Genomic DNA, 72,089 nt, shown 5'->3' on the forward strand with positions numbered 1-72,089 from the left:
TATTACGTTTATCATTATCATTTTTGTTATTAAGCATCATCACCTTTGCTTATTATTTGTAAACAGAAAAGAGCAGTAGCTGTTGCTGCAGTCGACCTGAAACAGAAAACATAAAGCTGGAACAGCAGCAAAGATGATTTAGTTTGGGTTTTAAAAACAACAAGAAACGAGTAGTGTTGGCGATGGTTGTTTGAGGTGTTTAAGGGTGATGGAAGGTGGTGTTGTTAGAAGGTTGATGATGTCGTGGTTGATGGTATTTGATGGAAACAGAAACAAAGGAACGCAGCAACAATAGTTTGTGCATGGTGTGTGGAGATGATGAATGATGGTGGTTAAACTGAATGATAGTTTGAAGGCGATGATTTGATTCTCTCAACCGTAGACAATAAAGAAACAGTACTTTTCATTTGATGATAATGAATTAGTGTGGTGGTTTGTTTAAATGGGTTTGGGTCGAGTTGGAACGTAATTATGCAGCGGTTTAATTATTGAATCAACACAGAAAACGACATCGAGTAGGTGGTTGTTGTAAGGTGGCCAGTAGAGGTTTTAGATTCACAAAGAAGAAAAAGAAAGAGAAGAGAATGAGGTGGTGGTGGCTGTGATCAAAGGTGATGGTTGTTTCGATGGTGGTTTTGTAGGATGAAGGTGTGGTTCTCGAATGAATTTCACGATGATTAGTGGGTTGTGGTTGCCGGAGGAAGAAGGTGATTGTGTTCAGGGTGTTGGGGAGGTGAGCCAAGGATGATCGATGGTGTTCTCGATTATTAAACCTAATCGATGGTGTTCTCGATTAGGTGAAGGAATTCAAAATAAGAATAGTAATCGAATAATAATAATAATAATAATAATATAATATAATATAACATAAATAAAAACGTGTGATTAAATAGAAGCAGGCTTCACTTTTGTTCTCATCTACCGACACTCTTCACGGGGTGTTATATTGTAGTGACCCGAACTTTTTCATGTTTATATATATTAAATGAAATTGTTATTTACATGATTAAGTGTGTCCAACATGTTAAGCAATCAAACTTGTTAAGACTTGATTAATTGAAATAGGTTTCATATAGACAATTGACCACCCAAGTTGACCGGTGATTCACGAATGTTAAAACTTGTAAAAACTATATGATGTCATATATATGGATATATATATATAGTTAACATGGTATTATGATAAGTAAACATATCATTAAGTATATTAACAATGAACTACATATGTAAAAACAAGACTACTAACTTAAGGATTTCGAAACGAGGCATATATGTAACGATTATCGTTGTAACGACATTTAATTGTATATATATCATGTTAAGATATATTAATACATCATAATATCATGATAATGTAATAATTTAACATCTTTTAGATATAATAAACAATGGGTTAACAACATTTAACAAGATCGTTAACCTAAAGGTTTCAAAACAACACTTACATGTAACGACTAACGATGACTTAACGACTCAGTTAAAATGTATATACATGTAGTGTTTTAATATGTATTCATACACTTTTGAAAGACTTTAAGACACTTATCAAAGTTCTTCTACTTAACAAAAATGCTTACAATTACATCCTTATTCATTTTCATCAACAATTCTACTCGTATGCACTCGTATTCGTACTCGTACAATACCCAGCTTCTAAATGTATTTAATATTGTTATATACACTCCAATTATTAGCTCTTAGCAGCCCTTGTGAGTCACCTAACACATGTGGGAACCATCATTTGGCAACTAGCATGAAATATCTCATAAAATTACAAAATTATTAGTAATCATTCATGACTTATTCAAGTAAACAAAATTACACATCCTTTATAACTAATCCATATACCAACGACCAAAAACACCTACAAACACTTTTATTCTTCAATTTTCTTCATCTAATTGATCTCTCTCAAGTTCTATCTTCAAGTTCTAAGTGTTCTTCATAAATTCTATAAGTTCTAGTTTCATAATATCAAGAATACTTCCAAGTTTGCTAGCTTACTTCCAATCTTGTAAATTGATCATCCAACCTCAAGAAATCTTTCTTATTTATAGTAAGATATCTTTCTAATACAAGGTAATACTCATATTCAAACTTTGATTCAATTTCTATAACTATAACAATCTTATTTCGAGTGAAAATCTTACTTGAACTTGTTTTCGTGTCATGATTCTGCTTCAAGAACTTTCAAGCCATCCAAGGATCCTTTGAAGCTAGATCTATTTTTTTCATTTCCTGTAGGTTTACCTACTAAAATTAAGGTAGTAATGATGTTCATAAAATCATTCGATTCATACATATAAAACTATCTTATTCAAAGATTTAAACTTGTAATCACTAGAACATAGTTTAGTTAATTCTAAACTTGTTCGCAAATAAAGTTAATCCTTCTAACTTGACTTTTAAAATCAACTAAACACATGTTCTATATCTATATGATATGCTAACTTAATGATTTAAAACCTGTAAACACGAAAAAACACCGTAAAACCCAATATACGCTGTCGTAGTAACACCGCGGGCTGTTTTGGGTTAGTTAATTAAAAACTATGATAAACTTTGATTTAAAAGTTGTTCTTCGGGGAAAATGATTTTTCTTATGAACATGAAACTATATCCAAAAATCATGGTTAAACTCAAAGTGAAAGTATGTTTTCCAAAATGGTCATCTAGACGTCGTTCTTTCGACTGAAATGACTACCTTTACAAAAATGACCTGTAACCTGTATTTCCGACTATAAACTTATACTTTTTATGTTTATATTCATAAACTTAAGTTCAATATGAAATCATAGCAACTTGAATCACTCAAAACGGATTTAAAACGAAGAAGTTATGGGTAAAACAAGATTGGATAATTTTTCTTGTTGTGGCTACGTGAAAATTGGTAACAAATCTATATTAATCATATCCTAGCCAACTCATATTGTATTATACATGTATTCTAATATATTATGTAATCTTAGGATACCATAGACATGAATACAATATTTTGACATATCATATCGACCCATATATATATATATATATATATATATATATATATATATATATATATATATATATATATATATATATATATATATATATATATATATATATATATTTCGAAACAACCATAGACACTCAATATGCAGTAATGTTGGAGTTAGCTATACAGGGTTGAGGTTGATTCCAAAATATTATATATACTTTGAGTTGTGATCTAGCCTGAGGCTTGTATACACGAGGTCGTGAATTGATTCAAGATAATATATATTGCTTTATTTTCTGTACTTCTAACTGCAGACAACTAGTTGTAGGTTACTAACGAGGACAGCTGACTTAATAAACTTAAAACAGCAAAACGTATTAAAAATGTTGTAAATATATTTTGAACATACTTTGATATATATGTACATATTTGTTATAGGTTCGTGAATCGACCAGTGGCCAAGTCTTACTTCCTGACGAAGTAAAAATATGTGAAAGTGAGTTATAGTCCCACTTTTAAAATCTAATATTTTGGGATGAGAATACATGCAGTTTTATAAATGTTTTACAAAATAGACACAAGTAAATGAAACTACATTTTATGGCTGGATTATTAAACCGAATATACCCCTTTTTAGTCTGGTAATCTAAGAATTAGGGAACATACACCCTAATTGACGCGAATCCTAAAGATAGATCTATTGGGCCCAACGAGCCCCATCCAAAGTACCGGATGCTTTAGTACTTCGAATTCATCATGTCCGAAGGAAGTCCCGAAATGATAGGGGATATTCTATATGCATCTTGTTAAGGTCTGTTACCAGGTGTTCACCATATGAATGATTTTTATCTCTATGTATGGGATGTATATTGAAATATGAAATCTTGTGGTCTATTATTACGATTTGATAAATATAGGTTAAACCTATAACTCACCAACATTTTTGTTGACGTTTAAAGCATGTTTATTCTCAGGTGATTATTAAGAGCTTCCGCTGTTGCATGCTATTATATGGACAAGATTTGGTGTCAGCATGCTTGTATAATATTGTTTAAAACTGCATTCGAGATTTATTTTGTTGTAACATATTAATATTTGTAAACCAATATGTATTGGTAGTGTGTAAGTGTGATATTTGTTAGATTATCATTTCTGGATAATCTAAGTGGTGTCTTGTTAACCTCGTCGATAAAATAAAGGTTATGTTATGTTTTAAAAAACGAATGCAGTCTTTGAAAAACGACTCATATAGAGGTCAAAACCTCGCAACGAAATCAATTAATATGGAACGTTTATAATCAATATGAACGGGGCATTTCATATATCGTGCCCCGTTGATTAATTCAGTGGCGGATAAAAGTCTTCAAAAAAATCTCAAAATTTTAAATTAAATATATTTATTTATTTTGGTCATTAAATGTTTGAAACCTAATCAAAAAGGTGCGTCTAATTGCTATTTTTAATTCCAAGTAATTTGTACGGTGTATTAAGACTCGACTCATCAAAGTAAAAATATTTTTTGTAAATCCTAAATTTTATATAAATTAATTATGGATCAACGTTTATCTTTATCTCATCATGAAGTCGTATTTAGACTTGTTTAATATCAACCATTAAAAATTGACTTGTCATTCGAGCTCGATCCTAATTCAAAAATTAAATATTTTTAAAATTAATCAAATAGATTATAATTATATTTTTAATAAAGCTAAAATTTATATAACTCATTTTCGGATCACCGTTTATTCTTAAAATCATATAAGTTTGAATTCAACTTGTTCAAACAACCAACGAGTGCTACAATCGCATACAACTCTTACTCTCTCAATGAAAGCACCACTTGATCATGCATATTTTAACCGTGGGGTTTAATATGCCTGCTCAATACATAAGGAGGGGTTTAAGGATCTTAGAACGTGGCTCTCCGGTCCGGCTACCGTGAATAACCCTGGCCGACATGATGATGTCGGCGGGGTGGCCAAGTGATTAAGTCCACCTCTGATAACGGTCGTCGATCAAGAGGCCCCAAATAAGGTCGTAGGTAGTAGCTTACGAAAGACTAACCTGTTAACCTTGAAGAGATGCTGAATGATGCTGTTTTGCGTAATGTATCTCGTGTGCGATAGTTACGTAATATGCCGTGTCTGGTAAATGATGATTAGGGTTGTATTTATAGGCAAACCCTAATTCTAGAACCGTCCCAGATCACGTTAATCTCATCCATAACTGACTCCCCCGAATCACGGATATAATTATGAAAAAGATATTTACTTGACAGCTAAGCAACCGCCGTACCGGGAACAAAGGAATCAGATACAATCCGCATACCGCATAGCGCACACAAGCACACGCATACGCACACTATTAAGCGCCCGCATGCGGGTTGCGGTATCATTATATATACATATGTTTTAAATAATAGTTATCTTAATATCATATTTTTATTTTATTTTACATAATTAATTTTAATAACAATGACATATAATATAATACTTCAAATTATATTTCAAATTATTATTTATATCTATATACACACGTATCTATTTACAATTAATTGTTCGTGAATCATCGGGAATGGTTGAAGATTAATTGAACATATGAACATAGTTTTCAAAGTTTTTGAGATTTCAACATTACAGACTTTGCTTATCGTGTCGGAAACATATAAGATTAAGTTTAAATTTGGTCGAAAATTTCCGGGTCGTCACATGCATTACATGAAGGTTGCAAGCTTGATTTCCTAGTTCACCAAAGACGATAAGGTGAGTGGAGTAATTATACGTATGTGTATATGACGTATTTATTTGTGAATGTTATGGTATGAACCATCGAGGAGGTAGTGCCATAACATGTATGTGACAAGTGTCAAAGTGTGAACTATCGAGCTGGTAGCACTATAAAATAAGGCGTGAACCATCGAGCCGGTAGCGCCGAAGTGTGAACCAAAGAGCCGGCAGCACTATAAAATCATGATGTGAACCATCGAGCCGGTAGCATCAAGTGTGAACCATCGAGCCGGTAGCACTATAAAATAAAGTGTGAACCACGAGCCGGTAGAACTATAAAAGAGTATGACTCAAATGCGTATGGTGTGAACCATCGAGCCAGTAGCACCATAGCGTTTATGGTTAACCATATGGGGGTTTGTTGATTGTTTAGCATATTATATATAGATTGTGTTGAGTATATGCTAATGCGGTTTTTGTGATATTGTACAACTTGTTAGTATTACGAGTATGATGACATGCTATTTGAGTTACAGGTTTGTATACGATATTGTGTAAGTGGTTGCAAGTAAGTAAGTTATATATGTATATGTATAACTATTGCACTCACTAAGCTTTAGCTTACCCTCTCGTTGTTTACATTTTTAGGTGCGAACGCGGAGAAAGGAAAAGGGGTTATTGGGCATTAGATTTCCCATGATGCTTGCTAGTTTAGCTCCAAACCATGCTCGGGTGTAGTTTGGATTAAAACTATCATTTCAAATGGGTCGAACTTCTATTACATTTGATTAATGGCCTTAGTGCCTTTTGTAAACATTAAACTTGTTGTACGTTTTAATGGGTTGTATGGAATGGTTTATATCATTCCAATGGCACGTTAATGTTCGTTACTAAAAAAAAAAAAAATTATCCGGTTGAATACGGGTTGGGTTGTTTCACAATAGCTAAAACCTCAAAATACGCTCGAAAAACACGATAATTGTTATATATTACTTCTTCGAGCGTTTTCCAGCCAAAATAAAAACATTTATCACAAAGTGTCTCTACTAAATGTTCATATTTTCATCTCATCTATAATGTTCGTGAACAGAGTTTTTTCAAAAAATGAAAAAAAAAGTTTTTGCTTCCCCCCGAATGGTTACTTCTCTCTTGATCCTACCAATATATATATATATATATATATATATATATATATATATATATATATATATATATATATATATATATATATATATATATATATATATATATATATATATATATATCAGTAGCCATATACAAATGTCAGCGAAGATGTAAAAAAAAAGGATAAAAAGAGTAACCTGAGGAGGAAGGCCATACAATCATCAAAGTTTCTCGATATGATCTACTTCTTTCTCACATCTGGCTTTAATTGCAGAAACTGCTCCACCACACCTTAGATGTATCCTTGGTTACAAGCATATCAAAAAAATATGTTAATATAGAAGTTAAGTGACTTAGGCTTTTTATCAAACAGGTGGTGTGCAGTTACACACATATCACATAAAAACATACAAACATATATACTAGCATCATAATTTATGTCCAGGTACTTAATAATAAGAAATCTTAACGATGTAATTAAATTTCATGTACTAATAATTGTTGAAGTTACTAACCAAAATGATGAGATTTATATTCGTGAATGGAGAAACTGAGATGTGAGGATGATAATGAAGAGCAAATCCAAAAGCATCTAGAGTACATGTAACCTAACCGTGTAATTAATTCGAGATTGAAGAAATCTTTATTGAAAAAATCACAATTGAAGTAATCTTAAATAAAAATGGAATTTCATCTGATATTGAATGAATTTGAGATTTCATTCATGTTTTTCAATCTGAGAATGTATTTTGTATGTATGATGAAAAATTGCAGCAATTTCTATATCAATCGAGTTTAGATATATGAAGAAACGTTGAATCGGTATGAAGAATCGATGAAAAAAGTACGCATATTTTTTTTTTAAAAGCAAAAAAAAAATAAAAAATTATAAAATAAAATAAAAAGAACGCATATGAATCGACTGAACATGATAAGTATGAAAAGTCAAAATTACCCTTAGCAATAAGAAGCAAAGAAGGTAACTGAACACGGGAAGAAGGTGGAATCTGGGCTGTTGGATTAGAAAATGGAGGGTGAGATCAACAACTTCTCCGTCCCCCCTAAAGTTTACTTCTCCTTGATTAGACATATCTCTATATATATATATATATATATATATATATATATATATATATATATATATATATATATATATATATATATTAATGATACATTCAACAAGACCTTGAAATCAAAGTGTGGTTTGGTTCGGTTACTACTAAGTTACGAAACAACAAAAAAGGATTTTGTTTTGCTTACCAAATTCAAAGCTCGAGTCCAGATTAGTACATTCACTTGACGTTGCTTGAAGTGTAGTACGTATCAACCTAAGAGACGGTCGTACTTTCGATCGTAGGTTTCTCTCTATCAAACTGTGGTCTTTAATGAAAGGTTCTTCTCCATCAGCTTCTTGATCTTCAAAGGTTCTTCTCCATCAGATTCGTATTAATTATTATTAATCTTATAATGCATATAGAACCGTTTTGGTGATTGTCTAAAAGCTTTCGCTATTATTATTGTTCACCATTTTTTTTGGATTAGCGAGGAAATTCTCTTATGAACGAATACAATGACTCCACTATAGAGGGTAAACATCGGGTAATCAAGTCCCATGAACGCAAGACTTGGTACATGGTGAATTGCACACATGGCTATTATTGTTTATCATTTATTATAGGGAAATTTATTTGAAAATGCATTTAACTTTTATCAGATTCCTATTGTATGCATTCAACTTTCAAAGTTCCTATTATATGCATTCAACTTTTAAATATGTACTATTGTATGCATCCAACCTGTTATAGCAGGCAACCTTTCAGGTAACCTCAAATTCACTTTTAGAAATTTACAACATTAGTCCCTCATGTTTGTAAATTCTAATTTCATTAGTCCTAATGCTTGTAATATAGTTCGCAGTCAACAAACAAAACAAATCCAATGATCTAAATCTTATGACTTGAAATAAATTCACATCTTCTCGGAGAAGCCATGATCGAAGACTGTGATGGTGGCGGAAAAACCGAGGAAGATGACCAGAGAAGATGAATCAATGATGTTGAACATTTATCGATGATGTTGAAGATCAATCGATAATGTTGAAGACTAAACGTTGATGATAAAGTTGAATCTATGATGTTGAATCGATGATTTGTAGATCCAATGTTTTGAAGATTCCTGCATATGTATATGTAAGGTTTCTATTTCAATTAATTATATAGATGAATATTTTTTATTTTTAAATCACTTACGAATCTAAGGTTTCTACCCCAACACAGCAATGATTTCAAACATTTAGCAATAACTTTCAATAAAATTACAAGCGGGTGATACATTATAAGTGTAAATGGATGATTCCGGGGTGGAATCGAAGCTAATGGGGAATAGATATCAAGAAAGCAGTGTAATGAATATGGAGAAAGCAGTTGAAAATGAAGAAGATGATGATTATATGAAACTACTATTGCCTAAAAAGGGTGAATTATCGAAGAAGAAAGCGACAAAGAGGAATTGAAAAATGCAGTGGAATGATAAAATGGAAATAAACTTACTGTAGGAATATTAACCAAGGTAAATGTATTATACTGAAATACTTCATTAACTATTTATTATGTTTTAACATATGTCACTCTTTACTTTCCTTAGATTCCAGATTCAGATTTTTATAAGCCAAAATTGTTAATGGTGATGTGCTTAGTGCTTGTGTAATTAGATGCATTATATGTTCTTTTAAATGTAATTTACTTATTCGTTAGCATATTAGCAGATGTCTGAATGACCACATTTAATTTAGATTAAATTTGAATTTCTAGGTTCGGTTTCTCATAATTTTGATTCAAATCATGAATTTTTCAATTTAGGGTTCTTAGTTTTCAATGATAATGATGAATGGATGAAGATGAAAATGTTTTGTGTTTTGTCTAACATTAGGGATCAATGAAATTAGAATTTACAAACATGAGGGGTCAATGTTGTAAATTATCAATAGTAAAATTGAGGTGACCTTGAAGGTTCCTAGCTATAACAAGTTGGACGCATACAATAGTACATATTTAAAAGTTGAATGTATACAATAGGAGTTTTGAAAGTTGAATGTATACAATAGGAATTTGGTGAAAGTTCAATACATTTTCAAATAATTTTTCCTTTATTACATGCTTTTGACATGTTAATAACCGAGTAGAAAATTGTTTTTCTAGAAAACGTTAAATCACCAACTCATTAACCAAACGATCAATGATACATCAGTTCAACCTTTTGATCACCCCTAAATGAAGTGGATTATACAGATTAAGGAACATGGGACATGTTAAAGAACCCATTTACTCTTAATGGGTCATGTACTCATGTATCAAACTGACCCATTTAACCGGTGGATCACAATTCTATAGAACAGCCCTTTCATGGGTTACTTGAACAGCCCAGTCTCCCGATTCTACAGAAATCTATTAATCATAATGGGTTAAGGGACAAAACAGACCCATTTGATCGGTCCAAAGTTTGAAAAATTGCTCTTAAAACCAATTTTTCCAACCTCATTCGTTTAAAAAATATATTAATTAAGCTAATCTAGAAAAGAAATTTTTTTTTTTTTTTTTGTTTTTTTTGTTTTTTGTTTTTTGTTTTTTTCCCTGAAAAGCGAGAAATCTTATCAGAAACTACTTCATACAAAATTACAATAGGATTGGTACCAAATTTTGTAGCCATATTCAACCTACACTATGATACATTTGATTAAAGTCTAAACAACCGAAAGCTATGCATACATGTATGGATCCAACCCAGGGGTAATGAAGATGATAATTTGGTAACTGGGCCATCAATAGAAATATTTGGACGAAAAAAAGTCTAGCCATCTACTAGCTTATTCCAACTCTGCTTGATAAATTGACATCGAAATATATTGAATTTGTAAGCCACGGATGCCACTCGAGAGATGCTTATTTCGATGTATTGGAAATCCATTCAAAACTTTCTATAAAAGAAAATTACACAGCTACAAATGCTCGAAATCCTTGGACATTACGTAGGTTGTTAAAATACATAACACTTGTGTCTCTCTCACTAGTAAGTAGTAACCGAAAGGAACTCTCAGTAGTCATAACTAATTTGCCCCTGAATTTATAGCAAGAGCATGTATGTGTTGTTTTTGTTTTTAAAGTGTAAGAAAAGCATATTGATGATTCTTTTTTTTGCAGTAAAAGTGGCTTCTTTATGTTAAGAAACCCTGATCATATTAGTAAGAAATATCTAGTTTTTTTTTTATTTAATTAATTAATTTATTTTTTCGTTCTCCTTTTAGTAGCCAATTTTAGGACTTGAACCTACGACGACAGTTACTTAACAAGTCACTGGACTCATATCCCCAAGTCACAGCATAAATGGGTCCATAAGAAATTAATCATACTTTAATGAGCCTTGTAATTGTAACGCCCGGACGTCATGTGCTATCGATTCACATACATCTAATTGTTGCATTAAAAGTATGGCCTTATTTTGTCAAATGTTTAATTGCGAAAATGGCGCTAAATAACTTGGTAGATTATCTGTAGCTTTCATGTTATAATGGTACGGCTGCAATGTGTCATCTTGAATTACACACGAAAATTAGGTAACATAAGAAGATAAGACTGACTTCTAATAGGTGAAAATGGTGATAGTAGCTCATGTACTTGCTAGCAAATCTTGGTAAATTGGTACTATGTATGCCAACAAAAATTTGTTGCATCTTTATTCATTTACCCCACACAAAAGCTTGAAATGCCAAATTTCATATCTTTGAAAATGACCCAACTGAAGCAACCACCAACACTGATAAATCATGACTTATATTATGCTTGTCCTGTCCTTCTTGGACAAGTTAAGTACCGGTAAGTGATGATGATGTGTATCTTGTTCAAGGATAGTTGTACACTTTAATGACATTTAAGTATCTGGCTATCATTCATGACTAGTGTCCTAGATTCTTTCTTGTAGTTCTGACAGGATTGGAGAACTCAGAATTACTCGGCGAGTACTCCGTTTTTGTTGGAATAAGATCTGATGAGTCAAAATATTTTGCAGGAAGTTAGAGTCTGGAAGTTAGAGTTTGGAGATGCAAGTTGCAGAATCTGTTTGTGTGAACGGTTTAATTACTTGGTAAAGAAGCTATGGGAATTCTGGAGATCTGGATAAATATTTAGAAGATCACGTTTTGATTTGATATTATCTCTAGAAGATAAACACTGATTTGTTTAGAATATTAATAAGTTTTAGTTTATCTTTTCCTATCTTTTAGTCAAGTAGTTTTGGAAACCAAATCTTGGAGATTTGGTTTAACCTTGTATAAATAGGGGTACGATGTTCATTGTATTTTGTATCTCTTAAGCACGATTACTTTGTCTTTCATATTATATATCATTCGTGTTCTCTCAATTTTGTTCATATAATTTGTATCTATTGTTTATTGAGAGTTTAGTGTTCATAATCAAGTTATTGTGAACTAATAACTGGTATCAGAGCGGGTTTGGTGTAAATCCAACTTGGTAATCTTAAAACGATCCATACTTTGATTTAAGATGTCTACCAGTTCCATCCCAACTCCAGTTATGGCTGGAAAAGGTGTGCCAATTTTCGATGGCACAGACTTTGCAACTTGGAAGCTAAAAGTTCTATGGTTTCTTGGTTCGATTCATGAAGATGCTGAACAAGTTCTTACAGTAGGACCTATTATACCTGGTACAATGGTTGAAGCTGTTCCTGCTACAAGTACTGCTGCTGCTCAACCTGCTTATCTTCGTGAAAAACCAAGAGATAAGTGGACAGAAGCAGAAGCCATAAAGTTCAAGCTTGATAGCAAGATAAGGAGTATTATAGGTAATGGTGTTACTGTTCCAATTCTCAGGAAGATCAGTCATGCTAAAACTGCAAAAGCTATGTGGGATCTCTTGCTCAATGATTATGAAGGAGTCACAGTTGTTAAGACTCAGAAGAAGAAGAATCTGATAAGGTGTTATGAAAATTTTGCTGCTCAGCCTAAAGAATCCTTGAGTGATCTTCATTCAAGATTTCAGGTTCTGATTAATGATCTTGAAAGTGTTGGTGTAGAGAAAACACAACAAGTGTTGTGTCAAAAATTCATTGAATTGCTACCTTCAAACTTTGAATCTGTGATTACATCCATGGTAATCAGTGAGAAGATAGACAGTTATGAATTGAGTGAATTGTTTGGCATACTGTCAAACTTTGAAGAATCACAGTTGAAGAACAAGATCAATGCTAAGAAGGTGGTTAAAGATCCAGAAGCTGCATTGATAGCTACTACTAAGAAGAACAAGCAATTGTTCTCTAGTTACTCTAGTAGGGTTGATTCTGAATGTGATGAGACCTCTGATGATAGTGATTCTGATGTAGATGAGGAGATTCAGGATCTGGAAAGTCAAGTGGCTCTTTTGACTCAAAGGATTGAGCAGAAGAAGTTTGGTTTTAAGAAGGGTAAAGGCAAGAGTTCTTTTGATCCAAAGAAAGCTAAATGTTTCAAGTGTGGCAAGGTAGGTCATATAGCTGCTGATTGCTGGTCCAAGAGTGAAGGAGGTTCAAGTTTCAACAAACCTGTTGACAAAGCAAGAAAGTATAAACTCAAGTACAAGAAGATGAAAGGTGAAGCAGAAAAGTTGAAGAATAAAGAACAGGAGAAAGCATTGTACACAGAAGCATGGGAAGATGAAGATTCATCATCTGATGATGAAGAGGATAAGTGTCTGATGGCTATAATTGAAAAGGATAGTGAGTCTAGCAAGTTTGAGGAAGATTTGAAAGCTATTGAGAAGATGGATAAAGACTCTACTTGTAACAAAGGTTCTGCCTATAAGGTACAAAACTTTGTAAACTATCTTAATAATGAAAAAGTGAGAATGTTTCAGTATTTGTTGCTTGATTTCAATTGGTGCTTAGAAGATAGTGACAGGTTAAGAACACAGATCATTGAGCTTAAGAACACCATCAAAGATAAAGATGCTGAAATTAAAGTATTAAAAGAATGTGAGGTAGAACTTGACACATACAAAATGGCATATTCAGAAGAAACTAAACGGTTAAATACTGAATTAGGAAGATCAATTAAAAAGGCAAACCATTATGAAAATATTTGCAAATCTTGGTGTGTTTCTTCCAAAAAGAATTCTGATGCTATTGCTAAGCAAGTACCAAATGATGTCAAAGCTATACTTGGTGAAAACTACACATTAGATAATAATGTGGAAGTTGATCCTATTATATTTAAGCCTGACATTTTACCAAATACTTTTATAAAATTTGATGGTGAGAGAAAAATTTTAACTAATGCTTTTGTAAGATCAACTGAGTTTGTAAAATCATTAGAACCTGTTAAACCTTCAGAGACTATAATTTTAGACTGTAGAAATCCATCAGAGTCTGAACTATTGAAACCTTCAGACTCTAACAGTTTAGTCTCTAAAAGTGAAAGTGTATGTTCTGACCTAGAATCTGACACCCAAGAATCAAGTAGCATAAGTGATACTGAATCATCTTCTGATAGTGTCACTTGTCCAGATCCTAAATGGTCAACTAAAAGAAAGTCAAAGTCAAAACAGGCTAAGACTATTAAAAAACTGAAAAGGAGAATTTCAAAGCTTAGTGAAAGATTAAAGGGTCAAGAAAAATTCTCAAAATCATCTTGTTTTCCTGAAAATTTCAAAAAGGTATGGAAACCTAAAGTTTGTGAAAATAAAGGTGTTTTGAAAACAGTGATGGATAAGTTGATCTGGATTGGTAACAAAGCTTTTGTATGGAGAGTTAAATACACTCCGTCTGAACCCACTGCAAAGTGGGTTCCCCCTAAGATTTAATCATTTTTCTTTTGCTTGTGTCTTGTGTAGCAGGGTAATAAGTGGTATTTAGACAGTGGTTGCTCAAGACACATGACTGGATGCAAAGAGCATCTTGTAGGGTTTGTAGAAGAAAAGGGTCCTTCTGTGAGATATGGTGATAATTCTGTTGCAAAAACTATTGGTTATGGTACTGTTATTGCTGGAAGTGTGTCATTCAAGAAAGTTGCTTTAGTTGAAGGGTTAAAGCATAATCTGCTAAGTGTGAGTCAAATTGCTGATGAAGATTGTGAGATCAGAATAAGAAAGAAAGCTGGAATTATTTATGATCCTAAAGGAAGACCAACTCTTGTTGCCTGGAGATTTCAAAATGTGTATATGCTGGATTTGGATTCTGTTGATTCTGAAATTGAAACATGCTTGTATTCTCAGTCTGTTCCAGAACTTAATTGGCTTTGGCATAAAAGGCTATCTCATCTGAATTTTAAAAATATTAATGAGCTTTCCAAAAAGAAGCTTGTTAGAGGTTTGCCTCAGCAACCTTTCAAGAAAGATAAACCTTGTTCTGCTTGCATTATGGGTAAACAAACCAAAACAAAGTTTCCCTCAAAATCCCTAGCTACTATTAGTGATCCACTTCATATGCTTCATATGGATCTTTTTGGTCCAATGAACACTAGTAGTCTAGGTGGGAAAAGATACACTTTGGTTGTTGTTGATGAGTATTCAAGGTTTACCTGGGTTATCTTTTTAGCTGCAAAGAGTGATGCTCCTGAAGAAATCATTAATTTAATCAAGAAAGAGCAGGTTCAAAAAGGTGTTCTTGTTAAACAATTGAGAAGTGACCATGGCACTGAGTTCAAGAATGTTACTTTAATTGAATTTTGTGAAGAATCTGGAATTGGTCAAAATTTCTCAGCTGTTAGAACTCCACAACAGAATGGAGTTGCTGAGAGAAGAATTAGAACACTTATTGAGGCAGCCAGAACCATGTTATGTCAATCAAATGTTGCACTCAGATTCTGGGCAGAAGCTGTCAATACAGCTTGTTATACTCAAAACAGGTCATTAATTGTGAAGAGACATGGCAAAACTCCCTATGAATTGTATCATAAAAAGGTGCCTACTATTCATTACTTTCATGTATTTGGATGTAAGTGCTATATTTTGAATCAAAGGGATCAGCTTGAAAAGATGAGGCCAAAATCTGATGAAGGTGTGTTTATTGGTTATTCTTCTGTGTCTAAAGCATATAGAGTGTATAATAAGAGGAGGATGAAGATTGAAGAATCCATTAATGTTTCCTTTGATGAAAGTCCCATTGAAATGGATCAATTCTCTAGTTCTGAGCATTCTGCACTTGGTGAATTGTCAAATTTAATTTCTGGTAACAATACTCAGACTCTAGATTCAGAGTCTGAGACAGATGAATTTAATTTGTCTGGACTGAAACATTCTGCAGATAATGCTCTCACTGAAGAAGTTCAACAAGAAGATGAGCCAATTGTTATTCATGAAGATGATCAACCTTCCAATACTACTGTGAATCCTGTTGTTCCTATTAGAAAATCTTCTAGAAATATTGTTATTCCAAAGCATCTTGAAGATTATGTTGTAGATCCTACTGGTTTACCTAAAACTGGTTCTTCATCTCAGACACCTGTGTCTGATTTTGCAATTGCTAATTATTGTTTCTTCTCAAATTTTCTTTCACTCATTGAACCCAAAGAAGTAGATGAAGCATTGTCAGATAATGATTGGGCTGAAGCTATGACTGAAGAATTGACAGAGTTTGAAAGAAATGATGTGTGGGAATTGGTTCCAAAACCTGAAGGTAAAACTGCAATTGGCACTAAGTGGGTTTATAGAAACAAGGTTGATAAAGATGGTATTGTGGTTAGAAACAAAGCAAGGTTGGTGGCTCAAGGGTATAGACAAGAAGAAGGTATAGATTATGATGAGACATTTGCTCCTGTTGCTAGAATTGAAGCAATCAGATTGTTTCTAGCTTATGCCTCAGATAAAGACTTTGTGGTGTTTCAAATGGATGTGAAGAGTGCTTTTCTGAATGGTATTTTGCAAGAAGAGGTGTATGTGAAACAACCTCCTGGTTTCAAAAATAAGAAGTTTCCAAAGCATGTTTACAGGTTGAAGAAAGCTTTGTATGGTCTGAAACAAGCTCCCAGAGCCTGGTATGATACTCTGTCAACATTTCTTCTAGAAAAGAAATTTTCTAGAGGAGCTATTGACAAGACTCTATTCATCAAAAAGGAGAAAGGTGATGTGTTACTGGTTCAAATTTATGTTGATGACATTATTTTTGGGTCTACTAATCCAACTTTGAGAAAATGGTTTTCAGATATAATGTCAAAAGAATATAGGATGAGTAATTTGTGTACTCTAAACTATTTTCTTGGGCTTCAAATTAAGCAAAGTCAAGAGGGTATTTTTATTAACCAAAGTAATTATGTTTCTGATATGCTTACTAAGTTTGGTTTTAAAAATTGTTCCACTTTAAGAACCCCAATGAGTATTTCTGAAAAGCTTGATAAAGATGAATCTGGAAAACCAACTTGTCAATCAACCTATAGAGGTATGATTGGATCTTTGTTATACTTAACTGCTAGTAGACCTGATATAATGTTTGCTACATGTATGTGTGCACGTTATCAGTCAGATCCTAAAGAGTCTCATTATAAGGCTGTGAAAAGAATTTTTAGATACCTGAAAGGTACTCCTAACCTGGGTCTTTGGTATGCTAAAGACTCAGGGTTTGATCTAATTGGTTATACAGATGCAGACTATGCAGGTTGTAAGTTAGACAGAAAAAGCACATCTGGTGGTTGTCAATTGTTAGGTGGCAAATTGGTGAGCTGGTCAAGTAAAAAGCAGAATTCAGTTGCTACTTCAACAGCAGAAGCTGAATATGTAGCTGCAGGGAGTTGTTGTGCTCAATTGCTTTGGATGCAACATCAGTTATTGGATTTTGGATTATCATTAACCAAAACTCCAATCATGTGTGATAATGAAAGTGCTATTGCTATTACTGAAAATCCAGTGTTTCATTCCAGGACCAAGCACATAGAGATCAGACATCATTTTATAAGAGATTGTGTTGAGAAAGGCAAAGTGGTGTTAAAACATATTGGCACAAAAGATCAACTGGCAGATATTTTTACTAAGGCACTTCCTGAAGAGAGGCATTTTTATCTTCTTGGACAACTTGGAATGTTAAATCCATCAGCTGAAATGTTGTCCAGTAATGAAATTTCTTGAGTCTGAATTATTTTCTTAGAGTCTGGGTGACGTAATATTGTTCAGAGTCTGGGAAAGTTTACTCAAGTGTATTTTTGTGTATAAATTTGTTTCCTTCTTTCGTCAAATAAAGTTTTTTTTTAAATTTCGTTTTTAGGCTAAATTTTTTTTTTTTTTTTTATTCTATTTCCTAAAATAAAAGGGTCAAATTTGGTATTAATAAAGGGAGTTAATGGTAACTTTTTAAAAAATTTTGTCAGGAGTATTAATTTGATAATGATTGTGTCAATTTTTTTTATAACTTTCTGTTATGATGCATTGGGTCAATCTTGGCTGTGCAGACCAACCTGCAGATTCTGAGCAATCAGAGTCAAAGTTGTTACCCAAGAATTGAATTGAATTGAATTGTACAAATTGCCATTCTCGAGTATCTTTTCCGCCCTACACCGACACCGGGTTTAGTTGGCTCGGTAATTTTACTCGACGTGTGGTTGTTTCGGAACAGGGAACAACTTTGAATACACAAGCTTGTAACCCGCGGATGAACCGCACACTAGAGCCTTATTGGGGCTAAAACCAATAACGAGAGCCTTTTTGGTATCATTGGAATTAACGGTATACTCCACCCCATGATGTTACACAAACAGAGCAGGCAGAAGGGATGGATGAGGAAATCCCACTCAATTCAAACCCACCTTCTCCCACTGCTCAAGAACAAAATTCTTCATTAAACAACCTTGTGAGCTCACCAGCTCATACTGAGAATATTCACATGTCTGCAAACCTAGTTGTTTCAGCACCCATAGATGCACATCAAACATCTATTAGGCAAGGTGCTGCAAGTGCAACTCCATCACCTCTGCTAGAGGTTGGTGAGGGGAGTACTTTAACCCAGCCTAAACCATCTAGGATAGTGAGCTTGGATAACCTCATTACAGTTACTGAATTAACCCCCTCAGATAACTTAAATCAAGTCCCAATCCTGGACTTATCAAACCAAACTCAAGACCAATCTATGGCTAAACCTACCTCAGACATCAGTCTGCCACTCCACTCTCCAAATGTCCAATTCTTACACATTCTTGCACAGGCTGCCAATGCTTCATTCAGATCACAGGATGAAGTACAAGTCTCAATAACTTCTTTGTCCAAGGATCACTCTACTTCACAACAGGTAAGTGTTGAGGACATACAACCTTTATTAATCCCAACTGGTTCTACATTGCAGGCTGAGGCACCAGTCACAGAGGTTGGCTTTTCTCAAGCTTTGACTTCTATGGCTCAGGAGTTTGATGACAAGCTTCAGGGTGTGCAGTCACAAATTAATAAACTTCATTCTAACTTTAATAATAATTTGGTTTCGAATAATGAGGTGTTGGAGGTTAGGAGGTTGGTTGGGATTGTACAGGGTTCTGGTGATATTGCAGGTTTTGGTGATCGATTGAGCAGTTTGGAGGCTAAGATGCAGGGTGTTGAAGAAATTAAAGAGTGTTTTGCTGGTTTTGCCTCAGATATCAAGTCTATTAAGGATGATCAAGCTGAAATTTGGAGATTCTTATCTGCTCTCTCTCAAGATGATGTCAAAAAGGGGGAGAAACGAAAGAGGTTAGCTGCAGGTGGTGATGGTGAGTCTTCCAAAAGGGCTCATATTGAGGGGGAGTTACAGGTTGAGGGGGAGAATAATGATAATGAAAGAACTGAAATTGAAGCTGAGGTTATTGAAACTGAAGTTGTTGATGCTGAAGTTGTTCCAATGGTTGAAGATGAGATTGTTGTTAGAGATGATGGTGATCAAGTTAGAGATGATGGTGATCACGCAGTTTCTCAAGAAAATGTTGAAAATGTTCAAGTTGTGGTTGCAAATGTAAGTCAAATGGGTACAGGTGATGGTGTTGACACAGGTGAGGATGTACAAATGAATGTTGAAGAGTGTGGTGCTAGTGTTGATCAATCTGGTGTTCAAACCGATGTTGGTGAAAGTGGTACTCAAATCATAGTTGGTGGTCAAGAAAGTGTTCTTGATATTGCTGCTGCTCAAGAGAGGCTGAGGTCTTTGATGAATAAAAGGTTTAGGTTTAAAAGGTATGAAGGAGATGTTGTCAGTGTTGAGATTGTGAAGATTGAAACTGAGGTGAATTTGTTATTAACCATGACCCATTTGTCTGATAGAAGAATAAAGGTGAAAGTGAGTCATATTTTGAGACTTGGTTTTTGTGAATGGAGAGGGTTGGCTATGTGATGACCCGGAAATTTCCGATCAAATTTAAACTTTAATCTTTATATGTCTCCGACATGATAAGCAAAATTTGTAATGTTGAGTCTCGAAAGTTTTGAAAACTATTTTTTTTTTTATGTAATCATTTACCTTTGACCATCCTCGACGATTCACGAACAGTTGTGTGTAAATAAATATATGAATTTCTATATATATATATATATAAATTCTATGCATGGGTAATACTATAAATATTATAATATACATATATCACTAATAAATATTAAAGATTTAAAATATTATGTAATGAGTAAATATGATACAATTAATAATTTGTAAAAATAAATAAAAGTTAAAATATAGTTACTAATATTATTATTACTTACATTCGGATTAAGGATAAATGTTAATATTGACATTGTTGTTATTATTATTCGTATCATTATTATTTTTATCACTAATAATATTATTACAATTATTATCATATTTATTATTTATTATTTTTAGTATTAATATATTTGTATTGATTTGTTAAATCTAAATTAATATATAAAATCATATAGTACAAGGATCTTTTGTACAGCTTTACCAAATTATTTTGCTGTCTATCAAAAGCCATTGAATCGAATATATCATTGATTAGAAGACAATTTGATAAATTCCAAAATTTGTTAAAGATCAATTTCAATCATACAATTTGTTTTTTTTATTTTATTTTTTTTTCTCTGCTTTATCCCTTTCTGCTACAGCACGATATGAATCATATTGTTATACATCCATTTCAAGCTACATGATAAAATCAAAACTTGTTAAAAGTAAGAATCAGATGTAAACAAATTATGTTAGGCATCACTATCATTTTATTACTTTCTTTCCTTTTTCTCTATAACTGATTCTATCTAATCACCAAGACAACCACTCTCTATTCTTTTCACCTTGTGAACCCACCCTCCTTTACTATTAGTTCTTCTTCAAAATTACCATAACTAGGATTATCTTCATCAAGGTTCACGATATACATTTTTTTTCTTTTTCTTGTTGCTCGATAAACCATCACCGAGAACCACCATCCCTATCATCTCATCACCACCACACCTTACCGCCAACTGCAGCAACCATCGGAGCCACCATGACCACCACCATAAACAGTCTATCACCCTAACTCACCATCGTAAGCCAATCATCACCACCATCATCGAACACCCACACTTTCCCTGTATCATTTTATGTATCTAATCAACACCATTAAACCATCTGTGTATTATTCGTTGATTAACGTATCACCTTCTTGTTACCGAGTTGCTTTAATTGAAAACCCACAACAATGAAACACCTTGAACCACCGCACTCTCACTCTACTCACTCTCTCTCTCTCTTCCTTTCCTATCTCTCTCTTATTTTTCTGCAGCCCATATTCACGGATGAGTTCCAGGATTCTGTCAATCAAACAGCTGCAATTTGCAGCTGTCATACTACTGTACGAACCATCAACACCACTAACTGCTGCTATACCTTCTACTTACACCATGACAAACCACCGCTATCATCGCCTATTATTCATTCCAATTAACCTAGCTACTGCACGCTTTGTCTTTTTATATTATTATAGAAAACAAAAGCTTGGTGGTTTTCACATGTACAAGGACAATGGCCGACACCCTAACCCACTTAAAAAAAAAAAAAAATTAAAAAAAAAAAGAATGACTTGTTACAAAAATGTGTTGGCCACCGAATATAGTGGCTTCTAGGGCAGCTGTATTTTTTTTTTATTTCAGTCGAAAAGTTTGGGAAATCAAGCAGGTCACGAGATCCTATTTGGACTAGAATATCCTTGGGCTTGAGTTAAGTGTAACTTGGGCCGTATTAATCTGTTGGGATGAAGATAGAACAGAAAACAGACGGGTTATATGTATTTAAAACTGGTACTTAATTAGAAAAATTGCTATGGTTCAATGGTTCAGGGTGTTAAGGGTGGACGTGAGGTCGAGGGTTCGAGCCTGGGCATGGGCTGCTATTTTTTTAGGCCATTTTCCTTAAAGGTAGTATTTTATTTATTATGATTATTTATTAATATGAGTATTATGATTATTATTGTTATTATAAATTGTTATTGTTATTGTTATTAGTGTTATTATTATTATTGTTACTATTATTAGTGTTAGTATTATTAAGATTATCATTTAAAATATAACTTACTATTTTACTACTAGTATAAGTATTATTATTATTATTATGATAATTATGAATATTATCATTTTTTTTTAATAATGAAATTTACTATATTTTATCAGCAAAACGTTATTAATTAGACTATTTTAAAATTTAATATGACAAATATTAATAAATAAATTAAATATAATAAATTTATCTATATAACATATAACATAACAAGTATATTATTAATAATAATATCTAAACTTATTCGATTACAAGTATATGCTTTAACAGATATATGAATAATATAGGTTCGTGAATCCGAGGTCAACCCTACACTTGTTCAATGTCGCCATATGTATTTTTACTACAAAATACATTAGGTGAGTTTCATTTGCCCTTTTTACTCTTTACATTTTTGGGCTGAGAATACATGCAAATGCTTTAATAACTGTTTTACAATATTTATATGTGTGAGTTTCATTTGCCCTTTTTACTCTTTACATTTTTGGGCTGAGAATACATGCAAATGCTTTAATAACTGTTTTACAATATTTATATGTGTGAGTTTCATTATTCCCTTTTCAAGTGCTTTTGCAATATATATTTTTGGGACTGAGAATACATGCGCTGCTTTTATAAATGTTTTACGAAATGGACACAAGTGATCGAAACTACATTCTATGGTTGGATTATTAAACCGAATATGCCCCTTTTATTAAGTCTGGTAATCTAAGAATTAGGGAACAGAAACCCTAATTGACGCGAACTTTAAAGATAGATCTATCGGGCTCAACAAGCCCCATCCAATGTACCGGATGCTTTATTAATTCGAAATTTATATCATGTCCGAAGGAGGATCCCGGAATGATGGGGATATTCTTATATGCATATTGTGAATGTCGGTTACCAGGTGTTTAATCCATATGAATGATATTTTGTCTCTATGCATGGGACGTATGTTTATGAGAAATGGAAATATGAAATCTTGTGGTCTATTAAAATTGTGAAATGATTAATTATGTTAAACTAATGAACTCACCAACCTTTTGGTTGACACTTGAAAGCATGTTTATTTCTCAGGTATGAAAGAAACATTCCGCTGTGCATTTGCTCATTTTAAAGACATTAATTGGAGTCGACCATCGCATTGGAACCAGATGTTGGTGACTTTGTCCAGATGGATTAGGACGGGTCCTTTCAGTTGGTATCAGAGCGATGGTCTTAGCGAACCATGTCTGCATTAGTGTGCCTAACTGATAAGTCGTTAGGATACATTATTGAGTCTGGACTTCGACCGTGTCTACATATCAAAAGTTTTTGCTTATCATTTTGTGTCAAAAATTACCTGCTTATCATTCTTAGAGAATCATTTGCTTATCATTCTTAGTCTAGACACGTTTTACTGCATTGACTGCATAAATAGTGTATAGACAAAATTCATATCTTAGCGTATCTGTTACTGTAGATCTTGCCTGATATCTTTCGTAAATTTCTCCGTAATTTAAGGGATCCTGGTACTATATATATCTATGTAAATTATGCATTGAGAATACCATCCAACTATCAATTACTATCACTAAACTCTTCATATCAAAAATCTTTCCTGAGATCGCGTAAGATGGCCTCTACGAATCGATCAAATTCCTCTGACTCCGAAGACAGCGTGACAGGAGCACATCAATCAATCAACTATCGTGATTACTGGAGAAAATGGGGGTGGGTTCGCGACATACTCACTCTATGGAGAAGGGAAGAAGGTACTCCATATCATGAATCGAATCTACCACCTAACCTTGGAGTACTCGACCCGCTCACTGGCGAACCTGTTCGCAACACCGTTTATACCCTTTTTGCCAGAATTTTTCGTCTCGAGACTACCATTAATGGAACTAGAAAAGATATCCAATCTCTACCTCACATTGATAACCAACCAGGGTTAGTAGAAGAAGTTAAAGAACTCCGAGCTCGAGTGTTAACTTTAGAGAGCACGGTACACAGTCTGCAAACACCAGCAGTATCACCAACACCAGTCACATCACCAACCTTAGCACCAACAACACTAGTACCACCAACAACAACATCCGCATCACCAGCTTCGACATCTCATTCTATACCTCATGTATAATCATCGTTCTACGTATCGTTCTATCTATTTTATTTTCGTTCGACATGGCGATTATGTAATCTCTAATGTTTTAGAAATTATATATTCTTGCTCTAATGATAAATCAAATGAGATCAATATCACATTAACTCATTAACTTCATGATTACATCTAAAGAAAATATATACGTATATATGTTTTCATAAAGATTGTAATTAAAAATTTTTTTTTGTACAAACTGTTAATGGTGAAAATATTTTAACGGGTAGGTAATACCCGAGGAGTATTTAGATATCACATTAATAAGTTACACTGTACATTCTCCGAAATTGATTCAACGATCATTTACTATCCTATTTACAACCACCGATTTACGTATCCGTTCACCAAAGAATAACTATTTTCATTCAAATTCAATTTCATATTTGGATTTTGATCTATCAGAATCCAACAAGTGGCATAATGAAGAAATAATGGACACAATAAAAATTGATTAGAAACAGACTAATTGACAATATGAAATTTTGTTAAGAAACCACGCTAACAAAATCCTAGCTAACTGTTCCTAGCTAACTGTTAATTCCATATTACATTTTATTTATCGCAATTTATTTTATCGCAATTTTAATTCTCGCAATTTTATTTATCGTTATTTAATTTCTGTTATTTACTTTACGCATTTTATTTATCGTCATTTAATTTCTGTATTTACTTTACGCACTTTAAATATCGGGACACGTATACAAAGTTTTGACATATCATATCGACACATCTATATATATTATTTGGAATCACCATAGACACTCTATATGCAGTAATGATCGAGTTCTCTATACAGGGTTGAGGTTGATTCTATAATAATATATATACTTTGAGTTGTGATCGAGTCTGAGACATGTACACGGGTCACGGTACGTATTAATTAATTCGAATATTATATATTAAATTATATATGAATTATTGGACTGTCAACTATGGACTAATAACATTGGACAATTAAAATGAATTAAAATATTGATTATAATATATGAAACTAAATAATTCTTCAAGTTTGCCACTTGATTTCATTTTAAACCCTATTCGTATCATCACAATTACAATCTGCGTTCAAACCTTTCATGATTCTTGAAAACACCTCAATCGAGAGGATGAACCAACCGCACTTCATTTACGGAAGGAAAGAGTTATGCATATAGTAGTGCACCTGAGAAACTCTCGGCAACTGAGTAAAAGTTTAACATTTAGCCGCGTCAGATCCTTTGACATTTATTAGCAAAAATAACTTAGTAATCTCTTTCCAAAGTAGCAAATTTTGTCACAGCTTCACCAAATCAACTTCGACTTTTCGCTCGAAACAACCTCATTATCACCTTGACTAATATGTATGTTCATTTATTGTTACCGGGAACCTTTTATATTCCACCATATTACCGTCAGCGTTTAATCATCTAAAAACACAACTTTCTTGAAATCATCTCGGATCGATAACAAATGATTCAGATAGGGTAGCAGTAAATGTAGAGGAATCGGCAATCAGTATTTTGAAAACTCACAGCATATCTACATCAACAGTTATATGTATGACATTTATCTCTTAGAATTATGATCTCTCATTCTGAAATTCTGAAAAGCACTCAGTCACAAATCAATACTTTGAATGTTGAAAAAGCTGAATGAAGCAGCAGAAACTGTAGATAACCGTAAACGACCATAATCATCGAAAGTTTGATGATAAAAATTAGTATGTTGGACAAGCTCAGAAAAGTTAGAACTGGAAAGCGGATTGAGCTAACCATAAAGGAAACCAAGGAGAAATACAAGTAACATACCCTAAATTCATAGAACCCAGATAAATCTAGATCCGTTGAAGTCTTTAGAGAATATCTTGCTCCGAAGTCATGTTAAAATCTTGCGGAAAATCTTTCTCCATCAACCATCGAACTTAGATATTCCAAAATATCATCATCAGTATCTTCGATATTTCTGAGGATATTTTCATAAATATTCTCGTCCGAAATTATATACCTCTTCGTGCTTTCTGTGTAACATTATATTAGAAACATTCAATAGAAAATTTAGTACCGAAAAGCGGATCATGCGAAACTATGAAGGAAGCCGTGGACAAATCACAAGGAATAAGTTTGACTTCAAAGAATCCAAGTGATTCAATGTCTGCTAAAGTCTTTAGTGAATATCTTGCTCCTTATTCTAAATCCTTGCAGCTAAAAGTTACTATCATCCTCTGATCTTAGATATTCTGAGATATTATCGTGTCTTTCATTATAAATATCCTCGATATTTCTGAATATATTCTGAAATCATTTATCTCTTCATGCTATCAGTGTTACCTCATATAGAAACTATTAGTTTCTATATTCTGTAAACTTTCGAGCTTAAAATATGAATGTTATTGAAGTAATGTTGGGAACTGATGCATGAGTTAGTATAATATAATGACACTTGATCAACGTGATTATATTATAGTAAGTCATGCTGAGTTCTAATGGGACATGATGGTTCACAGTAGATCATACCACCATCATGTGTTATGTTACATAACTCTTTCATTCTAATTAACTTCTGAACATATCAAGAAAATATATTCTTGATAGCTCTACTCTCAATGATTCTGGTAATTTGACTAATCAAATTGTGCTATTACGTTCTTTCTTGATTATAACATTAAATTCATTCGAAACTCCATACTTACAAATTCTAGACCATTACTCGTTTTACTAGAGATCGAGAGGAGATTAAAAAGACGAAGAGCTCCGAAACATAAAGGAAGATATAAAACTCGACAACAATACTGAAATTACAATAATTAAAAATTAAAACATCACGACAATTAAAAATTAAAAGATTACAATCAAACTACTCGTCGTCGTCAATTGTCATCTGCAAAGTAGCGTTCATCAGTCATTTCACCATCCGTGAGGTACTCTGGAGACATCGGTATTTCTCTTGATGCCTCAACTGCTGCTTCAGCTGATTCATCGAGGTAACGATAACCCAACGTCTCTTCATCTTCAAGAACCGCATACAAAGAAATGCGTTTACCGCGATCTTCAATGGTATCTTTTATAAAGTACCATTGATCATCGGTACACAGAAAACTTGCCCTACAATCCGCATCATAATCGTCTTTATAAAAGAACACAGACGTGAATTCACACGGAACTTTTTCCTTCAGAAAGGATAGCAAGTCTTGTAAACTAACATCACGAATGTCGATATCTTCAAACGAAATACTGTCGCCCCACTTATATTCCTTCATTTGATTACGGAAATCACCTCCGTAATGAACATCGAATGAAACAATCATTGGGGGAAGTGTTAACATTTTGCAGTTTGGGAGTGTTTAATTTTGATTTTTTTTGAGAAAGGGGGAAATATAAAAGAAATATATGTTTGAGTGTTTAAAATGAAGTATATGGTTGGTGATTTTATAGTATAAAAGTGACCGTTGGGATAGCCGTTGGAATTTTTTTTACTAACGGCTAAAAATTTGGGCAAGTTTTTGGGCGAAGGTGGACGATGCCCGTTGGGATCTCTCTCATGATAGTTTCATTCGTGCTATTCGAATAATCAAATTATTTTATCTGTATTAGTCAATAATGATAAAACCCTATTTATCAACACATATTCGTCATGAAAACATTTTTATTGTTAGCCATGACCACCTCACTCAAATTTCGGGACGAAATTTCTTTAACGGGTAGGTACTGTGATGACCCGGAAATTTCCGATCAAATTTAAACTTTAATCTTTATATGTCTCCGACATGATAAGCAAAATTTGTAATGTTGAGTCTCGAAAGTTTTGAAAACTATTTTTTTTTTTATGTAATCATTTACCTTTGACCATCCTCGACGATTCACGAACAGTTGTGTGTAAATAAATATATGAATTTCTATATATATATATATATAAATTCTATGCATGGGTAATACTATAAATATTATAATATACATATATCACTAATAAATATTAAAGATTTAAAATATTATGTAATGAGTAAATATGATACAATTAATAATTTGTAAAAATAAATAAAAGTTAAAATATAGTTACTAATATTATTATTACTTACATTCGGATTAAGGATAAATGTTAATATTGACATTGTTGTTATTATTATTCGTATCATTATTATTTTTATCACTAATAATATTATTACAATTATTATCATATTTATTATTTATTATTTTTAGTATTAATATATTTGTATTGATTTGTTAAATCTAAATTAATATATAAAATCATATAGTACAAGGATCTTTTGTACAGCTTTACCAAATTATTTTGCTGTCTATCAAAAGCCATTGAATCGAATATATCATTGATTAGAAGACAATTTGATAAATTCCAAAATTTGTTAAAGATCAATTTCAATCATACAATTTGTTTTTTTTATTTTATTTTTTTTTCTCTGCTTTATCCCTTTCTGCTACAGCACGATATGAATCATATTGTTATACATCCATTTCAAGCTACATGATAAAATCAAAACTTGTTAAAAGTAAGAATCAGATGTAAACAAATTATGTTAGGCATCACTATCATTTTATTACTTTCTTTCCTTTTTCTCTATAACTGATTCTATCTAATCACCAAGACAACCACTCTCTATTCTTTTCACCTTGTGAACCCACCCTCCTTTACTATTAGTTCTTCTTCAAAATTACCATAACTAGGATTATCTTCATCAAGGTTCACGATATACATTTTTTTTCTTTTTCTTGTTGCTCGATAAACCATCACCGAGAACCACCATCCCTATCATCTCATCACCACCACACCTTACCGCCAACTGCAGCAACCATCGGAGCCACCATGACCACCACCATAAACAGTCTATCACCCTAACTCACCATCGTAAGCCAATCATCACCACCATCATCGAACACCCACACTTTCCCTGTATCATTTTATGTATCTAATCAACACCATTAAACCATCTGTGTATTATTCGTTGATTAACGTATCACCTTCTTGTTACCGAGTTGCTTTAATTGAAAACCCACAACAATGAAACACCTTGAACCACCGCACTCTCACTCTACTCACTCTCTCTCTCTCTTCCTTTCCTATCTCTCTCTTATTTTTCTGCAGCCCATATTCACGGATGAGTTCCAGGATTCTGTCAATCAAACAGCTGCAATTTGCAGCTGTCATACTACTGTACGAACCATCAACACCACTAACTGCTGCTATACCTTCTACTTACACCATGACAAACCACCGCTATCATCGCCTATTATTCATTCCAATTAACCTAGCTACTGCACGCTTTGTCTTTTTATATTATTATAGAAAACAAAAGCTTGGTGGTTTTCACATGTACAAGGACAATGGCCGACACCCTAACCCACTTAAAAAAAAAAAAAAATTAAAAAAAAAAAGAATGACTTGTTACAAAAATGTGTTGGCCACCGAATATAGTGGCTTCTAGGGCAGCTGTATTTTTTTTTTATTTCAGTCGAAAAGTTTGGGAAATCAAGCAGGTCACGAGATCCTATTTGGACTAGAATATCCTTGGGCTTGAGTTAAGTGTAACTTGGGCCGTATTAATCTGTTGGGATGAAGATAGAACAGAAAACAGACGGGTTATATGTATTTAAAACTGGTACTTAATTAGAAAAATTGCTATGGTTCAATGGTTCAGGGTGTTAAGGGTGGACGTGAGGTCGAGGGTTCGAGCCTGGGCATGGGCTGCTATTTTTTTAGGCCATTTTCCTTAAAGGTAGTATTTTATTTATTATGATTATTTATTAATATGAGTATTATGATTATTATTGTTATTATAAATTGTTATTGTTATTGTTATTAGTGTTATTATTATTATTGTTACTATTATTAGTGTTAGTATTATTAAGATTATCATTTAAAATATAACTTACTATTTTACTACTAGTATAAGTATTATTATTATTATTATGATAATTATGAATATTATCATTTTTTTTTAATAATGAAATTTACTATATTTTATCAGCAAAACGTTATTAATTAGACTATTTTAAAATTTAATATGACAAATATTAATAAATAAATTAAATATAATAAATTTATCTATATAACATATAACATAACAAGTATATTATTAATAATAATATCTAAACTTATTCGATTACAAGTATATGCTTTAACAGATATATGAATAATATAGGTTCGTGAATCCGAGGTCAACCCTACACTTGTTCAATGTCGCCATATGTATTTTTACTACAAAATACATTAGGTGAGTTTCATTTGCCCTTTTTACTCTTTACATTTTTGGGCTGAGAATACATGCAAATGCTTTAATAACTGTTTTACAATATTTATATGTGTGAGTTTCATTTGCCCTTTTTACTCTTTACATTTTTGGGCTGAGAATACATGCAAATGCTTTAATAACTGTTTTACAATATTTATATGTGTGAGTTTCATTATTCCCTTTTCAAGTGCTTTTGCAATATATATTTTTGGGACTGAGAATACATGCGCTGCTTTTATAAATGTTTTACGAAATGGACACAAGTGATCGAAACTACATTCTATGGTTGGATTATTAAACCGAATATGCCCCTTTTATTAAGTCTGGTAATCTAAGAATTAGGGAACAGAAACCCTAATTGACGCGAACTTTAAAGATAGATCTATCGGGCTCAACAAGCCCCATCCAATGTACCGGATGCTTTATTAATTCGAAATTTATATCATGTCCGAAGGAGGATCCCGGAATGATGGGGATATTCTTATATGCATATTGTGAATGTCGGTTACCAGGTGTTTAATCCATATGAATGATATTTTGTCTCTATGCATGGGACGTATGTTTATGAGAAATGGAAATATGAAATCTTGTGGTCTATTAAAATTGTGAAATGATTAATTATGTTAAACTAATGAACTCACCAACCTTTTGGTTGACACTTGAAAGCATGTTTATTTCTCAGGTATGAAAGAAACATTCCGCTGTGCATTTGCTCATTTTAAAGACATTAATTGGAGTCGACCATCGCATTGGAACCAGATGTTGGTGACTTTGTCCAGATGGATTAGGACGGGTCCTTTCAGGCTATTTGTATTCAAAGATGTGAGGGAGATAAGGAAATTGTTGATGAAGTGTTTAAGAAAGTTTGTAATTTAGTTCATCTTGTGTTTGAAGAAGGTTTTATTAGCTCGAAGGATTATGAAGTTTTCTGTAGTATATTCAATTTGGAGATGAAAGAGAGAAGATTTAGAGGACATGTTGGTAGATACTCTGTTCCAGAACATTTGCAGTTCATTGATGAATGTTATGTTGAATATTTAGATGCTCTGATGATTAAAACGACTAGAAACCAAAGGATGCTGATTAGAGTAGAGCAGTTTGAAGGTGCTGACATTAACTTGTTGCTTGGACTGTTAACTAGGTGTACGAATGAACAGAATCATCCTTTTCGGGTTAAATTGTTGAAACATTTGGAAGGTAAGTTGTTTATGTTGAAGAGCATTAAGTCAATGAAGAGCAAATGTAGGTTGATCGAAAAAGAGCTTGCAAAACTGAAGAAGTAGAAAGGGTAGTTTTTGACATCATCAGATAGGGGGAGATTGTTGGAATAAGATCTGATGAGTCAAAATGTTTTGCAGGAAGTTAGAGTCTGGAAGTTAGAGTTTGGAGATGCAAGTTGCAGAATCTGTTTGTGTGAACGGTTTAATTACTTGGTAAAGAAGCTATGGGAATTCTGGAGATCTGGATAAATATTTAGAAGATCACGTTTTGATTTGATATTATCTCTAGAAGATAAACACTGATTTGTTTAGAATATTAATAAGTTTTAGTTTATCTTTTCCTATCTTTTAGTCAAGTAGTTTTGGAAACCAAATCTTGGAGATTTGGTTTAACCTTGTATAAATAGGGGTACGATGTTCATTGTATTTTGTATCTCTTAAGCACGATTACTTTGTCTTTCATATTATATATCATTCGTGTTCTCTCAATTTTGTTCATATAATTTGTATCTATTGTTTATTGAGAGTTTAGTGTTCATAATCAAGTTATTGTGAACTAATAGTTTTTATAACTCGGAGAGTACTCGGTCAAACTCGAGATTACTTAAAAAATCGGTCAAAAGATGGCCAATACTAGGCAAAACTCGGAATTACTTGAAAAATCGGTCAAAGTCGGTCAAAACTCGACCATAATTCACTTGGTCAACACCCGAGTACTCCTCGAGTACTCCCTAAAAAGTCCCAACCAACCAAGTACTCTCCTAGTAGCGATTTTTGCAACCTTGAGTTCGGGTGAAATTTTGATTAATAATTAATGGTACGCTCAATTGTAATTATTTTATTTTATTTTTTTTTACAAAAATAACGAAAACTCTTGTAAACCAGAGACTCTTTTCACCCAATAATGGTACGCTGACTTGTATTAGGATCATCTGAAGTTGTGTATTGAATGGGTGGAATTTAGACATCATGAGCCTGGTTGGCCTTGTGTTTAGTCTTAAAAAGTGGTGGTTCCTTTCTTGCTAAATGCTTATGAATCTGACAAATTTGTGCCTTACCTGCTTGTACCTTGTGATGTTTTAGTAGTTGAATATGTCAAATTCAGCTTTTATCTTGTTATGGAATTTGGACCACACAGTGAAATTAAAAGATTAACAACCACTGATGCTGTGACTTATCATTATAAATTGGCATTTTCATCCGATCCTCATAGTAGGGGACCCCTATATCATGCGTTCTTCAAGGCCTTTGAAAACAGCCCAAGTTGAAAAAATAAGTGTTAATATTTCCATCAAATAATCTGATAAATTCGAAAAATTTGTACACTCGATATTAATGAAGCACATTTATAACATTTGTAGTTAATTCTGCGAAGGTCGGTGTTAGTAATAAGGCTGAGAATTTTCGACTTTCAAAACGTAGTAAAGACGATGTTTTTTGGCCCAATCATCATATTACTATAGCTTGTCACTGGCCCTATGGGTGAGTAAATCATCGACTTAGAAATAATGGATTTTGATATTGATATTGTTACTTAATAAGCTGTTAGATGTCTATTTTTTACGTGCAATTGTCTATGCTAATAGTCCATAACACCCCATACTACAATGTGGCCGGGCCCGGTCCTAAAAATTTTCAGGCCCTGAGCGAAACATTATAAAAATGCCCTCCGACTATTATAAACAAAAAACTCATAATTTATACGAGTAAAATATACATATTATTATGTTATTTTTGTTTTTCTGAAGACATAATTTCATTCCTCGTCCCTGAACTTTACATCGACTTTGACTCCCGGTCCTTTTTCTTTTTTTTGTGCAGTCCGAGTCCCTAAACTATGAAAAGAGTACATCCCCCGTCCCCCCGTCTACTTTCTGTCAAAATCCACCGTTACCCCTTATCACGTGCTTGTCATGTGAGGGTATTTTTGTCATTGTTTTTTCTTCTTCTCTCATAAAAACCCTCAAATCTTCACAGCTCACTCTTTATTCCTCGTCCCCAAATTTATTAGGGTTCGTGAACTTAACTTTTTCATTAGACTGCATGTGAAGCTCATAATCGATGGATTACACAATTCGCCCTAAAGATCCTGATTACGATCTTAGATTTATTTATGGTGAGTGTCTGTGTATCTTAATTGCATTTTTTGTTCCGTAATTTCACACTCGATATCCTTCTAAACCCTAATTTTGTCTATTTTATTTTGTCTTTTATTTTTAACAGGATGTGATGATTTACTATTTACACTAAAGATTCATCATGGTGGAGAGTTTACTGATGCTCCAGGAAGGGAATATGTGAATGGGAAAGTAAGTTACATTGATTTTATTGACATGGATATGTTTTCAATACATGAGCTTGACCATCTCATTCAGGATCTGGGATATGATGGTTTTAAGGTGATAGTATATCACTTTCTTAGACCTGATAGTGACCTTGATTTTGGTTTAGAACCATTAGGTTCAGATGATGATGTTAGAAATATGCTTAAATATGTCAAAGAAAGTAAGAAGAAGAATAGGATTGTGGAAATGTCTGTTTACACAGAACATGAACTCAACCCAAAGGTAATTGTGCCTGAGTTTATTAGTCCAGCTGGTAGAAGTAAATTTGTTTTACAGGAGATAGTTGACGAAGAGCAAATAACAGTTAAGAATAAACCAAAAGGTAAAAAAAGTAAAGTTGCTAAGAAACTAGTTGTAAAAGGAGCTGAAGTTTTAAAAGGTAAACTAATTGTTGAAGATGATGAACCATTGGTGCAATCTAGTGAAGCTCCAGTAGTTAGGGATTGTGGTAATAATGTTGAAGATGATGAACCATTGGTGCTATCTAGTGAAGTTCCAGCAATTAGGGAATGTGATATAAATGTTGAAGTTGATGAACCATTGGTCCCTGCATGTGAAGTTCCAGTAGTTAGGGAAGAAGCTAATAATTTTGAAGATGATGAACCATTTGTCCTATCCAGTGAAGTTCCAGTAGTTAGGGAAGAAGGTGTTGATGATGATGAACCTGAGGCATTAAATGAAAGTGATAATGATGATGAAGATGATGCTGAGTTTATTGTAGATGAAGAGAATGATATATTTGATGAGTTTGTTGACATGAGAGAATTTGTAAACAATATTGATATTGATGTTGAATACATGGGAAATTCAACCAAACAACCTGCTGAAGCACAAAAGGATGACTATGTTGATAATGAAGATTTTGGTATTGATCAATTTGATAGTGATATTGGTGATGAGGATGACCCTGCTTTTATGAGGGAAAAAAAAATTAAAGAATTGAAGGCACAAGAGCAGGAAAGACCAGCTGGAGTTGGTACTATTAGGTTCATTCATGGTCAAGAGTTTGGAACTAAGGCAGAGGTTACAGAAGCAATTAATTTGCATGCAGTTGAGAGTAGAAGGAATCTGGTAATAGTGAAAAATGACAGGATTAGAGTGAGGGCAAGATGTGAGGGTGTTGTTTGGAAAGAGTCTGGTCAAACTTCAAAAGATGTGGAGGTAGGTGAGAGTAGTGGGACCAAATTAATAGTGGGAAATAAAGGGAAAAAGACAAATACATCCACTACACCCAAGGAAAAGAAAACAAAAAACACTTCAACCAATAAAGATAAGAATAAAAAATCACATCATAGGGAAAAGCACATTGAATGTGACTGGGTTTTACATGTGTCCAAGGAACCCAATGCAGATACATGGGTGGTTAAAACATATAGAGATCGACGTGATTGTTTTGAATCAAGAATAATTAGGCAATGTACATCAAAATTACTTTCTAAACAGTTGGTTGATCATTTACAAACAAACCCAGAAATCCCAGTGAAAGCAGTGAAAGCCCAATTAGAGAAGGATTTGGAGGTCAAAATACATCCACATAAAGCTTTTAGGGCACTTCAAAAAGCCAGACAATTGATAAAGGGAAGCTACATGGATCAATATGGAGAACTGAGAGATTATATACTTGAACTGAGAAGGTCTAACCCTGGTAGCACTGTTAAGCTTGAGGTAGAAGATTGTGATACACCATCATCAATGACAAGAGTGTTCAAAAGGATTTACATATGCTTGGGTCCATTGAAAAGAGGATTTAATGCTATTGGAAGAGATCTTCTTGGGTTGGATGGAGCTTTTATGAAAGAACCAGCTAGTGGTTTTATGTTAACAGCTGTTGGTCTTGACTCCAATAATGGAATTTATCCTCTTGCTTATGCAATTATGGAATCAGAATGCTACAGTTCTTGGTTGTGGTTTCTTGAATTATTGGCTAGAGATTTGGATCTAACTGAGATGTCTAATTTCACTTTCATAAGTGATAGGCAGAAGGTACCATTTATACCATGTATGTCATATATTATTTATTTTTAAATGTCTAATTTATATAGTTTGGTTACAGGGACTAATAGCTGCTGTTGGTAAAGTTTTTCCTGTGGCTGAACACAGATTCTGTTTGAGGCACATTCAACAGAATATGAAGAAGTATTGGAGTGGGGTTGCATATAAGAATCATTTGTGGGCTTGTGCAAGTGCCACCACTGTGCCTCAGTTTGAAAGGAAAATGGCTGAGTTTAAAGAGTTTAGTGAACCTGCACATCTGTATCTTTCTAAAATTCAACCTGCACAATGGGCAAGAAGTCATTTTACAGGTAAAATTGGTCTTTACTTCATTTAGATTTAAAGTTTAGTACCATTTACAGTTGCATTTTAAGAATGTTTTATATATTCTGTTCCATAGACCGTGCACATTCAGACATATTGTTAAACAATCATTGTGAAGTGCTAAATAGATGGCTATGTGAGGCTAGAGATAAGCCAATCATTACTGCATTGGAGTATATCAGAACATATATGATGAAAAGAATTGCTAATGTTAGAACAACAATCTCAAAGTGTAAAGGGCCACTTACACCAGCTGCCACTAAGATGTTTGACAACATTAAGAAAGAAGAAATGAAATGTGATGTTATTTGGAATGGGGATGATAAGTATCAGGTGAATGGTCATCATAAAGACCAATGTGTGGTTGACATGACTTTGAGAACTTGCAGCTGTAGAAAATGGGAGCTTACAGGCATGCCTTCTAAGCATGCAGTAGCTGCAATGTTGAACATGTCTGTTTATAGTCAAGATGTTGTTTTAGAGTCAAATGTCCATCATGTTTATTGGTTATCTACTTGGGAAAAAACTTATTCTCATACCATTAACCCTGTGAAGGGCAAATCTGAGTGGGTCAAGTCTCCAGTGCCAACAACTTTGGTATGTCCAAAAAAAATTCCAACTGCAGGTCGTCCTAAGAAGAACAGGAGGAAATCCCTTGAAGAAAAAGATGACATGGTTAATAAAGGAAAGCTGTCAAAGAAGGGTACAAGTATTAAATGTTCAAGGTGTGGAATATATGGTCATAATGTAAGGGGTTGCCCTAATGGAGGTGAAGGATTGAAAAGAAAGCAACCAAGTGGTAAAGGTGCCAACAAGCAATCAAGTGGTAAAGGTAGCAAGAAGAAAGCAAAAACTGGAAATGGTGGTCCTTGAATGTGTTTGTGTTTATTGTCTTTTGGTTTGTGTTAATTGTCTTTAGAACAATGTTATTTGGTATTTGGTGTTAGTTTAATGAACAATCTAGTGTACTGTCTTTTGGTTATTTGGTACTTGTGTAATGAACAATGATTTCCTTTATTTAGTACTTATCTTTTGGTAATTTGGTACTTGTTATTTGGTACTTGTTATTTGGTACTTGTCATTAACTAAATTAGAAAGAATCAAAACATTGATGTTTATTGATGTTAAAACACAACATTGGCACATACATTACTTCAGCATACATTACCAACATTTTACAATCAAGAAACAACACCATTGACACCTTAAAATACAATAAAGTACAATATAATTCCAACTCAATGAAGAAAAATAATCCACTTTAGTCTTCTTGTTTTTTGCTTTTCCAATTGAAGCAAATCTTGTTGTGGCTCATCCCTGATAGCGTCAACCCTCGTAGGTGGATCAATCCAACAAAAGAAACCACAATCTGAAAACTGAAAATATAACAGATTACAAACCATTTAATCAAACCTCATTTCTGGATTCGACATCAGAAATAAAATTAAAATAAAATTCGTCAAAAAGAAGAACCTGATTTGGACATCTGAAGAAACGCCTATATGGATTCTTTCGCGTTGTTGACGTTCGTTGAGCTGCAAGTATACTACAATTACAATAAACCATCGTTATTTGATGTGTTTGTTGACGACTGCGTGCTCGATTTTTAGAAAGATGGAACCCTAATTTGGGGACGATGGTTAAAAAGGGTGAGCTGTGAAGATTTGGGGGTTTTTATGAGAGAAGAAGAAAAAACAATGACAAAAATACCCTCACATGACAAGCACGTGATAAGGGGTAACGGTAGGTTTTGACAGAAAGTAGACGGGGGGACGGGGGATGTACTCTTTTCATAGTTTAGGGACTCGGACTGCACAAAAAAAAGAAAAAGGACCGGGAGTCAAAGTCGATGTAGATTTCAGGGACGAGGAATGAAATTTTGTCTTTTCTGAAACACCAACTCATCTCCCGAGAAAATTCAAACGTCGTTTTCGCTTGTGTTGTCAATTATTCATGCGAATCGTAGATGATATAACTCAAGTATTTTTCAATGAAAATCGCCCCCTTCACTTTTTACATTTTAAACAAAGAAATGATGCACTTGGTCGGCAAGGACTAACAATTATTCAAAAGATTACCTCAGCTATACGTCAATTGACGTATGGTGTTGCACCAGATTCACTCGATGAGTATTTGCAAATGAGTGAAACCTCATCTTTTACATGTCTTGAAAAATTTTGTCATTGTGTAATTGATTTATATAGTAGAGAGTATTTGAGGGAGCCAAATGCAACCAACATAGCACGTTTATATATTGCTCACGAAGAGAAGCATAGTTTTAGGGGGATGTTGGGTAGTATTTGTTGGTTAGTGATCCAATGATAATATTCAAATGTTAACCATGTAGTGACCCGAACTTTTCCGTGTTTATATATATTAATTGAGATTGATATTTACATGATTAAATGTTTCCAACGTGTTAAGCAATCAAACTTGTTAAGACTTGATTAATTGAAATATGTTTCATATAGACAATTGACCACCCAAGTTGACCGGCGATTCACGAACGTTAAAACTTGTAAAAACGACATGACGATATATATATGGATATACATATGGTTAACATGAGATTATGATAAGTAAGTATCTCCATAAGTATATTAACAATGAGTTATATATATATAAACAAGACTACTAACTTAAGGATTTCGAAACGAGACATATATGTAACGATTATCGTTGTAACGACATTTAAATGTATATATATCATATTAAGATATATTAATATATCATAATATCATGATAATATAATAATTTAACATCTCATTAGATATAATAAACAATGGGTTAACAACATTAATTGAGATCGTTAACTTAAAGGTTTCAAAACAACACTTACATGTAACGACTAACGATGACTTAACGACTCAGTTAAAATGTATATACATGTAGTGTATTTAGATGTATTAAAATACTTTTGGAAGACTTCAAGACATATATCAAAACACTCATACTTAACGAAAATGGTTACAGTTACTTTCCCATTCTTTTCTTTCATCAAGAATTCTAGTCGTATTCTTACCCGTATTATACACAGCTTCAAAACGTACTTACTATGAGTATATACCAATAGGAACTAGCATGGGATTCCACTCTTGATTATGTCATGTATGACTAATCAATTTTAACTTCTACCATGAGTTAGTCAACTAACTAGAACTCCTTTTAACCCCACTCACCACTCACCAATTACCACTCATCATTCACTCCATTTCACTTCCAATTCTCTTTCTAATTCTCTCTCAACACACACACACACTATTATGAACGTATTTTTCCAGTAGTTAATCATCATCTTCATCAAAAATCACTTCAAGAATCAAGCTATAATCATCATAGGAAGAACACTTCAAGAACACTTCAAAAATCCCTTCAAGTTTACTAATTTACTTCCAAGCTTTCTAATCCATTCCAAGTAATCATCTAAGATCAAGAAACCTTTGTTATATACAGTAGGTTATCTTTCTTATTCAAGGTAATATTCATATTCAAACTTTGATTCAATTTCTATAACTATAAACTATCTTAATTCGAGTAAAAATCTTACTTGAACTTGTTTTTGTGTCATGATCCTACTTCAAGAACTTTCAAGCCATCCAAGATCCTTTGAAGCTAGATCATTTCTTGTCACTTCCAGTAGGTTTACCTACTAAACTTGAGGTAGTAATAATGTGAAATGTCCCGTTCTTATTGATTAAAAACGTTCCATATTAATTGATTTCGTTGCGAGGTTTTGACCTCTATATGAGACGTTTTTCAAAGACTGCATTCATTTTTAAACAAACCATAACCTTTATTTCATCAATAAAGGTTTAAAAAGCTTTACGTAGATTATCAAATAATGATAATCTAAAATATCCTGTTTACACACGACCATTACATAATGGTTTACAATACAAATATGTTACAACAAAATAAGTTTCTTGAATGCAGTTTTTACACAATATCATACAAGCATGGACTCCAAATCTTGTCCTTATTTAAGTATGCGACAGCGGAAGCTCTTAATAATCACCTGAGAATAAACATGCTTAAAACGTCAACAAAAATGTTGGTGAGTTATAGGTTTAACCTATATATATCAAATCGTAACAATAGACCACAAGATTTCATATTTCAATACACATCCCATACATAGAGATAAAAATCATTCATATGGTGAACACCTGGTAACCGACAATAACAAGATGCATATATAAGAATATCCCCATCATTCCGGGACACCCTTCGGATATGATATAAATTTCGAAGTACTAAAGCATCCGGTACTTTGGATGGGGTTTGTTAGGCCCAATAGATCTATCTTTAGGATTCGCGTCAATTAGGGTGTCTGTTCCCTAATTCTTAGATTACCAGACTTAATGAAAAGGGGCATATTCGATTTCGATAATTCAACCATAGAATGTAGTTTCACGTACTTGTGTCTATTTTGTAAATCATTTATAAAACCTGCATGTATTCTCATCCCAAAAATATTAGATTTTAAAAGTGGGACTATAACTCACTTTCACAGATTTTTACTTCGTCGGGAAGTAAGACTTGGCCACTGGTTGATTCACGAACCTATAACAATATATACATATATATCAAAGTATGTTCAAAATATATTTACAACACTTTTAATATATTTTGATGTTTTAAGTTTATTAAGTCAGCTGTCCTCGTTAGTAACCTACAACTAGTTGTCCACAGTTAGATGTACATAAATAAATCGATAAATATTATCTTGAATCAATCCACGACCCAGTGTATACGTATCTCAGTATTGATCACAACTCAAACTATATATATTTTGGAATCAACCTCAACCCTGTATAGCTAACTCCAACATTCACATATAGAGTGTCTATGGTTGTTCCGAAATATATATAGATGTGTCGACATGATAGGTCGAAACATTGTATACGTGTCTATGGTATCTCAAGATTACATAATATATAGTACAAGTTGATTAAGTTATGGTTGGAATAGATTTGTTACCAATTTTCACGTAGCTAAAATGAGAAAAATTATCCAATCTTGTTTTACCCATAACTTCTTCATTTTAAATCCGTTTTGAGTGAATCAAATTGCTATGGTTTCATATTGAACTCTATTTTATGAATCTAAACAAAAAAAGTATGGGTTTCTAGTCGGAAAAATAAGTTACAAGTCGTTTTTGTAAAGGTAGTCATTTCAGTCGAAAGAACGACGTCTAGATGACCATTTTAGAAAACATACTTCCACTTTGAGTTTAACCATAATTTTTGGATATAGTTTCATGTTCATAATAAAAATCATTTTCTCAGAATAACAACTTTTAAATCAAAGTTTATCATAGTTTTTAATTAACTAACCCAAAACAGCCCGCGGTGTTACTACGACGGCGTAAATCCGGTTTTACGGTGTTTTTCGTGTTTCCAGGTTTTAAATCATTAAGTTAGCATATCATATAGATATAGAACATGTGTTTAGTTGATTTTAAAAGTCAAGTTAGAAGGATTAACTTTTGTTTGCGAACAAGTTTAGAATTAACTAAACTATGTTCTAGTGATTACAAGTTTAAACCTTCGAATAAGATAGCTTTATATGTATGAATCGAATGATGTTATGAACATCATTACTACCTTAAGTTCCTTGGATGAACCTACTGGAAAAGAGAAAAATGGATCTAGCTTCAATGGATCCTTGGATGGCTCAAAGTTCTTGAAGCAAAATCATGACACGAAAACAAGTTCAAGTAAGATCATCACTTGAAATAAGATTGTTATAGTTATAGAAATTGAACCAAAGTTTGAATATGATTATTACCTTGTATTAGAATGATAACCTACTGTAAGAAACAAAGATTTCTTGAGGTTGGATGATCACCTTTCAAGATTGGAAGTGAGCTAGCAAACTTGAAAGTATTCTTGATTTTATGAAACTAGAACTTTTGGAATTTATGAAGAACACTTAGAACTTGAAGATAGAACTTGAGAGAGTTCAATTAGATGAAGAAAATTGAAGAATGAAAGTGTTTGTAGGTGTTTTTGGTCGTTGGTGTATGGATTAGATATAAAGGATATGTAATTTTGTTTTCATGTAAATAAGTCATGAATGATTACTCATATTTTTGTAATCTTATGAGATATTTCATGCTAGTTGCCAAATGATAGTTCCCACATGTGTTAGGTGACTCACATGGGCTGCTAATAGCTGATCATTGGAGTGTATATACCAATAGTACATACATCTAAAAGCTGTGTATTGTACGAGTACGAATACGGGTGCATACGAGTAGAATTGTTGATGAAACTGAACGAGAATGTAATTGTAAGCATTTTTGTTAAGTAGAAGTATTTTGATAAGTGTATTGAAGTCTTTCAAAAGTGTATAAATACATATTAAAACACTACATGTATATACATTTTAACTGAGTCGTTAAGTCATCGTTAGTCGTTACATGTAAGTGTTGTTTTGAAACCTTTAGGTTAACGATCTTGTTAAATGTTGTTAACCCAATGTTTATAATAACAAAAGAGATTTTAAATTATTATATTATCATGATATTATGATGTACGAATATCTCTTAATATGATATATATACATTAAATGTCGTTACAACGATAAACGTTACATATATGTCTCGTTTCAAAATCATTAAGTTAGTAGTCTTGTTTTTACATATGTAGTTCATTGTTAATATAATTAATGATATGTTTACTTATCATAATATCATGTTAACTACATATATAACCATATATATGTCATCATATAGTTTTTTTACAAGTTTTAACGTTCGTGAATCACCGGTCAACTTGGGTGGTCAATTGTCTATATGAAACCTATTTCAATTAATCAAGTCTTAACAAGTTTGATTGCTTAACATGTTGGAAACATTTAATCATGTAAACATCAATCTCAATTAATATATATAAACATGGAAAAGTTCAGGTCACTACAGTACCTACCCGTTAAATAAATTTCGTCCCGAAATTTTAAGCTGTTGAAGGTGTTGACGAATCTTCTGGAAATAGATGCGGGTATTTCTTCTTCATCTGATCTTCACGCTCCCAGGTGAACTCGGGTCCTCTACGAGCATTCCATCGAACCTTAACAATTGGTATCTTGTTTTGCTTAAGTCTTTTAACCTCACGATCCATTATTTCGACGGGTTCTTCGATGAATTGGAGTTTTTCGTTGATTTGGATTTCATCTAACGGAATAGTGAGATCTTCTTTAGCAAAACATTTCTTCAAATTCGAGACGTGGAAAGTGTTATGTACAGCCGCGAGTTGTTGAGGTAACTCAAGTCGGTAAGCTACTGGTCCGACACGATCAATAATCTTGAATGGTCCAATATACCTTGGATTTAATTTCCCTCGTTTACCAAATCGAACAACGCCTTTCCAAGGTGAAACTTTAAGCATGACCATCTCTCCAATTTCAAATTCTATATCTTTTCTTTTAATGTCAGCGTAGCTCTTTTGTCGACTTTGGGCGGTTTTCAACCGTTGTTGAATTTGGATGATCTTCTCGGTAGTTTCTTGTATAATCTCCGGACCCGTAATCTGTCTATCCCCCACCTCACTCCAACAAATCGGAGACCTGCACTTTCTACCATAAAGTGCTTCAAACGGCGCCATCTCAATGCTTGAATGGTAGCTGTTGTTGTAGGAAAATTCTGCTAACGGTAGATGTCGATCCCAACTGTTTCCGAAATCAATAACACATGCTCGTAGCATGTCTTCAAGCGTTTGTATCGTCCTTTCGCTCTGCCCATCAGTTTGTGGATGATAGGCAGTACTCATGTCTAGACGAGTTCCTAATGCTTGCTGTAATGTCTGCCAGAATCTTGAAATAAATCTGCCATCCCTATCAGAGATAATAGAGATTGGTATTCCATGTCTGGAGACGACTTCCTTCAAATACAGTCGTGCTAACTTCTCCATCTTGTCATCTTCTCTTATTGGTAGGAAGTGTGCTGATTTGGTGAGACGATCAACTATTACCCAAATAGTATCAAAACCACTTGCAGTCCTTGGCAATTTAGTGATGAAATCCATGGTAATGTTTTCCCATTTCCATTCCGGGATTTCGGGTTGTTGAAGTAGACCTGATGGTTTCTGATGCTCAGCTTTGACCTTAGAACACGTCAAACATTCTCCTACGTATTTAGCAACATCGGCTTTCATACCCGGCCACCAAAAATGTTTCTTGAGATCCTTGTACATCTTCCCCGTTCCAGGATGTATTGAGTATCTGGTTTTATGAGCTTCTCTAAGTACCATTTCTCTCATATCTCCAAATTTTGGTACCCAAATCCTTTCAGCCCTATACCGGGTTCCGTCTTCCCGAATATTAAGATGCTTCTCCGATCCTTTGGGTATTTCATCCTTTAAATTTTCCTCTTTTAAAACTCCTTGTTGCGCCTCCTTTATTTGAGTAGTAAGGTTATTATGAATCATTATATTCATAGATTTTACTCGAATGGGTTCTCTGTCCTTCCTGCTCAAGGCATCGGCTACCACATTTGCCTTCCCCGGGTGGTAACGAATCTCAAAGTCGTAATCATTCAATAATTCAATCCACCTACGCTGCCTCATATTCAGTTGTTTCTGATTAAATATGTGTTGAAGACTTTTGTGGTCGGTATATATAATACTTTTGACCCCATATAAGTAGTGCCTCCAAGTCTTTAATGCAAAAACAACCGCGCCTAATTCCAAATCATGCGTCGTATAATTTTGTTCGTGAATCTTCAATTGTCTAGACGCATAAGCAATCACCTTCGTTCGTTGCATTAATACACAACCGAGACCTTGCTTTGATGCGTCACAATAAATCACAAAATCATCATTCCCTTCAGGCAATGACAATATAGGTGCCGTAGTTAGCTTTTTCTTCAATAACTGAAACGCTTTCTCTTGTTCATCATTCCATTCAAATTTCTTCCCTTTATGCGTTAATACAGTCAAGGGTTTTGCTATTCTGGAAAAGTCTTGGATGAACCTTCTGTAGTAACCAGCTAGTCCTAAAAACTGGCGTATGTGTTTCGGAGTTTTCGGGGTTTCCCACTTTTCAACAGTTTCTATCTTTGCTGGATCCACCTTAATACCTTCTTTGTTCACTATGTGACCGAGGAATTGAACTTCTTCCAACCAAAATGCACACTTTGAAAACTTAGCGTACAATTCTTCCTTCCTCAATACTTCTAACACCTTTCTCAAATGTTCACCGTGTTCTTGGTCATTCTTTGAGTAAATAAGTATGTCATCAATGAAAACAATGACAAACTTGTCAAGGTATGGTCCACACACTCGGTTCATAAGGTCCATGAACACAGCTGGTGCATTAGTTAAACCAAACGGCATGACCATAAACTCGTAATGACCGTAACGTGTTCTGAAAGCAGTCTTTGGAATATCATCTTCTTTCACCCGCATTTGATGATACCCGGAACGTAAGTCAATCTTTGAATAAACAGACGAGCCTTGTAGTTGATCAAATAAGTCGTCGATTCTCGATAGTGGGTAGCGGTTCTTGATGGTAAGTTTGTTCAACTCTCGGTAGTCGATACACAACCTGAATGTACCATCTTTCTTCTTGACAAACAAAACAGGAGCTCCCCACGGTGATGTGCTTGGTCGAATGAAACCACGCTCTAAAAGTTCTTGTAATTGGCTTTGCAGTTCTTTCATCTCGCTGGGTGCGAGTCTGTAAGGAGCACGAGCTATTGGTGCAGCTCCTGGTACAAGATCTATTTGAAATTCAACGGATCGATGTGGGGGTAATCCCGGTAATTCTTTCGGAAATACATCGGGAAATTCTTTTGCAATGGGAACATCATTGATGCTCTTTTCTTCAGTTTGTACTTTCTCGACGTGTGCTAGAACAGCATAGCAACCTTTTCTTATTAGTTTTTGTGCCTTCAAATTACTAATAAGATGTAGCTTCATGTTGCCCTTTTCTCCGTACACCATTAAGGGTTTTCCTTTTTCTCGTATAATGCGAATTGCATTTTTGTAACAAACGATCTCCGCTTTCACTTCTTTCAACCAGTCCATACCGATTATCACATCAAAACTCCCTAACTCTACTGGTATCAAATCAATCTTAAATGTTTCGCTAACCAGTTTAATTTCTCGATTCCGACATATATTATCTGCTGAAATTAATTTACCATTTGCTAATTCGAGTAAAAATTTACTATCCAAAGGCGTCAATGGACAACTTAATTTAGCACAAAAATCTCTACTCATATAGCTTCTATCCGCACCCGAATCAAATAAAACGTAAGCAGATTTATTGTCAATAAGAAACGTACCCGTAACAAGCTCCGGGTCTTCCTGTGCCTCTACCGCATTAATATTGAAAACTCTTCCACGGCCTTGTCCATTCGTGTTCTCCTGGTTCGGGTAATTTCTAATAATGTGGCCTGGTTTTCCACATTTATAACAAACTACATTGGCATAACTTGCTCCGACACTACTTGCTCCGCCATTACTCGTTCCGACACCATTTGTTCCTTTCGTTCTATTAACCCCTGGTCCGTAGACCTCACACTTCGCCGCGCTATGACCATTTCTTTTACACTTGTTGCAAAATTTGGTGCAGAACCCCGAGTGATTCTTTTCACACCTTTGGCATAGTTGCTTCTGATTGTTGTTGTTGTTGCGGTTATTATTGTTGTTGGGATGATTGTTGTAGTTGTAGTTGTTGTTGTTGTTGTTGTTGTTGTTGTTGGGCCGTTTGTTGTAGTTGCGATTGATGTTGCGATTGTTGGGATAATTGTTGCGATTATTGTTGTAATTGCTGTTGTTGTTGTATTGGTGATTCTTATCACCGTTTTCCTCCCACTTTCTTTTGACTTGCTTCACATTGGCCTCTTCAGCAGTCTGTTCTTTAATTCTTTCTTCAATCTGGTTCACTAGTTTGTGAGCCATTCTACATGCCTGTTGTATGGAGGCGGGCTCGTGTGAACTTATATCTTCTTGGATTCTTTCCGGTAATCCTTTCACAAACGCGTCGATCTTCTCTTCCTCATCTTCGAATGCTCCCGGACACAATAGGCACAATTCTGTGAATCGTCTTTCGTACGTGGTAATATCAAATCCTTGGGTTCGTAACCCTCTAAGTTCTGTCTTGAGCTTATTGACCTCGGTTCTGGGACGGTACTTCTCGTTCATCAAGTGCTTGAATGCTGACCACGGTAGTGCGTACGCATCATCTTGTCCCACTTGCTCTAGATAGGTATTCCACCATGTTAACGCAGAACCTGTGAAGGTATGCGTAGCGTACTTCACTTTGTCCTCTTCAGTACACTTACTTATGGCAAACACCGATTCAACCTTCTCGGTCCACCGTTTCAATCCGATCGGTCCTTCGGTTCCATCAAATTCCAAAGGTTTGCAGGCAGTGAATTCTTTGTAGGTGCATCCTACACGATTTCCTGTACTGCTAGATCCAAGGTTATTGTTGGTATGTAGCGCAGCCTGTACTGCGGCTATGTTTGAAGCTAGAAAAGTACGGAATTCCTCTTCATTCATATTCACGGTGTGTCGAGTAGTCGGTGCCATTTCCTTCAAAATAGTTAAATGGAACAAGTTAATCATACAGAATATTAAGAGTAGTTAATAGTATTTTGTAGCATAATATGAACTCATTTATAAAAGCTTTTTCTTCATATTAGCGTTTTATAAGTTTAAATTCGGGTAGTACCTACCCGTTAAGTTCATACTTAGTAGCTAATATACAATTCAACTACTACAATTCTATATGAAAAACTGATTATAATAATATTTCGCGTTCAAACTTTTATACAATATTTTACAAACTTACAATACCGCTTATTTTACATAAAGCATGAAATATAGCACACAATAACTTTGATACAAGATAGTTGTGAAGACAATTCTAGCTAGTACACAAGTCGTTCAGCAAAGGCAATAAAGACACGTAATTCATACGTCCAGAAACAAGTCATGCATTCTGGTTTTACTAGGACTACTTCCCATCCTTGGTCTTGTGCAACATAACCATTATGGCCGTTGATAAGACAGCGTGTTGTAACGTCATCAAAGGGATGAGGGTTACGTAATGTCCAACAGTCCCGTAATAATCTAAAAACCTCATTTCTTACCCCAATTACCGACTCCGTCACTTGTTGTAACGACCCGGATTTTTCCGATCGTTTTACACTTATAAGATTAATATTTACATAAATTAAACCTTACCAACATGATAAGCAATCTAAATTGTTGAGATTTATGATTTTGAAAAGAGTTTTACACAACGTTTGACCGTCTAGTTTGACCGATGATATCACGAACTATATAACATATGATAATTATACGTTTGTGTATATATAGGTATATATACATATTTAACATGATTTATGGATGTTTTAATATCTCATTTTGTATTAATAACAATAAGTTATAAGTATATTTTGAAACTACTAACTTAAGTTTTCAAAACGATAACCATACGTAACGTTATTTGACATAAATACTTATAACATATAATGTTTATACATATATCGTATATGTAATGTATTTAATCACTTTTAAGGGCTTAAATACATAAAATCATATAAGTGTATTCCCAAAAGATAGCTATATTTGAATCCTCATTCCATTTTTCACAAAATTTCTATACGTATATTTAGAGTATTTGTACTCGTATCATACCTAGCTCCTATACGTATTTACTAATAGTAAATACACATCAAAATCACCACCTAACCAGCCATTATTCATGCCCTTAGAGCTAGGTAATTACTTTTGGATGATTACTTGACTAATTAACAAAATACAAACTAGAATTTTGTCATGTTATCCTTAAAGATCACATTTTTAGGAGTATATATGTATCATCATTTTTGATTCATTTTTACTTCAATCTCTTAACTAAAAACACACACTCTTTCTTACTCTCTAAACTCCATAACAATCCAGCAAAGTTCCATAAAGATCTAGCTTCAAAAACCATACTAAAACACCATAAGAAAACCATACAAAAACACTTCAAGAAAACCCTCCAAGAACACCAACTTACTACCAATCTTTCATCCACTTCTATCACCCTTTTGATTCTAGCTTCTTACTTCTCTTTTACAGCAAACTTATCCAAGGAACTTGAGGTAGAATCTATGTTCATAACCTTATTCGATTCATATATATATAGCTATCTTATTTTGTGGTACAAAAGTTTAACAACAAGAACATAGTTTGAATGTTTTCAAACTTGTTTGCAAACTAAATAGATCCTTCTAACTTAACTTTTAAAATACTTCAAGACATGTAATATAACTTATTTATATGTTAATTTAACAAGGTAAAACTTGGTTTTTCAAAGTATAAGTATTTTTGGAAAAATGGTCATTAAATGATTTTGTTGTAACAAAATGTTTAACTTCATATGTTTCACTAAACTTTCACTTATGCCGTATGATTTTGAATACAAACCAAGGTATTTACAGTTCATAGTCTTAAAGAAGAACTCGATCCAAGAAGATGGCAATTTGAATCAACGAAAACGGACTTGTAACGAAGAAACTATGACCGAAACAAAATTGGTTATCCAAGACTTAATTGACTTCGGGATTCATTGGAAAAATTTACATAAAATCACATCTTTATAAGATAACATGATATTTTATATATATGTACTCATAATTCAATTTCATATGGTTCAGGATCACCCGTAAGCAACACGAGAAGATTAATCATAAGATCCCATGATTGTACGCAACACGTCATTTGACAACACCGGTACCATGGGTCAAGATTAATCTCGACCAATTCATATACGTTGGGGTTTTATTTATTTCGTTGGGGGTTTGGTTTATTTCATTGCGGGTATATTAAACATCTAAAAATGAACCATTAAAATTGAGTTACTAACAAAAGAAATGCTAACTACGGACTAAGGAATTATTCTAAGTAATAAAAGTATAACAAGTATATATATATATAACGTTTGTTTTAAAATGAAAACATATTGATATATTATATATGGATAGGTTCGTGATATCAACCGGAAGACCGAGTCAAAATATATATATCATCAAGACAAGAGTGAGTATATAGTCCCACTTTTAAACTCTAAGTATTTCGGGATGAGAATACATGTATTTTATGTTTTACGTTATGGACACAAGTAACTGAAAAATATATTCTACGTTGAGTTGTACCACTGGCATACTTCCCTGTAGCTTGGTAACTGTTATTTACAGCGGTGTTGTAAACGCGAATCCTGTTGATAGATCTATCGGGCCTGACAACCCCAACCGGACTGGACGACCAGTATTCAACGGTTGCACAGTACTTCGTTTTGTGACTACACTTGGTACGGTGTAGTAAGATTTCATATTAAAGGGAATATGCGACGTGAAAATGTTAAGTATGGTTATCAAGTGCTCAACCACTTAGAATATTTTTATTGAAATGTTTATATACGAAATCTTGTGGTCTATATATATATATTGCTGCGCACTAAACCTATATCTCACCAACTTTATGTTGACGTTTTTAAACATGTTTATTCTCAGGTGATAATTAAAGCTTCCGCTGCATTATGTTGAATCTAAGCAGGATCATGCGTACTCATATTTGTGTCAAAAATAAAACTGCATATCCGAGGACGTGTGTTGTAAAATATGCTAGAAATCGTGTTGTTATTATCATTTGTAAAGTTTGTAAGTCGAAGATTATCGTTAAACGATAATCATCTTTTTATTGTCTAAAGCTTGTAACAAAAATAATGGTTTGGTTTGTAATGTATAATATATGCAGTTTTCCTTTTTAAAAATGTCGCATATAGAGGTCAATACCTCGCAATGAAATCATACGTTATCTAACACGTTCTTATGGTTAAGGACGGGTTATGACACTTGTGGAAACGTTTTGTTTAAAAGTTGTAGCCCGATGTTCTTGTTCTCACTTTGGTGAGAAGCGAACATTACTAATCCGTAAGCATAACATGCTTCTTTATGTTGCATGTTAGCCGCTTTTTCTAAATCACGAAGTCCAATATTCGGATATATTGAGTCAAAATAATTTCTTAACCCGTTGCGTAAAATAGCATTTGGGTTCCCCGCAATATATGCGTCAAAGTAAACACATCGTAACTTATGGGTTTCCCAATGTGATATCCCCCATCTTTCAAACGAAAGTCTCTTATAAACCAAGACATTCTTGGAACGTTCTTCGAATGTCTTACAAACTGATCTCGCCTTAAATAGTTGTGCCGAAGAATTCTGGCCGACTCTAGACAAGATTTCATCAATCATGTCTCCGGGTAGGTCTCTTAAAATATTGGGTTGTCTATCCATTTTGTGTTTTTAAACTGTAAAATAGACAAGAGTTAGATTCATAAAAAAAACACTTATTAATACAAGCAATTTTTACATATATCATAAAGCATAAGAACACTATATTCCATATATTACACCACACGAATACAACTATCTTATTCCGACTCGCTCGTTTCTTCTTCTTCGGTTTTGGTTCGTTTTGCCAAGTTTCTAGGGATATATGATGTTCCCCTAATACGAGCCGTCGTTGTCCACATTGGTTTAGAAAAACCTGGTGGTTTAGAGGTTCCCGGGTCATTGTTACAACTTAAGGACTTCGGGGGTTGACGATACATATAAAGTTCATCGGGGTTGGAATTAGATTTCTCTATTTTTATGCCCTTTCCCTTATTATTTTCTTTTGCCTTTTTAAATTCAGTTGGGGTAATTTCTATAACATCATCGGAATTCTCGTCGGAATCCGATTCATCGGAGAATTGGTAATCCTCCCAATATTTTGCTTCCTTGGCGGAAACACCATTGACCATAATTAACTTTGGTCGGTTGGTTGAGGATTTTCTTTTACTTAACCGTTTTATTATTTCCCCCACCGGTTCTATTTCTTCATCCGGTTCCGATTCTTCTTCCGGTTCCGATTCTTCTTCCGGTTCCGACTCTTCTTCCGGTTCCTCTTCGGGAACTTGTGAATCAGTCCACAAATCATTCCAATTTACATTTGACTCTTCATTATTATTAGGTGAGTCAATGGGACTTGTTCTAGAGGTAGACATCTATCACATAATATCAAACACGTTAAGAGATTAATATATCACATAATATTCATATGTTAAAAATATATAGTTTCCAACAAAAATGTTAAGCAATCATTTTTAAAGAAAACACGGTCGAAGTCCAGACTCACTAATGCATCCTAACAAACTCGATAAGACACACTAATGCAAATTTTCTGGTTCTCTAAGACCAACGCTCGGATACCAACTGAAATGTCCCGTTCTTATTGATTAAAAACGTTCCATATTAATTGATTTCGTTGCGAGGTTTTGACCTCTATATGAGACGTTTTTCAAAGACTGCATTCATTTTTAAACAAACCATAACCTTTATTTCATCAATAAAGGTTTAAAAAGCTTTACGTAGATTATCAAATAATGATAATCTAAAATATCCTGTTTACACACGACCATTACATAATGGTTTACAATACAAATATGTTACAACAAAATAAGTTTCTTGAATGCAGTTTTTACACAATATCATACAAGCATGGACTCCAAATCTTGTCCTTATTTAAGTATGCGACAGCGGAAGCTCTTAATAATCACCTGAGAATAAACATGCTTAAAACGTCAACAAAAATGTTGGTGAGTTATAGGTTTAACCTATATATATCAAATCGTAACAATAGACCACAAGATTTCATATTTCAATACACATCCCATACATAGAGATAAAAATCATTCATATGGTGAACACCTGGTAACCGACAATAACAAGATGCATATATAAGAATATCCCCATCATTCCGGGACACCCTTCGGATATGATATAAATTTCGAAGTACTAAAGCATCCGGTACTTTGGATGGGGTTTGTTAGGCCCAATAGATCTATCTTTAGGATTCGCGTCAATTAGGGTGTCTGTTCCCTAATTCTTAGATTACCAGACTTAATGAAAAGGGGCATATTCGATTTCGATAATTCAACCATAGAATGTAGTTTCACGTACTTGTGTCTATTTTGTAAATCATTTATAAAACCTGCATGTATTCTCATCCCAAAAATATTAGATTTTAAAAGTGGGACTATAACTCACTTTCACAGATTTTTACTTCGTCGGGAAGTAAGACTTGGCCACTGGTTGATTCACGAACCTATAACAATATATACATATATATCAAAGTATGTTCAAAATATATTTACAACACTTTTAATATATTTTGATGTTTTAAGTTTATTAAGTCAGCTGTCCTCGTTAGTAACCTACAACTAGTTGTCCACAGTTAGATGTACAGAAATAAATCGATAAATATTATCTTGAATCAATCCACGACCCAGTGTATACGTATCTCAGTATTGATCACAACTCAAACTATATATATATTTTGGAATCAACCTCAACCCTGTATAGCTAACTCCAACATTCACATATAGAGTGTCTATGGTTGTTCCGAAATATATATAGATGTGTCGACATGATAGGTCGAAACATTGTATACGTGTCTATGGTATCTCAAGATTACATAATATATAGTACAAGTTGATTAAGTTATGGTTGGAATAGATTTGTTACCAATTTTCACGTAGCTAAAATGAGAAAAATTATCCAATCTTGTTTTACCCATAACTTCTTCATTTTAAATCCGTTTTGAGTGAATCAAATTGCTATGGTTTCATATTGAACTCTATTTTATGAATCTAAACAAAAAAAGTATGGGTTTCTAGTCGGAAAAATAAGTTACAAGTCGTTTTTGTAAAGGTAGTCATTTCAGTCGAAAGAACGACGTCTAGATGACCATTTTAGAAAACATACTTCCACTTTGAGTTTAACCATAATTTTTGGATATAGTTTCATGTTCATAATAAAAATCATTTTCTCAGAATAACAACTTTTAAATCAAAGTTTATTATAGTTTTTAATTAACTAACCCAAAACAGCCCGCGGTGTTACTACGACGGCGTAAATCCGGTTTTACGGTGTTTTTCGTGTTTCCAGGTTTTAAATCATTAAGTTAGCATATCATATAGATATAGAACATGTGTTTAGTTGATTTTAAAAGTCAAGTTAGAAGGATTAACTTTTGTTTGCGAACAAGTTTAGAATTAACTAAACTATGTTCTAGTGATTACAAGTTTAAACCTTCGAATAAGATAGCTTTATATGTATGAATCGAATGATGTTATGAACATCATTACTACCTTAAGTTCCTTGGATGAACCTACTGGAAAAGAGAAAAATGGATCTAGCTTCAATGGATCCTTGGATGGCTCAAAGTTCTTGAAGCAAAATCATGACACGAAAACAAGTTCAAGTAAGATCATCACTTGAAATAAGATTGTTATAGTTATAGAAATTGAACCAAAGTTTGAATATGATTATTACCTTGTATTAGAATGATAACCTACTGTAAGAAACAAAGATTTCTTGAGGTTGGATGATCACCTTTCAAGATTGGAAGTGAGCTAGCAAACTTGAAAGTATTCTTGATTTTATGAAACTAGAACTTTTGGAATTTATGAAGAACACTTAGAACTTGAAGATAGAACTTGAGAGAGTTCAATTAGATGAAGAAAATTGAAGAATGAAAGTGTTTGTAGGTGTTTTTGGTCGTTGGTGTATGGATTAGATATAAAGGATATGTAATTTTGTTTTCATGTAAATAAGTCATGAATGATTACTCATATTTTTGTAATCTTATGAGATATTTCATGCTAGTTGCCAAATGATAGTTCCCACATGTGTTAGGTGACTCACATGGGCTGCTAATAGCTGATCATTGGAGTGTATATACCAATAGTACATACATCTAAAAGCTGTGTATTGTACGAGTACGAATACGGGTGCATACGAGTAGAATTGTTGATGAAACTGAACGAGAATGTAATTGTAAGCATTTTTGTTAAGTAGAAGTATTTTGATAAGTGTATTGAAGTCTTTCAAAAGTGTATAAATACATATTAAAACACTACATGTATATACATTTTAACTGAGTCGTTAAGTCATCGTTAGTCGTTACATGTAAGTGTTGTTTTGAAACCTTTAGGTTAACGATCTTGTTAAATGTTGTTAACCCAATGTTTATAATAACAAAAGAGATTTTAAATTATTATATTATCATGATATTATGATGTACGAATATCTCTTAATATGATATATATACATTAAATGTCGTTACAACGATAAACGTTACATATATGTCTCGTTTCAAAATCATTAAGTTAGTAGTCTTGTTTTTACATATGTAGTTCATTGTTAATATAATTAATGATATGTTTACTTATCATAATATCATGTTAACTACATATATAACCATATATATGTCATCATATAGTTTTTTTACAAGTTTTAACGTTCGTGAATCACCGGTCAACTTGGGTGGTCAATTGTCTATATGAAACCTATTTCAATTAATCAAGTCTTAACAAGTTTGATTGCTTAACATGTTGGAAACATTTAATCATGTAAACATCAATCTCAATTAATATATATAAACATGGAAAAGTTCGGGTCACTACATAATGTTCATAACATCATTCGATTCATATATATAAAACTATCTTATTCGAAGGTTTAAACTCGTAATCACTAGAACATAGTTTAGTTAATTCTAAACTTGTTCGCAAACAAAAGTTAATCCTTCTAACTTGACTTTTAAAATTAACTAAACACATGTTCTATATCTATATGATATGCTAACTTAATGATTTAAAACCTGGAAACACGAAAAACGCCGTAAAACCGGATTTACGCCGTCGTAGTAACACCGCGGGCTGTTTTGGGTTAGTTAATTAAAAACTATGATAAACTTTGATTTAAAAGTTGTTATTCTGAGAAAATGATTTTTATTATGAACATGAAACTATATCCAAAAATTATGGTTAAACTCAAAGTGGAAGTATGTTTTCTAAAATGGTCATCTAGACGTCGTTCTTTCGACTGAAATGACTACCTTTACAAAAACAACTTGTAACTTATTTTTCCGACTATAAACCTATACTTTTCTGTTTAGATTCATAAAATAGAGTTCAATATGAAACCATAGCAATTTGATTCACTCAAAACGGATTTAAAATGAAGAAGTTATGGGTAAAACAAGATTGGATAATTTTTCTCATTTTAGCTACGTGAAAATTGGTAACAAATCTATTCCAACCATAACTTAATCAACTTGTATTGTAAATTATGTAATCTTGAGATACCATAGACACGTATACAATGTTTCGACCTATCATGTCGACACATCTATATATATTTCGGAACAACCATAGACACTCTATATGTGAATGTTGGAGTTAGCTATACAGGGTTGAGGTTGATTCCAAAATATATATAGTTTGAGTTGTGATCAATACTGAGATACGTATACACTGGGTCGTGGATTGATTCAAGATAATATTTATCGATTTATTTCTGTACATCTAACTGTGGACAACTAGTTGTAGGTTACTAACGAGGACAGCTGACTTAATAAACTTAAAACATCAAAATATATTAAAAGTGTTGTAAATATATTTTGAACATACTTTAATATATATGTATATATTGTTATAGGTTAGTGAATCAACAGTGGCCAAGTCTTACTTCCCGACGAAGTAAAAATCTGTGAAAGTGAGTTATAGTCCCACTTTTAAAATCTAATATTTTTGGGATGAGAATACATGCAGGTTTTATAAATGATTTACAAAATAGACACAAGTACGTGAAACTACATTCTATGGTTGAATTATCGAAATCGAATATGCCCTTTTTTATTAAGTCTGGTAATCTAAGAATTAGGGAACAGACAACCTAATTGACGCGAATCCTAAAGATAGATCTATTGGGCCTAACAAACCCCATCCAAAGTACCGGATGCGTTAGTACTTCGAAATTTATATCATATCCGAAGGGTGTCCCGGAATGATGGGGATATTCTTATATATGCATCTTGTTAATGTCGGTTACCAGGTGTTCACCATATGAATGTTTTTATCTCTATGTATGGGATGTGTATTGAAATATGAAATCTTGTGGTCTATTATTATGATTTGATATATATAGGTTAAACCTATAACTCACCAATATTTTTGTTGACGTTTTAAGCATGTTTATTCTCAGGTGATTATTAAGAGCTTCCGCTGTTGCATACTAAAATAAGGACAAGATTTGGAGTCCATGTTTGTATGATATTGTGTAAAAACTGCATTCAAGAAACTGATTTCGATGTAACATATTTGTATTGTAAACCATTATGTAATGGTCGTGTGTAAACAGGATATTTTAGATTATCATTATTTGATAATCTACGTAAAGCTTTTTAAACCTTTATTTATGAAATAAAGGTTATGGTTTGTTTTAAAAATGAATGCAGTCTTTGAAAAACGTCTCATATAGAGGTCAAAACCTCGCAACGAAATCAATTAATATGGAACGTTTTTAATCAATAAGAACGGGACATTTCAGTTGGTATCCGAGCGTTGGTCTTAGAGAACCAGAATTTTGCATTAGTGTGTCTTATCGAGTTTGTTAGGATGCATTAGTGAGTCTGGACTTCTACCGTGTTTACTTGAAAAATGATTGCTTAACAAATTTTGTTGGAAACTATATATTTTTAACATGTGAATATTATGTGATATATTAATCTCTTAACGCGTTTGATATTATGTGATAGATGTCTACCTCTAGAACAAGTCCCATTGACTCACCTAATAATAATGAAGAGTCAAATGTAAATTGGAATGATTCGTGGACTGATTCACAAGTTCCCGAAGAGGAACCGGAAGAAGAGTTGGAACCGGAAGAAGAATCGGAACCGGAAGAAGAATCGGAACCGGATGAAGAAATAGAACCGGTGGGGGAAATAATAAAACGGTTAAGTAAAAGAAAATCCTCAACCAACCGACCAAGGTTAATTATGGTCAATGGTGTTTTCGCCAAGGAAGCAAAATATTGGGAAGATTACCAATTCTCCATTGAATCGGATTCCGACGAGAATTCCGATGATGTTATAGAAATTACCCCAACTGAATTTAAAAAGGCAAAAGAAATTAATAAGGGAAAGGGCATAAAAATAGAGAAATCTAATTCCAACCCCGATGAACTTTATATGTATCGTCAACCCCCGAAGTCCTTAAGTTGTAACAATGACCCGGGAACCTCTAAACCACCAGGTTTTTCTAAACCAATGTGGAAAACGACGGCTCGTATTAGGGGAACATCATATATCCCTAGAAACTTGGCAAAATGAACCAAAACCGAAGAAGAAGAAACAAGCGAGTCGGAATAAGATAGTTGTATTCGTGTGGTGTAATATATGTAATATAGTGTGCTTATGCTTTATGATATATGTAAAAATTTCTTGTATTAATAAGTATTTTTTATGAATCTAACTCTTGTCTATTTTACAGTATAAAAACACAAAATGGATAGACAACCCAATATTTTAAGAGACCTACCCGGAGACATGATTGATGAAATCTTGTCTAGAGTCGGTCAGAATTCCTCGGCACAACTATTTAAGGCGAGATCAGTTTGTACGACATTCGAAGAACGTTCCAAGAATGCCTTGGTTTATAAAAGGCTTTCATTCGAAAGATGGGGGATATCACATTGGGAAATCCATAAGTTACGATGTGTTTACTTTGACGCATATATTGCGGGGAACCCAAATGCTATTTTACGCAATGGGTTAAGAAATTATTTTGACTCAATATATCCGAATATTGGACTTCGTGATTTAGAAAAACATGCAACATAAAGAAGCATGTTATGCTTACGGATTAGTAATGTTCACTTCTCACCAAAGTGAGAACAAGAACATCGGCCTACAACTATTAAACAAAACGTTCCCACAAGTGACGGAGTCGGTAATTGGGGTAAGAAATGAGGTTTTTAGATTGTTACGGGACTGTTGGACATTACGTAACCCTCGTCCCTTTGATGACGTTACAACACGCTGTCTTATCAATGGCCATAACGGTTATGTTCCACAAGACCAAGGATGGGAAGTAGTCCTAGTAAAACCAGAATGCATGACTTGTTTCTGGACGTATGAATTACGTGTCTTTATTGCCTTTGCTGAACGACTTGTGTACTAGCTAGAATTATCTTCACAACTATCTTGTATCAAAGTTATTGTGTGCTATATTTCATGCTTTATGTAAAATAAGCGGTATTGTAAGTTTGTAAAATATTGTATAAAAGTTTGAACGCGAAATATTATTATAATCAGTTTTTCATATAGAATTTTAGTAGTTGAATTGTATATTAGCTACTAAGTATGAACTTAACGGGTAGGTACTACCCGAATTTAAACTTATAAAACGCTAATATGAAGAAAAAGCTTTTATAAATGAGTTCATATTATGCTACGAAATACTATTAACTACTCTTAATATTCTGTATGATTAACTTGTTCCATTTGACTATTTTGAAGGAAATGGCACCGACTACTCGACACACCGTGAATATGAATGAAGAGGAATTCCGTACTTTTCTAGCTTCAAACATAGCCGCAGTACAGGCTGCGCTACATACCAACAATAACCTTGGATCTAGCAGTACAGGAAATCGTGTAGGATGCACCTACAAAGAATTCACTGCCTGCAAACCTTTGGAATTTGATGGAACCGAAGGACCGATCGGATTGAAACGGTGGACCGAGAAGGTCGAATCGGTGTTTGCCATAAGTAAGTGTACTGAAGAGGACAAAGTGAAGTACGCTACGCATACCTTCACAGGTTCTGCGTTAACATGGTGGAATACCTATCTAGAGCAAGTGGGACAAGACGATGCGTACGCACTACCGTGGTCAGCATTCAAGCACTTGATGAACGAGAAGTACCGTCCCAGAATCGAGGTCAATAAGCTCAAGACAGAACTTAGAGGGTTACGAACCCAAGGATTTGATATTACCACGTACGAAAGACGATTCACAGAATTGTGCCTATTGTGTCCGGGAGCATTCGAAGATGAGGAAGAGAAGATCGACGCGTTTGTGAAAGGATTACCGGAAAGAATCCAAGAAGATATAAGTTCACACGAGCCCGCCTCCATACAACAGGCATGTAGAATGGCTCACAAACTAGTGAACCAGATTGAAGAAAGAATTAAAGAACAGACTGCTGAAGAGGCCAATGTGAAGCAAGTCAAAAGAAAGTGGGAGGAAAACGGTGATAAGAATCACCAATACAACAACAACAGCAATTACAACAATAATCGCAACAATTATCCCAACAATCGCAACATCAATCGCAACTACAACAAACGGCCCAACAACAACAACAACAACAGCAACTACAACAATCATCCCAACAACAATAATAACCGCAACAACAACAACAATCAGAAGCAGCTATGCCAAAGGTGTGAAAAGTATCACTCGGGGTTCTGCACCAAATTTTGCAACAAGTGTAAAAGAAATGGTCATAGCGCGGCGAAGTGTGAGGTCTACGGACCAGGGGTTAATAGAACGAAAGGAATAAATGGTGTCGGAACGAGTAATGGCGGAGCAAGTAGTGTCGGAGCAAGTTATGCCAATGTAGTTTGTTATAAATGTGGAAAACCGGGCCACATTATTAGAAATTGCCCGAACCAGGAGAACACGAATGGACAAGGCCGCGGAAGAGTTTTCAATATTAATGCGGCAGAGGCACAGGAAGACCCGGAGCTCGTTACGGGTACGTTTCTTATTGACAATAAATCTGCTTACATTTTATTTGATTCGGGTGCGGATAGAAGCTATATGAGTAGAGATTTTTGTGCTAAATTAAGTTGTCCATTGACGCCTTTGGATAGTAAATTTTTACTCGAATTAGCAAATGGTAAATTAATTTCAGCAGATAATATATGCCGGAATCGAGAAATTAAACTGGTTAGCGAAATATTTAAGATTGACTTGATACCAGTAGAGTTAGGGAGTTTTGATATGATAATCGGTATGGACTGGTTGAAAGAAGTGAAAGCAGAGATCGTTTGTTACAAAAATGCAATTCGCATTATACGAGAAAAAGAAAAACCCTTAATGGTGTACGGAGAAAAGGGCAACACGAAGCTACATCTTATTAGTAATTTGAAGGCACAAAAACTAATAAGAAAAGGTTGCTATGCTGTTCTAGCACACGTAGAGAAAGTACAAACCGAAGAAAAGAGCATCAATGATGTTCCCGTCGCAAAAGAATTTCCCGATGTATTTCTGAAAGAATTACCGGGATTACCCCCACATCGATCCGTTGAATTTCAAATAGATCTTGTACCAGGAGCTGCACCAATAGCTCGTGCTCCTTATAGACTCGCACCCAGCGAGATGAAAGAACTGCAAAGCCAATTACAAGAACTTTTAGAGCGTGGTTTCATTCGACCAAGCACATCACCGTGGGGAGCTCCTGTTTTGTTTGTCAAGTAGAAAGATGGTACATTCAGGTTGTGTATCGACTACCGAGAGTTGAACAAACTTACCATCAAGAACCGCTACCCACTACCGAGAATCGACGACTTATTTGATCAACTACAAGGCTCGTCTGTTTATTCAAAGATTGACGTACGTTCCGGGTATCATCAAATGCGGGTGAAAGAAGATGATATTCCAAAGACTGCTTTCAGAACACGTTACGGTCATTACGAGTTTATGGTCATGTCATTTGGTTTAACTAATGCACCAGCTGTGTTCATGGACCTTATGAATCGAGTGTGTGGACCATACCTTGACAAGTTTGTCATTGTTTTCATTGATGACATACTTATTTACTCAAAGAATGACCAAGAACACGGTGAACATTTGAGAAAGGTGTTAGAAGTATTGAGGAAGGAAGAATTGTACGCTAAGTTTTCAAAGTGTGCATTTTGGTTGGAAGAAGTTCAATTCCTCGGTCACATAGTGAACAAAGAAGGTATTAAGGTAGATCCGGCAAAGCTAGAAACTGTTGAAAAGTGGGAAACCCAGAAAACTCCGAAACACATACGCCAGTTTTTAGGACTAGCTGGTTACTACAGAAGGTTCATCCAAGACTTTTCCAGAATAGCAAAACCCTTGACTGCATTAACGCATAAAGGGAAGAAATTTGAATGGAATGATGAACAAGAGAAAGCGTTTCAGTTATTGAAGAAAAAGCTAGCTACGGCACCTATATTGTCATTGCCTGAAGGGAATGATGATTTTGTGATTTATTGTGACGCATCAAAGCAAGGTCTCGATTGTGTATTAATGCAACGAACGAAGGTGATTGCTTATGCGTCTAGACAATTGAAGATTCACGAGCAAAATTATACGACGCATGATTTGGAATTAGGCGCGGTTGTTTTTGCATTAAAGACTTGGAGGCACTACTTATATGGGGTCAAAAGTATTATATATACCGACCACAAAAGTCTTCAACACATATTTAATCAGAAACAACTGAATATGAGGCAGCGTAGGTGGATTGAATTATTGAATGATTACGACTTTGAGATTCGTTACCACTCGGGGAAGGCAAATGTGGTAGCCGATGCCTTGAGCAGGAAGGACAGAGAACCCATTCGAGTAAAATCTATGAATATAATGATTCATAATAACCTTACTACTCAAATAAAGGAGGCGCAACAAGGAGTTTTAAAAGAGGGAAATTTAAAGGATGAAATACCCAAAGGATCGGAGAAACATCTTAATATTCGGGAAGATGGAACCCGGTATAGGGCTGAAAGGATTTGGGTACCAAAATTTGGAGATATGAGAGAAATGGTACTTAGAGAAGCTCATAAAACCAGATACTCAATACATCCTGGAACGGGGAAGATGTACAAGGATCTCAGGAAATATTTTTGGTGGCCGGGTATGAAAGCCGATGTTGCTAAATAGGTAGGAGAATGTTTGACGTGTTATAAGGTCAAAGCTGAGCATCAGAAACCATCAGGTCTACTTCAACAACCCGAAATCCCGGAATGGAAATGGGAAAATATTACCATGGATTTCATCACTAAATTGCCAAGGACTGCAAGTGGTTTTGATACTATTTGGGTAATAGTTGATTGTCTCACCAAATCAGCACACTTCCTGCCAATAAGAGAAGATGACAAGATGGAGAAGTTAGCACGACTATATTTGAAGGAAGTCGTCTCCAGACATGGAATACCAATCTCTATTATCTCTGATAGGGATGGCAGATTTATTTCAAGATTCTAGCAGACATTACAGCAAGCATTAGGAACTCATCTAGACATGAGTACTGCCTATCATCCACAAACTGATGGGCAGAGCGAAAGGACGATACAAACGCTTGAAGACATGCTACGAGCATGTGTTATTGATTTCGGAAACAGTTGGGATCGACATCTACCATTAGCAGAATTTTCCTACAACAACAGCTACCATTCAAGCATTGAGATGGCGCCGTTTGAAGCACTTTATGGTAGAAAGTGCAGGTCTCCGATTTGTTGGAGTGAAGTGGGGGATAGACAGATTACGGGTCCGGAGATCATACAAGAAACTACCGAGAAGATCATCCAAATTCAACAACGGTTGAAAACCGCCCAAAGTCGACAAAAGAGCTACGCTGACATTAAAAGAAAAGATATAGAATTTGAAATTGGAGAGATGGTCATGCTTAAAGTTGCACCTTGGAAAGGCGTTGTTCGATTTGGTAAACGAGGAAAATTAAATCCAAGGTATATTGGACCATTCAAGATTATTGATCGTGTCGGACCAGTAGCTTACCGACTTGAGTTACCTCAACAACTCGCGGCTGTACATAACACTTTTCACGTCTCGAATTTGAAGAAATGTTTTGCTAAAGAAGATCTCACTATTCCGTTAGATGAAATCCAAATCAACGAAAAACTTCAATTCATTGAAGAACCCGTCGAAATAATGGATCGTGAGGTTAAAAGACTTAAGCAAAACAAGATACCAATTGTTAAGGTTCAATGGAATGCTCGTAGAGGACCCGAGTTCACCTGGGAGCGTGAAGATCAGATGAAGAAGAAATACCCGCATCTATTTCCAGAAGATTCGTCAACACCTTCAACAGCTTAAAATTTCGGGACGAAATTTATTTAACGGGTAGGTACTGTAGTGACCCGAAATTTTCCATGTTTATATATATTAATTGAGATTGATATTTACATGATTAAATGTTTCCAACGTGTTAAGCAATCAAACTTGTTAAGACTTGATTAATTGAAATATGTTTCATATAGACAATTGACCACCCAAGTTGACCGGCGATTCACGAACGTTAAAACTTGTAAAAATGACATGACGATATATATATGGATATACATATGGTTAACATGAGATTATGATAAGTAAGTATCTCCATAAGTATATTAACAATGAGTTATATACATATAAACAAGACTACTAACTTAAGGATTTCGAAACGAGACATATATGTAACGATTATCGTTGTAACGACATTTAAATGTATATATATCATATTAAGATATATTAATATATCATAATATCATGATAATATAATAATTTAACATCTCATTAGATATAATAAACAATGGGTTAACAACATTAATTGAGATCGTTAACTTAAAGGTTTCAAAACAACACTTACATGTAACGACTAACGATGACTTAACTACTCAGTTAAAATGTATATACATGTAGTGTATTTAGATGTATTAAAATACTTTTGGAAGACTTCAAGACATATATCAAAACACTCATACTTAACGAAAATGGTTACAGTTACTTTCCCATTCTTTTCTTTCATCAAGAATTCAAGTCGTATTCTTACCCGTATTATACACAGCTTCAAAACGTACTTACTATGAGTATATACCAATAGGAACTAGCATGGGATTCCACTCTTGATTATGTCATGTATGACTAATCAATTTTAACTTCTACCATGAGCTAGTCAACTAACTAGAACTCCTTTTAACCCCACTCACCACTCACCAATTACCACTCATCATTCACTCCATTTCACTTCCAATTCTCTTTCTAATTCTCTCTCAACACACACACACACACACACACTATTATGAACGTATTTTTCCAGTAGTTAATCATCATCTTCATCAAAAATCACTTCAAGAATCAAGCTATAATCATCATAGGAAGAACACTTCAAGAACACTTCAAAAATCCCTTCAAGTTTACTAATTTACTTCCAAGCTTTCTAATCCATTCCAAGTAATCATCTAAGATCAAGAAACCTTTGTTATATACAGTAGGTTATATTTCTTATTCAAGGTAATATTCATATTCAAACTTTGATTCAATTTCTATAACTATAAACTATCTTAATTCGAGTAAAAATCTTACTTGAACTTGTTTTTGTGTCATGATCCTACTTCAAGAACTTTCAAGCCATCCAAGATCCTTTGAAGCTAGATCATTTCTTGTCACTTCCAGTAGGTTTACCTACTAAACTTGAGGTAGTAATAATGTTCATAACATCATTCGATTCATATATATAAAACTATCTTATTCGAAGGTTTAAACTCGTAATCACTAGAACATAGTTTAGTTAATTCTAAACTTGTTCGCAAACAAAAGTTAATCCTTCTAACTTGACTTTTAAAATTAACTAAACACATGTTCTATATCTATATGATATGCTAACTTAATGATTTAAAACCTGGAAACACGAAAAACACCGTAAAACCGGATTTACGCCGTAGTAGTAACACCGCGGGCTGTTTTGGGTTAGTTAATTAAAAACTATGATAAATTTTGATTTAAAAGTTGTTATTCTGAGAAAATGATTTTTATTATGAACATGAAACTATATCCAAAAATTATGGTTAAACTCAAAGTGGAAGTATGTTTTCTAAAATGGTCATCTAGACGTCGTTCTTTCGACTGAAATGACTACCTTTACAAAAATGACTTGTAACTTATTTTTACGACTATAAACCTATACTTTTCTGTTTAGATTCATAAAATAGAGTTCAATATGAAACCATAGCAATTTGATTCACTCAAAACGGATTTAAAATGAAGAAGTTATGGGTAAAACAAGATTGGATAATTTTTCTCATTTTAGCTACGTGAAAATTGGTAACAAATCTATTCCAACCATAACTTAATCAACTTGTATTGTATATTATGTAATCTTGAGATACCATAGACACGTATACAATGTTTCGACCTATCATGTCGACACATCTATATATATTTCGGAACAACCATAGACACTCTATATGTGAATGTTGGAGTTAGCTATACAGGGTTGAGGTTGATTCCAAAATATATATAGTTTGAGTTGTGATCAATACTGAGATACGTATACACTGGGTCGTGGATTGATTCAAGATAATATTTATCGATTTATTTCTGTACATCTAACTGTGGACAACTAGTTGTAGGTTACTAACGAGGACAGCTGACTTAATAAACTTAAAACATCAAAATATATTAAAAGTGTTGTAAATATATTTTGAACATACTTTAATATATATGTATATATTGTTATAGGTTCGTGAATCAACAGTGGCCAAGTCTTACTTCCCGACGAAGTAAAAATCTGTGAAAGTGAGTTATAGTCCCACTTTTAAAATCTAATATTTTTGGGATGAGAATACATGCAGGTTTTATAAATGATTTACAAAATAGACACAAGTACGTGAAACTACATTCTATGGTTGAATTATCGAAATCGAATATGCCCTTTTTATTAAGTCTGGTAATCTAAGAATTAGGGAACAGACAACCTAATTGACGCGAATCCTAAAGATAGATCTATCGGGCCTAACAAACCCCATCCAAAGTACCGGATGCTTTAGTACTTCGAAATTTATATCATATCCGAAGGGTGTCCCGGAATGATGGGGATATTCTTATATATGCATCTTGTTAATGTCGGTTACCAGGTGTTCACCATATGAATGATTTTTATCTCTATGTATGGGATGTGTATTGAAATATGAAATCTTGTGGTCTATTATTATGATTTGATATATATAGGTTAAACCTATAACTCACCAACATTTTTGTTGACGTTTTAAGCATGTTTATTCTCAGGTGATTATTAAGAGCTTCCGCTGTTGCATACTAAAATAAGGACAAGATTTGGAGTCCATGTTTGTATGATATTGTGTAAAAACTGCATTCAAGAAACTGATTTCGATGTAACATATTTGTATTGTAAACCATTATGTAATGGTCGTGTGTAAACAGGATATTTTAGATTATCATTATTTGATAATCTACGTAAAGCTTTTTAAACCTTTATTTATGAAATAAAGGTTATGGTTTGTTTTAAAAATGAATGCAGTCTTTGAAAAACGTCTCATATAGAGGTCAAAACCTCGCAACGAAATCAATTAATATGGAACGTTTTTAATCAATAAGAACGGGACATTTCAAACCACTTTTTTTTATGATGTCACCAAGTCTTATGTGCTTAAAAAGCGTATAGAAAAACACAAGTTCACGAGCCCACATGATCTCTAGCAAATGACCAATACACACAATAAACAAGTCAAAGAGTCATTTGAAAAACTCTTGACGAGCACGGCTGGGTCCACGGTCAACCGCAGGTTCGATCGTGGATACCCTATATCTTAATTCTGAGAATCAAGGTGCACAGTCGACTCTACGGTCAACTGTGGGTCGACCGCAGTTCTCTCAGTCCGAATTTTTGATCAAATAAAGTTTGACTACTTCGGGGCATCTATGATTTATAAAACTTGTTTCAACATGCTTAGAATAGTTGCCCTCTTCATATCCAAATGAGTTTTGGTCACTAAAACACTAATCTCGGCTAATTACATCTAATGACGTCTTAATGACACTTTAGCTTGTGATAAATGTTAAACACATAGGTGTTGCTAAAAGTATTTTTGCAAAGCCATCCTTTTTAGATCTAAAACACATATAGACATGATTAAGATGGTCACTAAATTCTTAACTAAAGAGATGCTCTCCATTTGATTAATTATTAAGCATTACTTACATGCTTAATATATGATTAGTGTAACTTCCCAAAAGTCTTCATGTAAAACAAATGGATCTTATTTGGAGGGTTGCAAGTAACCAATGAATGCATATACTTGCAAATCTAATGTTAACAAAAGCCTTGAAGACTTGTGACATGAAGTTTGGAAGCTTGTGGTTGTCAAAGGATCCAACTTCTGCACTTGCCATAAAGAGAACTCAATGACACACTACTAGTACAATGAGACTTTCCTCTTTTAAGCTAATGTCAACTTCCAAGAATACACCCAAGATAAAAGGGGTAACGCAACACCTTTCAGATGTTTTTGGCTTTTAATTGCAACCATCCAATAAGGAAAATGACAAAGTTAAAGGTCTCAAACGGCTACAAATCCAGGGGTCAGAAACCTGCATGGTTGACCCTGAGGTGAGTCGCACTCATCCGGGTTTGATTTTCTCTTACCTGTAAAAGCCAAGCCTTGGAGCATTTGAAGATTCACCTCTTGCACTTACATTTTCATATATTTACTAGATATCATTCAAATACTATTGTAATCAATTTAGAGTGATTCTAGCAAGAGTGATTGTAAACTTAGTTATGATTTTACTTGTAAACTATCTTGTTGAAGAGGTCTAGAAGATAGTTGTTTTTTCACTAAGTTGTAGCATTAGGATCTTGTGGTAAGAGCATTTGGTGATTGTGAAATCTTCAAAGGGACGTAAGGGTTCATAAGTTACGGCTTATCGAGGAGGTAGTGTTATATCCGGACACTCCACCGAGTTTGGAGTATCGTAGTGAAACAAACTCTCAATTCGTTAGAATTGAGGAGTGGATTTAGGAAGATTAGTTAACATCTTCTCAAACCACTATAAATCTCTGTATTTGTCCTCTAATCCCTTATCTTTGTATTTACTTTACTTGTGAACAAACAAATCAAATCACACTATAGTTATCTCAAGTTCTAAATCGATAAACTTTGTAAAAATCAACTAAGTAACTATTCACCCACCTCTAGTTACTTACAATTGGTATCAGAGCGGTTGCTCTAAACGTTTTGCTAAAATTATCATTTTAAAACTAAAATAAGTTTTGCAAACTTTTGAGTTAAAGATCATGGAACAAAAATTTGAGAACTTGAGCTATAGTGAAGGTTCCTCTATGCAAAGTGAAAGGACCTGTCCTAATCTATAAGGACGAATACATTGCATTTGGTTACATCGCGAGGTACTTGACCTCTATATGATACATTTTACAAACATTGCATTCGTTTTTAAAAGACAAACTTTCATTGCATCGAAAGTTGACGGTATGCATACTATTTCATAATATATCAAACTATAATTGACTTAGTAATAATCTTGATGAACTCAACGACTCGAATGCAACGTCTTTTGAAATATATCATGAATGACTCCAAGTAATATCTCTAAAATGAGCAAATGCACAGCGGAAGATTTCATTCATACCTGAGAATAAACATGCTTTAAAGTGTCAACCAAAAAGTTAGTGAGTTCATTAGTTTATCATAATCATTCATTTTCATCATTTTAATAGACCACAAGATTTCATATATTGACACGCGTAACTCACGAATTAAAAATTCATTCATATGGTGAACACCTAGTAATCAACCTTAACAAGACGCATATAGAATATTCCCATCATTCCGGGACAACTTCGGACATGGTAAATTCGCCATCATTCCGGGACAACTTCGGACATGATAAATTCGCCATCATTCCGGGACAACTTCGAACATGATAAATTTGCCATCATTCCGGGCCAACTTCGGACATGATAAATTCACCATCATTCCGGGACAACTTCAGACATGATAAATTCGCCAACATTCTGGGACAACTTCGGACATGATAACTTCACCATCCTTCCGGGACAACTTCAGACATGATAAAAAGGGCATATTCAATTTCGATAATTCAACCATAGAATGTAGTTTCGATTACTTGTGTCTATTTCGTAAAACAGTTATAAAAGGAGCGCATGTATTCTCTGTCCCAAAAATATATATTGCAAAAAGCATTTAAAAAGGGAGCATATGAAACTCACAATTCTGTATATTGTAGTAAAAATACATATGACGACATTGAACAAGTGTAGGGTTGACCTTGGATTCACGAACCTATATCATTTGTATATTTATTAATATACATAGTTGTAATTGAACAAATATATAAATTTATTATTTATATCATTTTTATATTAATAATATATATATGTTTCATATATTCATTTTGTATATAAAATATTTAATTTTTTTATGTTATATGTATTTTATATATATATATATATATATATATATATATATATATATATATATATATATATATATATATATATATATATATATATATATATATATATATATATATATATATATATATATATATATATATATATATATATATATATATATTGTTTGTTTGTTAAAACAGTACTTTAGTAACACTAAGATAATATTTGAAATATTAATAGTGATAATACTAATATTAATAAATATGATGATATTATTTATAATTCTATTATTAATAATATAAATGATAATTTTTGATAATAAATCTCATATTAATGATAGTATCAGTAGTTTTTAATAAGATGAATAATTTAGTAATAATGATAATGAAAATTTTAATTTTTGATATTAATACTTATTACTTGATAATAATAATTATAAAAATCTTATTTTTAATAGTAATCTTAAGAAAAAATACTCTTGTTAATAATAATAGTAATAATCTTAAAATGATACTAATACTAATATTAATGATAATAATAATAAATTTTATTATTTTCTTAATAACAATAATAATAATAATAATAATAATAATAATAATAATAATAATAATAATAATAATAATAATAATCATAATCATAATAATAATACTTATACTAATAATAAGGATATTAATAATAATAATGATAAGAAAACTTATAGTAATAATAATAATAGAAATTTTATTTATAATGATATTATTAACAGTCTTACTACTTAATAATAATACTTATAATGATATTGATATTAGTAATAACAATAATCATAATAGTAATCATAATTGGAACTAAGGTTATGATAATAATAATAATAGAGGGTAACTAATACTTGTATTAGTAATAATAATAATAATAATAATAATAACTATTGTTCGTAATATTTAATAATAATAATACTAATAATACTTATAAATCTAATACTCAATGATAATAATAGTAGTAATAATAATCATAATATTCATAACAATTAATAATAATATTAATAACAACAATAATAATAACAATATTAATAATAATAATGATAATAATAATAATCAATTCGGTTTCATGCCAGGTCGCTCGTCGATGGAAGCGATTCACATAGTTAGAAGCCTTATGGAGAAGTGTAGGGAAAAACAAAAGAACCTACACATGGCATTCTTAGACTTGGAAAAAGCTTATGATTGTGTCCCGCGTGAGCTGATTTGGAAGAAGCTTAATGTTAGGGGTGTCCCATGTAGATATATAAGATCTATTAGAGATATGTACGAGGGGGCGAAGACTCGTGTATGCACGACGGTAGGAAACACAGAGTTTTTCCCTATTGAGGTAGGTCTACATCAAGGATCTGCCCTTAGCCCTTATCTTTTTTGCTTTGATCCTAGACGAGTTGACTCATAGGATACAAGACAACATCCCATGGTGCCTGATTTTCGCCGACGATATTG

General features: G+C 33.6%; 1 long non-coding RNA gene across 1 annotated transcript; it reads right to left on the reverse strand.

The window, feature by feature from the left end:
• Positions 1–2,175: 2,175 nt before the first annotated feature.
• Positions 2,176–7,589, reverse strand: LOC139891852 (uncharacterized). The gene is made up of 3 exons (XR_011773873.1): positions 7,344–7,589; positions 7,026–7,131; positions 2,176–2,238 (listed from the first exon to the last, which is right to left on the reverse strand). It is a non-coding gene; the product is annotated as an uncharacterized lncRNA (long non-coding RNA).
• Positions 7,590–72,089: the final 64,500 nt, after the last annotated feature.

This window comes from Rutidosis leptorrhynchoides, chromosome 2, assembly GCF_046630445.1.
Source record: "Rutidosis leptorrhynchoides isolate AG116_Rl617_1_P2 chromosome 2, CSIRO_AGI_Rlap_v1, whole genome shotgun sequence".
In the NCBI taxonomy this organism is placed as follows: domain Eukaryota; kingdom Viridiplantae; phylum Streptophyta; class Magnoliopsida; order Asterales; family Asteraceae; genus Rutidosis; species Rutidosis leptorrhynchoides.